The sequence below is a fragment of the Salvia miltiorrhiza genome, chromosome 5 (genome assembly GCF_028751815.1).
Source record: "Salvia miltiorrhiza cultivar Shanhuang (shh) chromosome 5, IMPLAD_Smil_shh, whole genome shotgun sequence".
Taxonomy (NCBI): Eukaryota; Viridiplantae; Streptophyta; class Magnoliopsida; order Lamiales; family Lamiaceae; genus Salvia; species Salvia miltiorrhiza.
The window spans coordinates 11,491,232-11,563,320 of record NC_080391.1 but is presented as its reverse complement, the minus strand read 5'-3'; the positions used below and the strand labels follow the sequence as shown (position 1 = coordinate 11,563,320).

At 34.1% G+C, this 72,089-nt stretch overlaps 2 protein-coding genes and 1 pseudogene across 3 annotated transcripts in view; 1 reads left to right on the top strand and 2 right to left on the bottom strand.

Annotated features, from left to right (window-relative positions):
* The window catches only part of LOC130986026 (probable LRR receptor-like serine/threonine-protein kinase At1g56130), a 7,721-nt gene extending 1,358 nt beyond the window's left edge, over window positions 1-6,363 (bottom strand). Inside the window, exons 1-20 of one of the 2 annotated variants that reach the window (XM_057909292.1) lie at window positions 6,136-6,363; window positions 5,875-6,052; window positions 5,700-5,792; window positions 5,550-5,621; window positions 5,393-5,464; window positions 5,251-5,322; window positions 4,979-5,050; window positions 4,819-4,890; window positions 4,604-4,675; window positions 4,445-4,516; window positions 4,275-4,346; window positions 4,071-4,142; window positions 3,905-3,970; window positions 3,303-3,368; window positions 3,161-3,205; window positions 2,895-2,959; window positions 1,290-1,666; window positions 882-1,080; window positions 614-784; window positions 109-227 (exon numbers count right to left, since the gene is read on the bottom strand). In XM_057909292.1, the coding sequence (XP_057765275.1) occupies window positions 109-227; window positions 614-784; window positions 882-1,080; window positions 1,290-1,666; window positions 2,895-2,959; window positions 3,161-3,205; window positions 3,303-3,368; window positions 3,905-3,970; window positions 4,071-4,142; window positions 4,275-4,346; window positions 4,445-4,516; window positions 4,604-4,675; window positions 4,819-4,890; window positions 4,979-5,050; window positions 5,251-5,322; window positions 5,393-5,464; window positions 5,550-5,621; window positions 5,700-5,792; window positions 5,875-6,052; window positions 6,136-6,262 (2,154 nt within the window). In that variant the 5' untranslated portion in view covers window positions 6,263-6,363. The remainder of the gene's footprint in view (window positions 1-108; window positions 228-613; window positions 785-881; window positions 1,081-1,289; window positions 1,667-2,894; window positions 2,960-3,160; window positions 3,206-3,302; window positions 3,369-3,904; window positions 3,971-4,070; window positions 4,143-4,274; window positions 4,347-4,444; window positions 4,517-4,603; window positions 4,676-4,818; window positions 4,891-4,978; window positions 5,051-5,250; window positions 5,323-5,392; window positions 5,465-5,549; window positions 5,622-5,699; window positions 5,793-5,874; window positions 6,053-6,135) is intronic. The other variant, XM_057909293.1, reaches the window with a different exon arrangement.
* Window positions 6,364-50,566: 44,203 nt separating this feature from the next.
* Window positions 50,567-68,230, bottom strand: LOC131025514 (protein ASPARTIC PROTEASE IN GUARD CELL 1-like; annotated as a pseudogene).
* Window positions 68,103-68,925, top strand: LOC130986024 (auxin-responsive protein SAUR71-like). The gene has a single exon (XM_057909291.1). The coding sequence runs from the start codon at window positions 68,288-68,290 to the stop codon at window positions 68,651-68,653; it is 366 nt and encodes a 121-aa protein (XP_057765274.1). The 5' UTR covers window positions 68,103-68,287; the 3' UTR covers window positions 68,654-68,925.
* The last annotated feature ends 3,164 nt before the right edge of the window (window positions 68,926-72,089 follow it).

The window sequence follows — 72,089 nt, the reverse complement described above, 5'->3', positions numbered from 1 at the left end:
CTTATCATCTCATCTTTCACTCAGTTTACGCCTCTTTTTATCACAATTAGCCCCGTCTTCAAAGAGACCAATCATGTAAGAAATGCATGAATGAAAAACCCAAGTTACCTTGTAAACAGGCCCAAATCCTCCCTCTCCAAGCTTGTTAGCTGGACTGAAATCATCTGTGGCAGCTCTAAGCTGTGCATATGTAAAAGTGTACGGCCTGGCTTCGAGGCCCAGGAACTCTGAGGATTAAAGGCAGAAAACCTTTTCAATTTTTATGCCGATAATCACAGTTATGACTAATTAGGAAATGCCATGAAATGCCTAATGTCATCTAGAGAGATCAAATTATGCACAGGAAAAGTTCTCTATTTCTATAAAAAAAATATTCATGCAAAGTAAGCATTTCTGAAATTTTGATAAATGTCTCTGCTGAACCATGTATATTAACTAAAAGCAGTGACTGTCACAGGGTACTGAGAGAGAGAATATATATCATGTAGAGAATTTACGATGATACCGTGACAATAATTGAACTTATGTTTGCCTATGGAGTATGGACATAGCTTTCTATCGCATTAAAAACATAATCTCTTGCTAAAAGAGGGTATAAAACTTTTCTGCTTACCTTCATCTTCATGTCTCTTCTGCCTTCTTCTCCGGACCATATAATAGGTTGCTAGTAAGGCAAGAAAACTTACAGCTACAAATGAAATGACCACACCCGCGATCATGCCAGACCTATTTTTCTTGTTCCCGGGCTCATTTGGAGGATTGTTACTTACACTAGGAATGAAATCTACAGAATAACTTTTTTTTAGTTAGAATTGACATCAAATTTTGAGAATCAAACTTGAGTAGTTCAGTAAGAAGTGAAGCTTCCAAGGGAGATATACCTGCAGGGCTGACGCTTAATGCTGAAATAGAAGGTCCATATATACCTTGAGCAGGCACACAGCAAGTCCCTTTCCCAGCCCAAAAGAGATGGATTTCAAGGTGGTTTTCAGTCACTCGCGCAGTGAAATCCTTAACCACAGCTCTGAACGACTCTCCTGCCTCCTTTTGTATGTCAAAATCTTTCAAAGCCAGATTACCCTGGGAAGGACAGATTGATCATTGAAATGACTTTATAGAGGAGAGAAGGTTGGAAGTGATCTTCAAGAGAAAAGTTCCCATGAGTTACCAAATAAAGCAATGAAATAAAATAAAATCGAGTTATCAAGGTCTAGATGATACTACTATGAACAGGAAGCATGTCTTTGAACACTTGTGTTCTTCCTGATGTAATCAACGGATTGCACTACCTGAATATATATATTGAAAATACGCCTTCCAAGACTCTTCCAAACAGTAGGGTTCTCAATCTTGGTCTCTACAAACTGAAGGCTTATATTGTATCCTCCATTCTGGAGGCCCAAGCCATAGTATCTTAATGATCCGGCAGAAACACGCGAACTCTGGTACAGCTCCGGATCCCTCGTATTCGGAATATATGTTACAAAGTTAGTTCTGTATTCAGGATTCCTGCTTCCAGAAGGAAGACCAACATTACTAACTGCCCATCTCTCTTCTCTTGTCACATAATATGCCGCTGGACCAAGAGTGGCGTTATCTGCCTCGTACTCCACTCCTGTGGCAGATCTCATTTCTTCACCACCACATTTAATCGCAAAGCTGGAATCTGAATACAAACTCACATGCAAAATTCTCAATAAAGCTTAATAAGAAAGTCGACTCAAGTCCATTGGATATGCAAACAGCATAGCATATTCATTATCAGCCATTCTTTACCTACAGCTTGTATAAATTCAATATTTTTTTCTTCCACAATTCAAATATTGCAGTTTAACGATTTATCTCTCTTTTATTTTCTTCTCATTTTTTCTTTCTTTCTTTTAATAAATAATGTAATTCGACTAATGGTAAAATACTCAACATTCATATCAAATTAAAGATCACTACAAGAGCTTTAATTTTATACATGTGAAGAGAATTTAAGATTAAAAAGTTATACAAGTTAAAAAAAAAATCTCTCTCCTATCTCTTATTCTTTTCTTACTCTATAAATACTGAAATCTTTTGATTTTATTTTATTTTATTTATTTTTAATTTTGACATTATTTTATTTCTTTAATTATTTCTTTTTTTTAACGGTATGCAATTTAAATTTAGTATATGGATAAAAAAGATTCTCTAATATAAGACAAAAGAATAGTTCTCACCAGTATTTGATACTCTATATTCTAAATGGATGTGTATTATATACTATCAATTCTTAAAGTGGCAGCAAAAGTTTTCATGGTTAATAAATTTTATCATGATGTTTTCTATTATGCATCTTTTATAAAATGTAGACATAATGTAACATGCTTTAACTTTTACTAATTTTTTTTAGCAATAGAGAGATGACAAAATTGTTGATAAGAATTTTTTTGCCCTCATGTTTTTCGCTCGCTATTATGAAAAACTACCGATAAACGAAAGAATAAAAGTTATAATTAAGTAACATTGTAGCTTAAACAGGTTCCCAATCTTTGTAATGTAATCAAAATAATATTCTATTTAATTATAACACATGCATGCACCAAAAATGATAATGATAATATGTGCTATAAAGCAATATTACAATGCATCAAACATAATGTCTTTCTTAATATATTATAAATGAATGATTTAACTACTTAATATTTGTGGTTAATTTACAACTTACAAGTGAATAAGTATTGTATAAATGAATGAGTAACGGGGTAGCGTTACTAGTAGTGCATGATGATGAAGAGCAATCTCTTGACTGTGGTTTGCAAATCTCACATCATTCAAAACTTGTTCAATTTTATGTTTCAACTTATCAAGATTACCTACATTCCTCCTAACTATCACATCTGTATAGAGAAAGATTTGTCACATACACCTGGGTTCCCCTCGGAAGCAAGGGAAGTTTCTTTGGAGGCAGTTCAATCCTGACGCCAACACACTGAAATCGTAAGATGAATTAGAAAGCTGTATAGCCATATAGAGAAAATCGGCAAACCATTTATTGATTTTTGAAACATTATCTAACTGTCATATATATAGCTTGGATAGTCATGATTGGTTACTACAGCATGTGACTGTTACATGAAGAAGCAGAAAAATATGAAGCTTATGAACACTGCTCAAGGATTCAGAAGTTAACCTGCTGTTAGAACCTTCCATACTGAAATTGTTGGCAACCAAATTACTGCAGAAAGTTCTGTGTCAGATTTCACACTAACCAACTTTGATGGGTATTTTTAAAATTAAAGTTCTCTTAACCATCAAACATAAAGAATTTATACAGTTGCAGATCTGGCTGGCTGACCCAAGAAGGAAAGCTCCCAGAAAGTTCATTATACGACAGATCGCTGCAAATAAGTAGAATAAGGAAGTCAATTAAGTTATTGGATTCCAGAAATTAAGAACAATTTGCTTCATAATGCATAGTATACCTATAACTCCAGTAAATTGCAATAGTGTAATTTCTCTTGAATGTTTTATAGTACATGCATAATATTATCATGACGATAATTGTATTGATATTTATATGCATAAACCGATTGTCATGCAGGAAAACTTTTCTTAGATATGTAAAATCCTGAGGGTAAGAGATGATGAATCATGCATGGTTTCTAAGGTACATCAAATCCAAGTTTCTGTACCTCAAACTTAGCATCTCCTTGTTTCATAATATAACTCTTTCATACTAATAAAATATCATGCTTTTTATATTTCCCCAACATGAAGATAGGTAACTAGTTTTTGAAAGTATTATGGCTTCATAAGAGATGACAGTAAAGAAGATTGGGATAGCATTCTACATTAGAAAAATTGAGAATGCATTCAATGATTTGAAAGAAGAATGATGCAAACATATAGAAGTCACAAAAGATAGAGCGCCCACATAAACTGAAGGAGTGAAGTCTTCTGTGCAGGCAGAGAACCAGTCAGCTTGTTGTTGCCAAGAAACCTGAAGATACAGAAGGAAGTTATCAATATCAGGTGCTACATTTTTTGGAGGCAAAGGATGTGATTATGCAACGTCAGCCATAATAAGCATAAAGACATACAGGTGGACAAGGGAACTCATATTGAAAAGGGAATCTGGAATTCCTCCGGAGAAATTGTTGAAGCTCAGATCCCTGGAACAAAAATGACAGTTTCATAGGGATCGGTGGCATATCGGCTTTCAATGGATCGTGTTTGAATTCAAGGGCAGGTTTCGAGCCATATATAGTGCAACATGGAATTCATTCTTTATTATGGAAACTTACAGCAAAGACAAATTTGGATACTCATCGAGGTTGGAAGGGATGGAGCCAGAGATGTTGTTATTCCTCAAAGATCTGCAATTTATCGACAGTTGAAGTTTGTTAAAGACAATAGAGTAATAACCAAAAACAAGAATCACTATGTAAAGAAAAGCCATGTCAGATTCACTCACAATGTAGTCAAAGCCGTCAGATTTGTGAGAAAGTCTAATGGAGAATTCCCATCGGATAAATCAGATATTCTCCTGTGATCATAATTTTTAAGAAATTTAACTATTCCAAATCATGAACATATGATATGAAACCCTCAAGTATTTTGTTAAGACACTCACAAGTCTGTCAAATCCCTTAAATTGGAAAATGATGATGGTATTGGGCCCTGAAATGAGTTTCCTTCGAACCTTCTGGAATGTATCATAATAAAACAGATAATCATCAAAATGCAAGAGAGAACTACAACCATAGGTCTACTCAAGATATTGAATAGTTGAACTAAATAGAAGCAACGATTTCAACCAAGGCACAAATAGCTAGATATGTATCTCACAAGACAGTTAAGTTTGACCAACTGCCAATGAAGTCAGGTATTGGGCCTGTGAATGCAACATCAGAAGCAAACCTGAAATTCCATGAAATTATTCAACATTGATCTTGAGCTCAATAATTATTTGACACAATGAAAGAAAAGCTTGTCTTAGAGCTCTTACATTATCTTCATGTTCTGTAGTCCAGCAAACGACAAAGGTATTGCACCACTAACTCCAGAGCTATCAATCCAACTGGATCATCAATATGATTTGTTATCAAGAAAATATTATCAGCCAGTAAAACATAAAGTTCATAAGAAAAATCTCATAATAAAAAGCAGAAAAAACTAGGGGAATCAATCTCTTATTTCCTGAGTAGTTTTCCGGGTTTTGTGAAGCAGCAAATTGAATGCAACACAAAGAGATAGAAGTAGCAGAGCACCAGAACTCACAGTTCTTCTAGCCTTGTGCAGTTTCCAAGTTCAGATGGTAAAGGACCAGAGAAATTACTTGTACCAATAGCACTGCAAAGGAGCAACGAAATATGAAGCAGATTCAGAGAGAGAAGTGATGAGACATATACCCCTGTCTTACAGTGATCGTAAATCGGTAAGTTTGCCTAGTTCCTTGGGAAGCTCCCCTGACAAGGCATTGATGCCAACTCTCCTGTGATTGTGAAAATGAAAACCTCAAACATTTTGAACAAAATAATCAAGAAATTGATTACGGGTTAACTAGGCAGAAAACTCACAGGTACTGCATCCGAGTTAAATTGGCAACGGAAGGAGGCAGGCTACCTGTCAAATAATTCTGTCCCAAATCTCTGCAATTCAAATCACCAGATTCATAGCAAACACATACAATTTTATGAACTAGTTGTCAGAAGTAAATTTGATCATACAGATTAGTGAGGTAGGTCAAAGTCCAAAGCTCCTCCGGCAGCTCACCCACAACATTAGAAGATGAGTCCCAATCCGACATTGAATACACTCTCCTGCGCAAAATCACAAGATTAATTGCAGCCAATGCTGTGGTGCGCAGAAACGAGAGAGAGAGAGAGGAGAGAGAGAGAGTACAGGGAGTAAATGTGGCAAAGCGTGGAAGAGTTGTAGGAGCAATCGCACTTGATGCCGGGACTGTAATCCAAGGGGGTGCTGCTATCACTAGCGATTCCGCTGCATAAGTCGCCGCTTGTATTCCATCTGTCGTTCGCCCTGATCCGCCACCGTGAGAATATTGAATTGATCGCTCTCGCTGCCATCAACAATTAGCATTACTACTGCTTCGGAGCTCAAAATACCAAAAGTATACATGCATAGAAATGTGTGTGTGTAAACCTTCAGCAGGATCAGTAAGTGGTGCGGTGGCGTTTCTCTGTGCTTCACTCACATCAAGTTCAACTACTAAAACCAAAAACAACCACAACAGACGCAGCGCCACCGTGTTTGTGTGTTTGACGGCCATGTTAAACCTTTGATGAGATTAGGGAACCAAATTAAAATGGAGAGAATATAGTTGCAATATGCCCCTGCCGCTCCTTTGTCATTATTCCAGGATTAATTTACATGCATAGTTCCAAGTTCGTTAACATTATTGAATTTCAAGTCACACATTATTGAATTTCAAGTCAATCTTCTCTGCAAGTATATATTTTTATCTTCTTTCTGCACGAGCCTAAACTTGATGCAAGTGGATTACATTTAATTAACATGTCGGAGTTTTTTCTTATACTATATAGTTTTTTTTTTTCTTTTTCCTTTTTGACCCAAAGCCAAAGTTGTCCGATTAATATTGAATTAATAGTATTAAATTCACAAGTCCGATTCCATTTCCCAAGCTCCCAACCAATTTCACTCGTGGGAATTGGCTCAATATTTAATTCAAATTAATCAGCTGAATTAGATACATTTTCCCCGGATCCTGGCATGACCTAAAAATAAATAAAGAATACTATATTCATATATATAGTTTTGAGTAAATATGAGATTCAGTAGACAGTAGAATTTTCCAACGTCGTCATCCTGAGGCTTTATGTCATTTCAACTACAGTTATAGAAATGAGTCAAAAGATATATATTATAAACTTCTTTTATGGTTGTCAATTGCGAATGAGTCACCTCCATATTTATGTATATCTTATCTTAATTTATGTCTTCTGCTTTGTGTCATCAGTAAATTGAGTCTGCCATAGTTTCTTAAGCGAAATGGTTGAATATATTTGCATTAAAAGACAAATTTATTTATTCATGCATTTATCTGTTTGGGTGACCGTGGTAATCTAGAAGAAGGGTAAATATTAATATTGACTCGGATCCGTCCTGCTACGCGGCGGGTTTTCAGTAGATAAATAAAGGACTGGTCTCTTGTACGTTCGTTTGCACCCTGCAAATGCAATGGATGTGATATGTAAATATATACTATATTTTTTTTTAGAATTACATCAGGTATCTATAATATTATCAAATAAGTATATATACAATGCATATATATATTTACTTAAAAAAAATACAAGAAGTATTTATAATATAATTAAATAAGCAACATACACGCATGCGGGTAGGACTGTATATGAACAAGGCTACTTGCAAGCTATTCGAGATTCGGCTAGAAAAAAACTCGTTCGGAGCTCGATTTAATAGTAAACGACCCGAGCCCGAACCTGATTTCGAGCTCGAGATTTTTCTCGAGTCGAGCTCGAGCCTGACAGTACTCATCTCGTCGAGCTCGCGAACATGTTCGGATTCGATTGTTCGCAAATATGTTTGAGAGTCTGTTCACGAACCTTCAGTCAAGCCTTCAATCGAGTTAGTGCATGAGTCTTGAACGAGTCGAACTCGAGTTCGAGTAACATATTAATTAAGAAGCTTTTTCTAAATTTATAACGAATTCGAGTTCGAACATCTAACGAGTCGCGCTCGAGCTCAAGCTCGAATTCGACATTACCGAGCATCACCCGAGTCGAGCTCGAACCGAGCTCAAGCTTGGTAAGTGGATGAAGAGCCGAGCTCGGTCAACAAGTTCAAAGCTCGAATCGAGCTCGAGCCGAGCTTGAACACCCGAATATTTAAACGAGCCGAGCTCAAGCATGCTAGTATTCGGCTCGCCTCGACTCTGCTCGTTTACAGCCCTACATGCGGGACCTCTACACCACACAAAAGTGGAAAAACTACCCGCAGGTGAGACCACTATCCACACAAGTGATAAAAGTGAGACCACTATCCACACAAAAGTGAGAAAACTATCTGTACCCTCACGCAGGCGGGATTGAAACCAAGACCTCTCACAAAGGAGAGTCTTTGGGTGCCTCAGCTTTGCCATTTGAACTAGGCCTCATTGGCTATATATATATATATATATATATATATATATATATATATATATATATATACATGGAAGGTCTACCGTGAGAACACTTCTTAAAATAAAAAATAAAAACTTGGAAAAATGTATGAATTTTATGTAGAACACGTATGAAGGTATGAATTGCGAAAAATAATTTTTGCTACCTTTGATATTCGAACTCAGGACCATGAATTCATCCAACAAGATGATGAATCAACCGTAGATCTTGATGATCTAAGGGCTGAAAATGATTCTTATTTTATATCTTAAGAAGTGTACTTATTTTAGTCATCCCCTATATATATACACACACACACACACACTCAATAGACTTAATTAACAATCTATTCCTTCCGTCCGCCAAGATTATGGCAATTTGCTTGGGCACGAGATTTAATAAAATTGGTGATGATATTGATGTAGTGGAGAAAGGGTCCCACCACTTTATGAGAGATGAGTGGTTGAGATTGAATTTTGAGTGGTTTTTTTTTGTAAATAAAGAGGATGGTGGGACCATTGCCATAAAAGAAAAGTGACATAATCTTGACGGACGCCCGATATAGTAATTATGACATAATCTTTGCGGACGGAGGGAGTATTATATTTGGTGAGTGGTTTAGAACCTCAAGGTCGTGGGTTTCTCCAATTTGGATCGGTCGGGTTCGCCTGATTTCATATATATTCTATTATTAAAAGTGTCATTTATAATATATCATGTATTATTATCGAAAGTATCATTTTATTTTATAAACAATATCATTTACGAATTAATTATTATTTGCATACACTAAAAGTATTATTTAATGTAATTAATAGTGTTATTTGTAATATACTCTCTTCGTCCTATTGATAATGGCATATTCCATAAAGCAAATCACCTCCTCTCACAAAAAGTTGTGAGCTCCACCACTTTTTTTTTATCACTTTTACCCTTAAATCACTCTTCTTCTTAATAACAGTGCCAAAAAGTAATGAGCTATTATCAATGGAACGGATAGAATATCATTTATTTTTATAAAAACAAATGCTATAGTACAAATAACAATTTTAATGCATCCAAATAACACTTTTTATGTATGCACATTACACTTTTTATGTATGCAAATGATACTTTTGAATAAGCCGAGAAATGTTGATACTTCGCAAAACGATACATTATAAATGACACTTTTAACAACAGAAAATTAAAATTTTAATGTATGCAAATGATACTTCGTAAAATGATACTCCCTCCGTCCCGTGAATCTTGAGTCAATTTTTTTCGGCACGAGAATTAAGAAAATAGTATTTAGTGTGTTAAGTGTGGTAGGTGAAAAAGTGAAAATGTGAATAAAGGAGATTTTTTTTGCCATATAAGCAAATGACTCAAGATTCGTGGGACGGAGGGAGTATTTTTTATGAAATCAAATGATAATTTTTGTAAAATAAATGGTATGTTACAAATAACACTTTAATAATTAGAAATGAAGCTTTTAATGCATGCAAATGATACTTTCGAATGGGCCAAAAAATGATACATTACAAATAACACTTTTAATAATTGAAAATGATATTTTTAATGTATGCAAATGATACTTCGTAAATAGTATTTTTGATAAAATCAAATTAATGGAACACACTCATTAACCTATCACGGTTGAAACAAAAAATAGAGGCATAGAATAGATGGGGAGTATCGGTAGTATCTCTGGCGTAGCTATTGGCTCTTCGTGAAGAGGGAGAACGATCGTGAGAGGATAGGGGGAGGAGATGTTGTCGGGCCAAGAAGGAAAGTCGACAGAGACAGTGCTACATGTGCCACGACGAGGAGATATAGAAAGTAGAGGGCGTCTGGATAATAGTGAGGCGAAGCGGCGATGGTTTTTCGCCGAAGACCGTTTGGTTGAGGAAACGAGAAAGAAATGAGAAAAAACGGTGACATTGCGGTTGTTGTCGCCAATGAATGGTGGCAGACAGTCAGGAGGTAAGAGAGCGAGATAACCATGGAGGTTGAGATATGAGAATTGAGACGATGGGCGATGGTGGTGGTGACCATCGACAAATTCGACAGAAAAGGATGCGGCAACACTAGAGTTTAGGAAGAAAATTAGGAGGTTCTTGCCACAATCCATCTGAACTAAGGATAGCTAAGCCAGGAACCCGTAACTAGGGAAAGGAATTAAAAAGAGTGTATAAAAGATGAGCTTCTCACGCTTAGCTGAATTTCAACTTAAAGATGCTCAAAATTGAAAATATATACATATATATCTATATATTAACACACCAATGATCAAAGATCGAAGTTAATGATACTCGATCATTTCCCAAGTTGAACAAAGTTATCAAGATGACTTCACATTAACCATACATTTCAAGGCCAAGCATACATCAAATTAAGTGTCTGCAGCGAAAAACAAATTTTGGACATACACACATTCATATATATGAAACTACATATCTTTAGGTTGCTCCTATTAAAGACGAAAAGTCTTTACTCAGCATTTCACCATCGTCTTCATTAGCTCAACCTGCACATTTATTAATACATATAGGGTTGAGTACAAAAGAATTCAGTGAGCAAATATAAAAAATATACTTGAGTAATTCTGAATTGTTATGCCATCTCAATAGTAACGCAAGGGGTTTTATCTGAAAATGTCTGTGCTTACTAAATTCCTTTTTTATACTAAAGTTTGCATAATCAATCTAAGTTCTTTTGTACTTTATCATATATGTGGTGATAATTGAGTGCCGAGAAAATGGTCGCCTTCTACAATCACAAATCGGCCAATATGCTAAATCGGCTCACGATCCCTTGTATACACTGACTTTGTCTAACATCTGGATATAACAAGGTTCAAATTCGATTACCGTAAAATTACCTTGAGCTATACTGTATTTTGAGTCGGTAATTATAGCTACGTAAAAAGGGTGTTGCAACGGGTTGGTTGCTCAGTTAATCTAGGTCAATTAAGCTTAACAAATCTAATTTAATCTAACTATATTACTAGTTAATAAAGAATTGGGCCTTTTCATTTTCTACAAACTTTGGCCAATAAAAATGCTGTTGGGACTTGGACTTGGGCTTGGGCATCTTAATAAAATCCTGATTCATCTTCTGTATTGAATCAAATCAATTGTGATGTAATTGGGCCCATCATAAATCTCAACTCACATACAGAATTTAATCTACTAGATAAAATTATTATTAATCAGTGTCTTCCAACTGTCTCTAAGCTGGGCCACTACTCAAATCCATAAAAAGAGAGAGAAACAAATTGGGTAATACTAGTAATCACATGCAACTCTCAATTTTCTCCAATGAAAATGTTTAAGGGTACTTTAATTTCTTTTAATTTTTTACTTGCCATATTCGTTTTCTTTATTTTTATGTTTTAATAATAAGCTCATTGACTCCAAATCTATGATTTGCGCCACTAGACATGCATATTGCATAATGTTGCTCCTTGTAATTCTTTGTGTTTTTGTGTTAGAGATTGTCAACTATGATAGTTTTCAAATTTACACGACGTACAATTTTTATTTTTTACTTTTCTTTTTTAAAATATTATCTTTCATGTGGAGTTAATTTAGTGATTTAAATTAATTATGCCTTTTGTTAATCCGAAGAGCATTCCGCAAATTATAAGATTCGTTTTTGTACGCTAAGCTTGGGTCTAATCGTGCCGACGTCTTATCCACAAAGCCCACTTAATATTTATTGGGCTTGATCATTATGTGACAAAGGCCCAAGATAATTAAAATATTGATATGCATGTCGAATCTTCAATTTCTTGACATATGAAATAATAAAACAAAAATTGGCTAAGAAAACAGTTAAATGACGCTTATGTTTCCGTGGGGGTCCTTGTAATTTTTTTTAATGACTTACAAGCAGTCCCATTAGATTTTGTGACGCAATGATATCCACCCCATGTCACACTCAACTAGCAATTTTATCAAAATATTTAAGACTGCGATTATGATTAAATAAATGGTGGTCAATGACTAAAATCATCTCAAATCCACCGAAGTTGGTGAAGAATGATGTAGAATAGTGAAAAGGCAGAACATATTATAGCATGATACTTGAATGGGATATCAATCTGATCATATCAAGATTGTGCACACAATATCTCTCTCAAGTCTCAAATATGTATGTGCGCAACTTTCATTTAATTATATAACCAATCGGATACATACAATTAATCATAATCAAACTTACACATATATATACTATGCACTCTTTTCCTAAATTTAAATTTGATAAGCGAATATGATAACTCACCCAAATAAAAAGTGAAGTAAAATTGGCTTCTTGGAGTTGTGAAGTAATATTGAACCCCAAAAACACAGTAGTCACAATCAGAAATTCTCGTCATCAATAGTCAATACATTACATAGTTTCTCGTGACTTTACAAATGTATCTAAAGACAAAGGCATCGGCCTCTGTTTTACTACTCTCAATATATTATCAAAAATTTCAACCCCTTGTTTTGTTGTCGCCTTCTTAGTTCCCCAATTCGAGAAACACATCTCTCCATGCATATTTTTTCAATCTTTGCTTGTAGGTATATATATGAATTTTTTTTGCATTTCATGGTAGTATTTGAATTCATGACCATTAATTCATTCACAAAAACTTGAGTACGTATCGTACAACTGGGTTGACCCGCACTCAAAATAGTGTTATTTATAAAATTCGGGTCAGAATACGGATTCGGATCAGGGTGCAGGTAAGGGTTTAAGTGAGTGTGCAACCTGATTGTACAGTACACTCGATGTACCCAATACCACCTCTAATTCATTTAGTAAAAAATGTTTACACTCCAAGAAAAATAAGTTAAGCTTAAGAGATGGTGTTGCTTTAATTATGGGATTAATATAATTATCGAGCAAGTCGTTATCTAACCTACCCTGAAGGGAAGAAATTTGTGGTGCTTTTGAATGTCGGCTTATGTGGAAATTCAAACACAAAAATTTTATAAATGCAAGTTGTGATATAATCTAAATCTACCCCTATCTGCTGCATTAAATACGGTAGAAGATTTGTCTGTACGTACGTTTTTCAACACTACACCGCACTCATCATTTATCAATCCCAATCCCAATACCAAACCTAAAGCTTAATTCCAACGCGTGGCGATAAGTGCTATTACGCATCAACCCTACACCTTATTTACTTCTCATCGTCACCATATTTTTACCCCTTTTTTCCCCTTCTAAAAGTTATGACTCATAGATAAGGGAGTAAAATACAAGGTATTCACAATTTAAATGGTTTGAATCGAGTTTAAGATACTATTCAAACGTGCATGAATTTTTTGAATAATTTTTGTAAATCATTTTTAAGAATAATTTAATTATTATTTTAATCGATATTACTTTGACTTGATTTCGGTCTTCAACAAGTTTGATAAATTCTTGTGACAATAACATCACCTTTTAATTAATAGCAAAAAAAAGATCCATTTAATATAATTCGACGGCATTATTTTGACCTCAAGACTCATATGATGTTATTTCATGAGTGATGTGCGGTAAGTACATTCAAATTTTATGTCATGGTGCGAACTGCGAAAGGATCACACCATATTAATTTTTTGGTTGTCGGAAAGGTTTAGCTTGTCTATTTTGCCACAAATTGAAAATTGATGTTATTATTAAAATAATTTATTAAATGTGTTGAAAATAAATTTTAGGATACAATTTGTAAATTTTTTAATTAGCAATTAACCACCCTAAAAAAAGTTTTAGACAAATAATAATTTAATTTTTTTAGCTTAATGAAATCCTACCAAGCTCAAGTGAAGACGTTTAAAATTAATCCTACTATAGTCTAGTTTTGATAGATCACTTCATTTAAAAATTACTAAAACGTGATTTCAGGTCATAAAATTTCTTCAAAACAAACAGGGTCGCCCAGAAAATAGGAGAGATAAGTTGTACAGAAAATTAAAATTAAGGTACACCAAAATTTGACGTAATTCTTTAAAACATGTGAAGCTTTACGCAACATGTTTACATCACAATAAATTTTCGTATATTTTACCCAAAATAAATAACTATCACTGATTGTGAAAGATAGGGCAACGTGCAAGTATATATAACAACTCAATCACTTTAACCTGATATTGGTATCGAATATATTTTAATATTTTATAAACCATTGCACAATACTCCCTCCGTCCCACGTATCTTGTCACGTTTGATTTCGGCACGAGAATTAAGGAATTGTAGATTAGTGTTTTAAATGTGTAGTTAATAAAGTATAAAAGTGATAAAGTAGGAGATAGAAGGTGATAAAAATGATAAAGTACGAGAGGTGAAAATAATAAAAGTGATAAAGTAGGAAAGAAAAGTTACCTTATTTGGAAATGTGTTAAGATTTATGGGACAACCCAAAAAGAAAAACGTGTTAAGATTCGTGTGGGATGAAGGGACTATTATCTCTAGCAAAATCAACATATTAAAAAAAATCCACAATTGAAAAAGTGACTGGAAATACTTTTTCCATGTTGGCACTAGGGGTGTAAGTGAGTCGAGCTAGCTCGCGAGCTACTCGGGATCGGCTCGAAGATTACTCGAAATCGACTCGATGTTAGTCGAGTCGAGCTCGAGCTCGAGCTACTCGAGTTGGTACCGAGCCCGAGTTCGAGTTTCGTGATACTCGACTCGTTAGGTTCGCGAGCCTAATCGAGCTCAAGTAATTAGTATATAATATATTATATATTAGCCCAAAATTAAATATATTTAAAACCTACAAAATGGCCCAAACGAGCTCGAGTTCATCGAGTTTGAACGAGCTCGAGCTCAACGAGCTTAAATGAGCTCGAGCTCGAGCTCAAACTCGAGCAAGACTCCACAATCGAGCTTAACCGAGTCGAGCTCGAGCTCACAAATATGACATCGAGTCGAGCTCGAGCTCAAAAAAATCAAGCTCGGCCGAGTCGAGCTCGAGCTCGAGCTTCATCAAAATAGTCGAGCTCGAGTCTGAGCATGGCAATACTCGACTCGACTCGGCTCATTTACACCCCTAGTTGGCACGATACTTATTTGAGAAACTAGGGCATCCTCGAAAACTTACGCTATTGCAGTGCTTTATAGAAATCATCGAAAATTATAATCATGTATATATAACATAAAAGAAATAAAATGGTGATGAATAATGATAGGGCGGAAGAGAAGCAAAAAAAAAGGAAAAACGGGTCAAACAGGGAGAAAATTGATGGTGATGGGGCATAGTAAATATCGCACCTAAATTGGTGCTTGACTAGACCTTCATCAAACACAAAAATCGACATCGCCATATAAACCTCTGGGTCCCACCTTTTTAAGTACGGATGGCTTACCAACTTTTTCTCCACGCAATATAGTTTCCCTATTTTTTTTATAAATTTATTCAGTAAATAAAAAAATTTAAACATTGCACCCAATAGACTCAAATTCAAAATTTCAGATTTTTGGTATTATCGCGCACACATATAATTTCCCTATTAGCATCATAAATATCATACCATGTCTAACTCTTTGCTAATTTTTTTTGGCTTTCTGTATTATTTTATTCGTGCACACACTATATTCTAAAATGACGTAATCGTTATATTTTTGTGCAAGGGTGCAGTGGTACACGCATTTCTCTCCTTTTTCTCTCCCTCCGTATCAAGAAAATTATAATGATAACCAAAAAAAAACATCATATTAAGTTGTGCGATAGTGAAGCGCTCAAAAATATCAAATGCAGTCCAATCATAGAAGGAGGAAGAAGTCCATGGTTCACTCGCTCCATTGCTTCAATAAAGTTGGAACATATTATTTACACGGAACTATGTAACAACAAATCATAAATTTTCAATAATTATAATTTAGTAGTATTAGAAAACTAATGAGAGACAGTGAAGGCGCACTTTGATTAGAAAGAGGTCCATTATTAATTTTGTTTAAATTTAATTATTTACTTTATTCCCCCTATTATGTGTATACAAATGGGCCGAGAGAGGTCCACAGGCTCGTGGAAATCCAAGTCATGTCCATCACTAGTGGGCCTCCCTTTCTCAATTTTGTCTACGATTTATAAAAAGAAAAAGAAAAAGAAAGAAAAAATAGTTAAATGAAATGAATAGGGTCGGTGGGTAGCGTGTACGACATGACCGTACGGCACATGGAGGAAAAGCTACGGCACTGACGGTTAATTAAATTCCATCCAGACATCATCGTCAACTGCCCGCGGGGCCCACACTCCCATCTGTACTGTATCACGTAGGCCGTACGTTGACGGTGTTTATACGTTCGGTTCCACGAAAAATACTACTCCCTACTCTCCAAAAATATTGCCCCCTCCACCAAAAATGTGATGGGGACATGGGGTTGTGATAGGTTTGGCGCCAATTTATATATATGGAGGGCTAAAATAAGAGTATTTTTCAAAATATAAAATAATAATCATTTTCAGCTCTGCCCTCAAATCATCAAGATCTACGGTTAATTCGTAATTTTGTTGGATGGATTTATGGTCCTGAGTTCAAATCCTAAAGGTAGCAGAAATTTATTTTTCACAATTCATACCTTTATACAACGAATTCATATGTGTTCTACATAAAATTCATACATTAAAAATTGCTCTTATTTCTTATGTTAAGATGTGCTCTCACGGTAGCCCAAGTATTTTTTGTCGTTAAATTTTTCTATCCTTTTAATTTTTTTAATCATTAACTTCAGTTCATAAAAAATATATTCAATATGAATGTTTAATTCAAAAATTACAAGAAAATTTTAGTTCGATGTAAAAATTATAAAAATGAATTCGTAATGAATAACTTATGATCATTTAAAGTGTTAAAATTATTTCTTTTTCCTTTTATATTCATCTCTAATGTTCATACATTAAAAATTGCTCTTATTTCTTATGTTAAGATGTGCTCTCACGGTAGCCCAAGTATTTTTTGTCGTTAAATTTTTCTATCCTTTTAATTTTTTTAATCATTAACTTCAGTTCATAAAAAATATATTCAATATGAATGTTTAATTCAAAAATTACAAGAAAATTTTAGTTCGATGTAAAAATTATAAAAATGAATTCGTAATGAATAACTTATGATCATTTAAAGTGTTAAAATTATTTCTTTTTCCTTTTATATTCATCTCTAATGTGGAACATCATGTTTTTTCTGTTTGTTGAAAAATAAATAGATGTCATTTTTTTCATTTAAAAACAATTTAAATGATTTTTAATTATAACTATTTTAAATTTAGATATTTTTAAATTATAATACTCATCTCCGTCCCATAAGAGTGTGCACTAATTTTCATTTTGGAACGTCCCATAAAATTGTGTACTTTCCTTTGCTGGACTCCTTCTCTCACTAATAAAAGTGGTTCCTTCTTCCACTAATAACACACTCACCAAATATTTATTAAAATTTGTGCTACCAACAATCATGCACACTTTTATGGGATGTAGAGAGTAGTCTTTAATGCAACTAAGGAAAATAAAATTTGTAGTATTAATTTTGATATGAATTTATAAATAAAAATTTAGTTATATTATCTGAAAATTAGAATTTAAAATATTATAAATTTATTTAATTATGTGAATGAATAAATTAATAAAATTTATGAATAAATCAATTTAACATGAATAGCCGTATTCGTGAATTTTACCACATTTATCTGAATCGCTAACTTTGCTCGACATGCATTCTCGACAAATGCATGTTGAGCATGTCGAACATTAGTGGTAAATACATTAATGTTCGACATGCTTGATTTCTGCGAATCAAGCAATAGTGTTACTAATGCTCGACATGCTCAACCATTGCGAGTTGAGCAATCGAGCATAGTAGCCGAGCATTCTTTGAAAATACACTAATGCTCAACTTTTGTTGATTACAAGTCAAGCATAAGTGGTTTAGTATTAGTGCAAAATATATTAATGCTCAACATAAGGGTAAAAATGTCCAAAATAAATATATTTATATGTTTTATAAAATGTAGGCATTTTTTAGGTTTTATCTTTCAAAATGGATATATATCATTTTGCCTCTTGTATATATGTATCATCTAGATGATTGCACCACCCAGGTTTAAATTCTAAAGAGAATGATTTTTTTTAAAACAATAAATTTCACTGTGGGTACAATAACTTTATACAATCTATGTAGGAGTATTATTTTCATATTTTTAGAATAAATATAATTCTTATAATAATCAACCTCTCTCTCTATATATAATAGTATTTGCTTCCCGTGCAATGCACGGGAAAATATTATTTGTTTTTTATATATATAAATAAATACTAATTCAATTATCATACTCATGAATATAATAAAAATTAATTTTAATTAAATATATTTGAATTAAATATTATAAAAATAAAAATAAAAAATAATTTATAATTATAAAATTTGATATTATGAAAAGAAAAAAAATAAGTTAAAAAAATACTAATAAAAAAGAATTAAAAATACATTTTTTTTCAAAAAGATGAGAGGAGAGAGAAATTTATAAAATTTTAATATTTAAACAAATTTAATTTGTACATTTTAAATCAAATATTTATATAAAATATATCAAATTAAAGCTCTTATAGTGATCTTTAATTTGATACGCATATTAAATATTTTATAATTAATCAAATTTCACAATTTTGGAAATAAATAAAACAATAAATAAGAAGTTAAAGAAATGGAAAATAAAAAGAAATGTATAGCTTAAACATAAACCTTCAATTTTATCATAACTACAAAATTGTCATTCAATTTTGAAATTGATTTGAAATTGGAAACTTTCTTTTTAATATAGTATAGATATATTACGTGTGGGAATCTTCCATTCGGCCCATTCCCATATATTTTTGTCCTGCATTTATCCAAGTACACAGTTTAATTTGTGAGCAGATAATAGTAAAAATAATCAAATTTCATCGTTGGAATCACTTGATATTCTCTTTAATTATATTTCGTCTTATGCATTTGGATTGAGTAGGCGCGGTTCAACAATTGCCCTGCTATTTTTAGACAAAATTCTAATTTATATTTGGCATAACAGAAATTACAGTTGGAATAATAGTGGATATGGTGTTTAGTGTCGCATAATACCTCAAAAGTTTGTCTAAAAGCTGCAGCTTTTGACGTAGACTGCAACATGAGGTTGCACTAATAATAGTGTGTGCCTCAAAAGGATAAATGTTATGATCTGAACTATATTATTGTAAATTTACAATCTGAACTGGCCAATAATGCCTTTTAAATAATAACCAAGAAAAATGTTAAATATTTTCGTATTTTTATGAATAAAATGTTTTCGGGGAGCAGAATGATTCTGATTCTTAATTTTATTTCAAATATTATATGCGTTAGTATGTAGTGTATGTTAAATTCATCATTGTTTCCCGAAGAATATATTTAATTTTTGTAATATATAGGAATCACAGATGGAATTCCACCATAGCAAGTTGATTAGTTTTTGGCGAATCGGATTTGAATCTCTTGATATAGTGGGGTTTATTTGCCGTCCACCTTTAATAATTTGGTCAGAACCTAAGATAACTTTTATCTAACCATTGCCCTCTTTTGGTATGATCTTAATTTAATTGGGACAAGTTTTTGTTATTGTATATTTTTGTGATAACAAATAACTATCGTTTTAATTAATTTGCCCAATCATTAGGAGAAACATGATGGAAACAAAACACACAATAACGCGCGTACATTAGAAAAAGAGAGAAAGCTTATCTTATATATAATCCTTTCTACAAGTAATTTAAATTAGCAGACATTCCAGCACCATTCCCAGAGTTCCAAGGGCCATATTTTAGAAATTTGTTAGTAGGCCACTAAATTGTGGGAGTTCCAAGGGCCATATATAATCGAAAATTTGTTGTCTTTCATTATAAATTTATTATGAGAAAATGAGGGATAAGTAAAATTTAAATTTTCAAATCATTGTTTTTTTTTTTTACATTTCCTACATGACCCTTACTCATTTCTCATTTACACTACAAATAAGGGATAATATTATCACACGCAAAAATGGTATCCCTCCTTTATAGTGTAAATGAGGAATGAGTAAGGGTCAAGTAGGAAATGTAGAAAAAAAAAAATGAAGGATTTAAATGATTAAATTTTGTTTATCCTTCCTTTTCCCATGATAAATTTACAACCAAAGAGAACGCACCCTAAAGGGAAAAAAATGAGTAATTCGTGAGAATTACAAAGGTATTTATATACTTCTTTATGTTGGTGAAAAAGGAAGGATAAATGGAGTATTTTTAAGTGATGGGGTATAGTTCTAAAATAAATAGGAAACTCTTTTGTTGACGTCCCAAAAAGATAAAAGTAGGAAGTTCTTTCGTGGACGGATGAATTATATAAATACATCATATAAAGGTGAAAAAAACTACACTGCACGCAAGTTTGATTGAACCCAAGACCTTTCACAAATGAGAGTCTTTGAGTGCCTCAATTTTGCCACTTGAGCTACAACTCATTGGCGAAAAAATGAGTAATTCTAAGTATGAGAGATTTAAGAAATTAGATTTTTTCATTGTGACGATTGTGTATTGAATTTAGAATATCGGTCATAAAAAAGTTATGATATTTTTTTCGATTCATTTACAAAAAAATTGTCAATTCCATTTATAATAGTTCACACAATTTCATCACATTTAAAGTTAGATCCTTACTCCACCAACAATTCCACTAACATTTTATTAACACACATGTTGTCTACAATGTGACAATTTTTGTGTGGACAGACAGATTATTATTTAGAATTATATTTATAATGTAATTTTAATTTTTTAATTAAATTTAGTTTTTGAATTGAAGTTAATTTGATATTATATTGTATATTTATATATGGCCTTATTATTGGTTGATTTTATTAAACCTTTAATGAATCTATAAAATATTTATATTTAGTCTAGCATATATAATAAATTATTCATATAGTATTACTAATTAAAAAATTATTTGTATCTATATAATATATAAAAGCAACTATGATATTTGAAAATGGTAACCGCAATTATTCAGCCAATTTACAAATTTTTGTTTTTTTTAAAAAAATTAATTTATGAAATATTAAAAAAATTATTTTGTTAATGTACTACTATATTTTTGTGTAGTACAATTATAAAAGTTATAATACTTTTGAGTTATATTTGAAATTATATTGTATATTTATATAGCCTTATTATTGGTTGATTTTATTAAACCTTTAATGAATCTATAAAATATTTATATTTAGTCTAGCATATATAATGAATTATTCATATCAGATTACTAATTAAAAAATTATTTATATCTATATAATATATAAAAGCAACTATGATATTTGAAAATGGTAACCGCAATTATTCAGCCAATTTACAAATTTTTGTTTTTTTTTTAAATTAATTTATGAAATATTAGAAAATTTATTTTGTTAATGTACTACTATATTTTTGTGTAGTACAATTATAAAAGTTAATTATAATACTTTTGAGTCATATTTAGTTTTTAAATTTAGTTATGTTATATATATATATATATATATATATATATATATATATATATATATATAATTTTAACTATAAGTATTGGTGTGCATCAAACGGAGGGCAAATCTTGTTGATATAAAATGACTACTAGATTTAGTTGCATATAAATTATTAAATTTTCAACAATTTTTCATTTAGCACATGATAAAATCTTTATTAAAATTACTCAACTATTAAATTTTTCACATTTTGCATACTCACTCATTTTCACCATGCCGACATAACATAAATATACTCGTTTAACAAAAATATGCTCATGTGGCATAAATATGACCGTGTAGAAAAATAAAATCGATGTCGTATTGCATAATTGAATGGGACGACTTCGTTTTATGCTCAAAGTTTGGATGAAAAATGGATGAGTATGCAAAATGATAAAAGAAATAAATTTTAATAAATATTTTAAATAAATATGATAATTGCGGCTAAATATTAAATTTTTATCCAATACATAAATTTCTGATTTGTTATACGGTTGTCAATTGTCCCCAAATTAATATTGAGGCGTACATAAAATGTCTACATAGCTTAAAACAGACGATGTATGAATGTCTGTGTCAGTTAAGCTAGTCATGATGATATTAATTTGCTATTTTAGCAAAACATGATCATATTAATGCACCAAAAATAGATAATTATGTGAAAAATTAGGTCAAGTGAAAATTGATATATTTAAATATATAATTTTTAATTCGTATACAAAATCATACAATTATCTTAAACTCGCTTCCACGTTACGTCGATTATAACTAATCCAAGAATTGGCATCTCATCAAATGCTACTAAAGAAAAAAGTAAGAAACTAAAGTAAAAGGAGACTAGCTAGCAGCAAAAGTAAGAATGAAATTAAAAAAGAAACAGGGAAACCACACACTTATGATAATTGAACATAAAATTATATCACCAAATCTACATAAAAAAAACACTGCATTCCGCGACTAACATAAATTAATACGTTTATTTGAAAATAAATTCGAAGCTATCAAATGCCATAGAATTCCATTCTATAAATTAATCAAATAAAAATTAAACAGATTGAGAATTTCATCCTATCTATATAAATAAGAATCAGATTAGGCAGATGAGACGCATCACGCGCACGATGCATCATTGATACGCATCACAGCGCACATTTACTGTCCCTCTCTAATTGTATGTATAAGTCGACAAAAACATATGCATCCGTTTCTCATTCTGTATCGAGAAAATTTCTAATATAATAGGAACAAATTTTATCTAAAATTTAATATCTAGGTGTGTTTGATTTTTATTTCTTTAAATAAAATGATACCGTAACAAGTATAAATTTATTATCTAAAATGGACATTATAATTTTATATCTCACTCTCTCTAAGGTGATATAAAATCCCCTTAAATATAAAATTATACATTCCCTCAAGGAAAAAGGTGATGTCCGGAATTGTATACGATCTGTCAGAATTTTTATTGCGTCAAAGCAAACGAGGTATAAAGTAATTAATGAAGCTTATCACTTCCTTAAACTTCAATTATTAAATGAGATTTTATTAAAAGAAAAAACAAAAAACCCTTGAGAGCACAAAGATTAAACTTCAAAACAAACACAATATTATTGTAAAAATTTCAATAAATAGAATGAGATCTGGAGTGGGATACCAATTGTAGACAAGAAGATTAATATTTCATCTAGAGTAATTGTTGTAGATCATATCATGTCAATTGTATAATTTAGTACTAAAAGGATTATGAAAATACATACTTCCTTCGTCCCTCAAATATTTTTTTTAATAGGAGACGATACGAGTTTTAAGGAAAAGTTGATAAATGTATTGGTAGTGGAGAAAAAATGTTATTATTAGTATTGAAAGTGGTGAAAATGTGTTATAATTAGTATTGAAAATGATGGAAGGTTGAACGACAAGAATAAATAAAATATTATTAGTGATGTGGTAATGTCCCAAAATGAATAGGAAATTGTTTGGAGACGTTTCAAAAAGAAAATATAAAAAGTTATTTGTATTAAAGAAGACATAAGTTTTGGTGTAAGAAGCTTTCGGGAAAATGGAAAGAGAGTATCTTTGGTGCATGGTGCTTAGCTCAAAGTAGGGTGCAAGAAGGGTATGTGAGTAACGTTGGAGAACTCAAAATGTAAAATTATTTTGTCTACACTTTAGTTTAAGGACAACATTATTAAGGAAGTTGGAGAAGGGGATATATAAGACAAGTTTTTGACATAAAAAAGGGACAGGGGATAAAAGTTTGGAGGAAAGTTTTAATAGACTGTAAAAAATTGCAATTGACAATGATGTTTGCGTAAAAAAAAGAAAAATGGGTAGGAAATTAATGGGTGTGGGCGTGGAGTTAGAGGTGGGAGAAAAATACTTTTTTTATCTGCTTTTTTAAATTAATAGGTTCAATTCAATTCAATGTAAAGAGGATATTTACATATTTATAGGTTCAATTCAATTCAATTCAATTAATAGATTCAATTCAACATTACATATTTATGTTGCATATGGCGTTTCAATCTATCAAGACACATATATTATATACATGATGACATTATATATCATAGTGATTGTTGGAAAATAAAAGATATATCCAATCCTTGTGTTTTGATGACACCAAAATTATTAGAAGACACATTCTAGCTAGAGGTTATCTTTCTGGATGTTTTAGTCCTTCTAGTTGCTAGATCAAAGACTGAGGCCTTGAAGACTGAAGATGACAACTCAACTGAAGAACAGTTCGACTGATAGTTTCTTAATACATCGGAGTTGTAGATCCAACTGAAGTCCTGACTGATGGAATATACACTGGAAATACTTGAAGAATCCACGAGTCATAGCAAACAGTTCAACTGAAGACAAGTTCAGTTACACTAAAGACTATGACGGACTAAAGAAAGAAATAATGTCCTTCTACCTACAGTCACACAGATAGATTTTAAGACACGCCACATTTAATGCTCAAGTCAGAGCATTGACTTTAAAAGGACATAATTTCCTGTTTCGTGTAAAGTCCGCAACACTTTTTCTGAAGGACAAGAAGACCATCTCTCTATTCATCGAGGGAGAATGAAGACAAAAGATCCTGAGTAGATTTGGACTATATCTCACAACGGTAGGATTTGAAGAAGGGATCTCCACCAACAGATCTATTCTTCAGAGCTGTCTATAAATAACTCAGGAAAATACCCCAATAAGTGGGGTGGAGGAGAGAGAAAATCCGATTCAATCATCAATGCCAAAGCTACACTGAAAGATCAATTCGAGCTTAGTCTCCATATACATTGAATCAAAGAAGAGAGAAATCAGTGCAACTGATTACATAAACTCTCTTAGAACATCTAGGCAATTAAACAAGATATATCCTTAACCTAGTTTCTGATTACTTGAGAGTCTGTTCTCAGTAATCCTAGTTGGTTTATTACATAACCTTCTCTTTAGAGTGAGAAGAGCGATTGTAATCGAGTTCGAGACTGAGGCCGAACTCAGTGGTTGTTTAGTGCCATCAGTAAACTAAACAATTAGGTTCCTTGGCACCCGCAAGCTAAGGGAGTTCAAACCAGTGTTCTGACTCAGAGATCTTAGCCAAGTGCTACAAATGCATTTGTGTGTCTTAGCATGCTAAGAGCAAGCGAGAAATCCAACCCAGTGTGTTGTTACTGAAAATTTGATTTTCGGTTGTAAGGTTTGTTGTGCACCCGTAAACATTAGCCCATAGTGTTTGTCAGACTAATCATCCGGTCGTGGACGTAGGAATTTATTTTTCGAACCACGTAAAAATCCTTGTGTTCTTTATCTGCTTTCAGTTATTCCTTATCTGTGCTAAACTTGTCTTACAACTGAACTTGATTAACTGAAAAGTGTAACTAAGGATTTTATTAAGTGACAAACTCTTTCTAAAGACTATTTGAATTAAGTTTAAATTTCCACTATTGAGTTATTAGTCTGACTGACCAATCAATTGATAGTCAGTAAGATTTGTAACTCTACTCTGTTTTACAAACTCTAGACTGAAGTCTTACGTGCATATCAATTAAAGCTCTGTGCTTGACTGAAATCAAAAGACTGAAGTTACTTCAGTATTAGTCTACAACCATTTTCCAACTGAAATTTGGTTTGTTTGTTTTCGATTCTACAAAAATAGCCTACAGGTGTATCCTCCCCATACACTTGTTCAGTCAACCCTCCGGGGCCCAACAGTGACTTCATGTTTTATAAAATAATGTGTTGGAAATGAAATTGCAAAATAACAATAAAGATAAGAAAGAATCGAGACTAGTGTTGGACACGATCTCTGCAAGATAATATTGTTCTGTTATATTGTGCACACGGTCTACAACAATTATCTTCAAGATACAATGGTTATGATGAACTCGAGTTGTTGCACACCATAGGTTCGATGTTTCGACGAACTACTTAATACTCGGGGGCCAGGATAGTCTATGGCTGGTTGTATTATGATGGTTTTTATTTTTACAAGGTCTCATTGTCATTTTGTCGAACACTTGATGGAGGGGAGTCTTTTTCTTTTCTTTGCTAAGTAAAGTTGGCAATGGTGGAGCTGTTATTTTCGGACTTTGGTGCTCTATTCGGTTGAGCGTATCTTCCTCTCCTTTGATTGGAGTGACACAATGACTTTTTTACAGAGATTAGGTGCGCTAGACTCTTAGGTCACGTATGTCCGTTTTTTTTTTTGCGGCATCTCTGTGACTCGTTTATAAAGGATGATTGATGCACTATAAGCATATCTTCAAACGTTTGTCGTACATTGTGAATGTTTTGAGTGATGATTGCGGTTCTCATTTTTGCTGCTTCTTCATAGGATTTGTTCAGTTGAGCTCCTATTCAAAGAGTGGGGGTTTGATGCTGGATGCTTCTATGGTGGCAGTTTTAACCGTGGGACATTTTACGATGTTCTTGTTGGCTCTTGTTCTTTTTGGTTGTTTTGGCCTATTTTTCGTGTGCTGTTTCCTTTGCTCGTTTAGAGTGTTGATATTTTTTGGGTGATGGCTAGTATGAAGCTCAATTTTTGTTGTTGCTCGAGTCGCGCTTGTTGCTTGGGATCGTATGTGCTCGGTTTTTCGTCTTGTTTACCATTTCGAGATGAGGGTCTTTTATGGGTGATGGTTAGTCTGGAGCTTGGGATTTGGTTGCTTTTGTAGATGGGTACTCTTTTAATGAGGCTCGGGCTTTAGTCAGCGTGTTTATGCTTACAAGGGTTCTTTAGGCTTTCTTTTTCTTTTTTTCTTTTTATAATAATCACAAATTTAATAATCTATAGTGAATGCATCATTTTGATAAATCGATGAATGCAACACCTTCCAAAGGAAGAGAAAATTTCATTGTTTCCAATTTTTTTTCGAGTGTAGTTAATTTCAAGGCGAATACAGTAACTTTACACGTCAATAATAAAGTGTTCTCAATTCTCACTATAAAATGTGATTTTCACGATAACTAACTCCCCTATATATATATGAGGCACTCTCACGTGCAATCGATTGCATCGTGCAACTGATTTTTTAATTACACTACTTCAACATACAAATGACACTTAAAGATCTTCAAATGTCATTTGTATGTTGAAGTAGTGTCATTCAGAAATGTTCAAGTGTCATTTCTCGAATGAAGTAGTGTCATTATGAAAACCAGTTGCACGGTGCGTGCAACCGGTTGCACATTAGTATTTGTGTATATATATATATATATGTATGTGTGTGTGACCATATTGTGCATTCTCTCATGCTATGATTAATAATTACAATTATTATTGGCGTGGATAATAAGGGTTATTGGTGTTAAAAATACACTAATTTTAATCGATTTTTAGTTTTGCACTCTAACTTCAAAAGTAGTACTAAAACGATGTTCGATTGGAGCAGTGTCACGTTCGAAGCCAACTCACTTGATTTATGCTATTGTGCTGTCACATCAGCTTTATCAATGACAAAATCTTTATCATGATATATTTTTTTAAGTTAATGTGCAAAATAAAAAAATCATCAAAATTATTGTACGTCGTGACGTTGGTGTAGTAGGAGAAATATTTATTGTAAGTGTACAAACTTAAATAGTTAATTTAAAACCCATGAGGATTCATCTGATTTTAATGAAAGAAATCAATTTGAGATTGTGTTGAGCGCCGATGGTTGACGAAAGGTAATGACCTATCTATAAATGCATGGTATCCTACGTTTCTCCCGTGAAGACGAAAACATACATGTCACATTTTTGTTCTGTTATTTCATGCACTTTTATTACCCACAACTTTTTTACTTTTTAAGTCCAAAGCCGAATATTTTCCAAAAAGTGGGATCCAAATTGAAGAAAAGCAAAAGAAAAGTGAGGTATGAGTTGAATTGATTTCAAACGAGATGAACACATCGGTGTTGCTTTTCTTCTTTATTCTATAAAGCCTCCAAACTTATCCCGACACCCTCACCAAACATCCAATCGCTTTCATATCTATTACTGTCGCCTAAATTAAATTTCATATAGATAAAAAATATATAGTTTTATACTTCCTCAATTCAACATGATCGTATTCATAGGCCCCAAGTTTTATTTAATTTTATTTGAGACACCCCCAAAATTAAATTTTATTAGAGGTAGAATAGGGGAATGGAGAATTCACACGAGGGGATAAGTTGGGTGAAAAAAGAAAACAATAAAGGCGGAAAGCATCAAAAGGGATTACTGTATTGAAACGGACTACGGAAGATCAAAAGAAACAAGTAAAGTAAATGGATTTTGGCTCATAGCCTCATAGTCACACCACCAGCCCCTTAACTTTCTATTTTTTAATAATTAATTTATTATTATTAGGATATGTAGATTCACTATTTCAAACCAAGGATTTGTGGTGATTTATTCAATTTTATTTTTTCTAGTATTAAGTATTAACTAGTTAGCTAGGGTCGATTATTTCAAGTTTGATTTGTTTTCACTTCATAATTATTACAGTTAGGGTTGGTTAAAATTAATACTCCCTCCGTCCCCAAAATAAGTTCCTCTTTGGGGACGGCACGAGTTTTAAGGAAAAGTAGTAAAGTGAAATGATAATGGAGAAAAATTTGTTATAATTAGTATTGGGAGTGGTGAAAAGGTGAAAAAGTGTTATAATTGGTATTGGAAGTGATGAAAAAGTAAAAAATAAGAATAAATAAAGTATTATTAGTAGTGGGGTAGTATTCCAAAAATGGAAAGAAAGAAAGAAGAACTTATTTGGGGGACATCCAAAAAGGAAAAAGATGAATTTATTTTAAGGACGGAGGGAGTAGTTTATTTAAGCATTAAAATAGTTTAAATTTTTATTTAATTAATGCATAATAATCCAAAAATTATTAGTGCCATTGATTTTTATTTTTATTTTTCCCCATTAAAGTCGATTTAATTCAATTCAATTTAATTATCAATTTTCTCTATATGCCCTCACAGCAAGTGATCCAAACCCATTCGATCAATATAAGTCACGGTGTACGTAAATATATATGTCATTATTTAGTTTATACTAGTATAGCATTTCGTGTGACTCACGATTTGTGATGCCCCGCTCTTTTAAATACATATTAGATTAAATATGTGCATTAGTTATAAAATTCTTTTAATTATTTATGGTGATTATTTTGTTCAGATAATATTATTTCAGCAAAAGTCTGTATAAGAGATACAGAGCTGCGATTTAATATTCAGTCATGAATGAAACCAATAATTAAATTTATTGGTTTAACTATACGTTTGAGACTTTGTTTTACCAGTTTATTGATTTAATCAATATTATTAGAAAATTTAGATTTATAACCGATTTTATAAATCGTGTTATTTAAATCAAATTGCTAGAATTATAATTTGAGATCATATGCATAATAATTTTATTATTTCGCATTATATGAGTTAAGGTATTAAGTCGCGAATTAATTCCGACTTTCACGTATTAAATCTCAAGATTGAGGATTTAATTTATATAAATACGACGAGTATTTATTAAACGAGAATTGGAGAATTATTACAGGAACTAGGAGAAACTAGATCACGGCACTACACGTATGTCTCGATTTTTCATCCAACACATCAATTCCTACACTATTTCCTACACTATTCCCTACACTATTCCCTATACTATTCACCTTCCCCTCCAATACACCATTACTGCAGAAGGAGATTGTAAAGATTGCAGATTTCTTCCTGTAGTATATCTGAACTCCATCACACCCCAAAGTCTCCTGTAGGAGAAGAAAATCACGCCAATATCCACAATTTTCAAAAGCTTCAGCACGCCGAGAAAGAAATTTCACGGTAAGATCACAATTGTCAAAGGATGTAAATTTCAACGATCAAATCTTCAAAAGTTGCAACTCCAGGTACCAAAATTTCCACCATTTTGATTCTGTTGTCTGCAGAAACTCCTCTATAAATTGAGGAGAGTTCTGCAGAAGGAAGAAGTGCAGCGAGCAAGAGTGAGTTTAGGAGATTTGTTTTTTTTACTTGCAAGAGCTCAAGTGAGCTCCCTTCGCCGGGCCATTTCTTCGTCGACCGGCCACTAGGCTCTGAACCGAGAACGTGTACTCGTTCCTCCATCTTTAGGCTACCAAACCCAACAATCGAAAGGCCGAAACCTTCTCTATATTTTCCCGACCAAAGGCCACAATATCCTTCGGAGGCCAACGTCGAATTCCCGACTTAGCCACCGGCCAACTTACGGCCTTCGTTTCTCACTATCCTTACGACGAAAAAGGATCGAGAAACCACCTTTGTGTAGCCTGATCTATCTCGCACGAGGAAAACTAAGTCGTAGACCTTCGCGGCTAAACCCCATCGCGGAACGACGACCAGAAAAAAACCCCGGCGAACAACTTCCATTAGTGCTCACTTGGACAAGGGTAAGTTGACGCCCTTATTTCGATGCATTCCCGTTTCTATTATATTATGAGAAATTTCTGGGGTATAGATGGGAGTGTGGTAAATATTCGTACAAAGTTTCATATCATTTGAACTTCGTTTACTACCCTTTTAAAATTCGAGAAGTCTACTGCCCGTATCTGCTAAAACTGTCGTGAGGCAGATGATTAAGTTAATTATTTCAGTAACCATATGTTGATATTTAGCTCTCAAATTTTTATTCTATGAAGATATATGTGTTAGCTATCTACATATAAAATTTGAGCTCATTCAGGTAACGTTTGCTATTTTTCAAAAATCTGGACTTTCAGTTGGCAGAAACTGCCGAATCTGGTAGGCGATGGGAAAATCGCTATATCTCTTAAACTACTTGGAGTTTTTCAACATACTTTTTTTTCAATTAAACTAGACTCAAAGAGGTTTCTATTGATATAAAATTCGACTCCATACGAGTTCGGAGTAAAAGCAGTTTATTAGTTGAAGTTGAATCTATACAGTTTTGTTGAGATTGAAATGTTTCTAAATAATTCTTATTAAGGATTTTAAAGTTTTATTGTTGATAAAATATCACTTTTAGTTTATAAATGAGCTATTGAGATATATAAATATTCTGAGAAAGATTTCATGAGAACTTGTTGGTAAAATTATATTAGATGGAATAGTTGATAAATGAAATATTAAAGATTTATTAATTAAATGGTTAAAATATTAAAATTATTAGATCTTCTCGAAAATTTCTTTTATAGTTAACTCCTTTTATTATTTTAAAATATTTTTACAAATGTTCCTAAAATCTCACAATGAAATTTTCATCAGGAATTAATATTTAGAATTTATTAATGACTTATTAGTTCTTTTAATAGTAGCAATATATATATATTGATTGGCATTATTAAATGGGGAAAAGGAAAATATTTTATAAATTATTCTTTATTTATAATGGATAAATAAAGGAATAATATAAAATGGGCTTTCCTACATCCTCAAAGGTACATGAAGTATTTCGATAAAAGAAGAACGATTGTATATGAGTTAGATACAGTCGTTTAAGGAAATATGGGTAGTTAGAGAAATGAGTGAATAGTGATTCACTGCATTTGTTGTTATCTTTTCTATTATTCACTCGAACACATGTTTCGTGTTATCAAAGGTTCAAATAAACAAAAGCGCCTGAGTAACCTATCGCGCTAAGGAAAGAGAATCATTGTCTTAAGTAGCAAAACACTGCAATCAGGTAGGCATTACTTTCATATATATCAAATGAATTTAACTGTTACGTTCAAGCAAGTTATTTCATGACAAAATCTTTGAATTGAAGTTAATTCAAGTATTGTCTTGCCATAAAATGTTTTAATTTCAGTATGATATCTATCTGATATGGCTTTGCCAGTTATCATGTAATCGAATTCGGGTCTTGAGCAGTTGATAGCTATCCTGCCTTGGCTAGTGTACACCAGTGACCGTGAGTCATCTAGCGGGTTGGCCGGTCAAGTGACCGTGAGAGGTGGCCACCTCTCCGGCACACAGATTCAGATATGATAGATTACAAAAGAACTTAGTCTGATCAGACGAACTTTAGAATCACAAATGAATTTAGTATGCTTAGGGCCTTTTTAAGTAAAAACCCTTGGTTATACTATTGAAATGGCATGACAATTTACATTTATTATGTATGTATATGATTTTCGGCATATGTCTACTGAGTACTTTGTACTCAGCCCTGCATGTATTTCTAAATGTGCAGGTTGAGCAGTGATGAGTGATGATGGGGTGTCGTGCGGAGCTTTGTCATATTTACTAAATAAACTCTTGGCGATACATGTCTTCATACATGTATCACGTTCTATTTCCGCTGCGAACACTCAGTTATGATGCATATTATCCTATTATGTTGGATTGTCAAATCAAGTTATTGTATAAACACTTAAATCGGATACTCTTGACCGATTACTCGCTCTTATCTATTTATGTGTGTTTTTTTTCTCATATGATGTCTCAATCTTAGTTCAATTCCTTTATTATTATTTATCACCCCTTTTCTGTCCCCTCTCCTAATTTCCCTTCCCTAGTCACGGTTTCCCGGCTTACCTATCCTTAGTTAAGACCGGTCGTGACAGAATGGTATCAGAGCAGTTCGGTTGCTCTGAACCCAAGAGTTATCCCAAAATTTATTCTTTACTGAATACTAGTGTTAGAAAGGTCAGTTGACAAAAGCTCAGCACCTCATCACAACATCCTGCTCAACAGAGAAACAGAGGTAAATATTTATTAATTGTTGAGAAAGTTGTATTTTCAAATGTTTGTACAAGTGCTTAAATCTCATGCTATATGATTGAGTAGATTCCTTGATGAACTTAGATGCGTTAGAAATGTTTGATCACTCTTACAAAGAACATAGAAGCAAAACATATACATGAGTTTAGTTATCATTCATTACAGTTGAAATGAAAAACACAATAGAAGAAAGAAAATCAGGCGTCACTCGAGGATGTATAAAGATAGAGACATGACGGAGCGTGTCACTCATGATGATACGGGCATAGTTCGAATTGTTCAAACATATCAACTATTGCCTTACCCAATAAAATTATTTATTATATAGCTCGTAGTGACAAAAGTGCATTGAATGATTTACTATTTGTGCAATGAGTTGAATCTCTTTCAACCCTTAAAATTTCAATACATATGTAAGTATTGGGATTATGACTGCACGATCTAGGACTTGTGAATTATTAATTATGCATAAGTCAGAGATTAAGACCAATATTACTTATGATATGATCACGACTTGTGTTGTTAATACATGAGAGTAATTAGAAACCTACTGCTATAATAACTTATTATGAGTTTAATTATAGAACGTCATTCTTTCAAAGATGGCAAGAACACGACGCACCGCTAGAAAGCAAATGACGAGGCGACCAAGTCCTGAAAGTATCCTCAGGGAATACCGAACCTACACACGTTGTTGGAGAGATGACCTAGGAGAGTTCCTCGCCCATTATTATCGACTGTGGAAAGCTGCACATCCCCATGGAGCCACTGGTTATGACGGGATCATGCGCTTGATCTTATTACTTCCACCAGACTGGCAGGGATGGGCTACAGAGCTCGCAGGTGACTACGTACACACTGCAGAAGAGTCGTTTGATCCAGAAGGCGATTTTCCACGGTTCATCGCAGCAATTCACTACACCTATGATGCCTTTGGCAGAGCATTCAGGGGACCATATATGAGGCCAGGAGACCTTGCTCCTGTTGGAGTTCGTCCGGAAGAAAGGACCCCACTTATGCCTACTCAGGCTCCTATAACAGCAGATCCACCCATCCCAGTGCAGAGTGTTTCCCCACAACTGTCTGTTCTCGGTCGTCGATGCCGAAACGACTTCGAGGCCGGGACATCACGTCCAAAAACCCAAAGGAAAGAGACGCCACCACCCCAATCACCAGTCGGTACACCCCCGATACAGCCACCTCCACCAGGGGAAGAGGACCCCATTTACAGTGCGGCCATGAAACAATTAGAAGAAGTCTTGCGTCAAGCACGCGAACTTATTGATAAGGGCAAAGCCCTGGCAGGCACTGACAACGATGAAGGTGAGATCTTGCGCCAGGCACTCAAGACTGCTGAAAAAGGGAAAACTCCAGCCCATGATGACACTGGGGGAAGTAGGAAGAAAACTCCAGGCAAGACGAGTTGGAAGCCACTACCTGCTCAGCCTCTTTCCCTTAAGAAGGGTACTACGACCTCCGATGCAGGAACGCCCTGCAAGGATGTGGTGAAAATCCGACTTCTCGGTGGTCGTGTTCAGCTCGGGGCAGAGGGTGAGGAAACAGAGGACTACTACCTGGATATCGACTCCGAAGAGGATCCGAAGGAAGACCCAGAAGAGGATCCGGAGGAAGACCCAGAAGAGGATCCGGAGAAGAGCAAGTCTGCTAGCTCCCATGGATCGATAGTCTAGGGCAGTTGTATTTGCTTGTATGATGTATCTCGAACTCGTGGGTTGTAATATTCATCTATCTAGGAAGTTGTTACTACAGGAACGGTAACTACCTATGGACCGTTCTATAACTCCATATTATTCGAAGAGGCCTCTAGGAGGCAGAATCTTTAAGTACTTATATATAAATTCACGCCTTCAGTAAATTCGTGTGTTAAATACTTATTATATTTCGTTGATTTAAAAGTTTTGCATACGATATAGCTAGTACAAGGAATTGAAGAAGCAATGAACGAGTGTTAGAATACATCTACCATGTACTAATAAACATATTATATTGACTTATCAGAATGCCACCAAAGAGAGGACGTCCAAGAGGTGGGAGAAGAATCCCACAAAATGATGAAAGAGGTCCAGAACCAGGGCCAGAACCAGAAATAGCTCCACAACCAATACGGCCAGAACGTAGAATAGAGGAATTGTTTTTACGTCAAAACCCACCTGTATTCAGCGGTACAGGAGATCCAGCTGAGGCTGAAACTTGGGTGCGTGCAATCGAACGCATCTTCAACTTTCTGCGCTGCACCGACCAGGAACGTTTAACCTGTGTATCTTTCCAACTGACGGGATCGGCTGACTTCTGGTGGGAAGCCAGAATGAAGACAATGACAGCTGATCAACTAGAAAACCTCACCTGGGAGCAGTTCAAGATTGGGATATATGATAAATATATACCCAAAAGTTACCGAAAGAAGAAAGAGATGGAATTCTATAACCTGAAACAGGGGAGGATGACGGTTACACAGTATGATAGGATGTTTTGCGACATGTCCAGATATGCCCCAGAACTAGTTGATACAGACGAGAAAATGGCTGAAAAATTTTGTGCCGGTCTGAGGCATGAAATCAGGATGGCTTTGGCTAGTCATGGAGGGTTGTCGTATACTGAATCCCTCAGTAGAGCTCTAGACATTGAGGCAGCAATGCCATGGGAAAGACCAGTGGCAACACCTATGCCACCACCCCCACAAGCCCAATCCCAGAACTACAAAGGGAAACGAAAATGGGAAGGCAATTACAATGGCCAAACTGAGAAGAAACCATGGCAGGGACAACCACCCCAGCAACAGGGCTTTGGAAGGCAAGTTGCTCCTAATCAGGCGGGGAACAACCAACAGAAAACTTCACCCTGCCCAAAGTGCAACAAAAACCATGGTGGAATCTGCAAGGCTGGCAGTGATAGTTGTTACATCTGTAACCAGAAGGGGCATTATGCAAATCGTTGCCCAAATAAGCAACACGGGATGAGCTTAAGGCCAAACCCACCATTCCAAGCCCCACATCTGAGAGCTATCCAAGCGCTACCCCAGCCACGTCATCTGCAATTGCCGCAGCCTCAACAATCACATCAACCACAGCTGCCACAACCACAGCCACGTCAGCAGCAACAAAAGATGCAACCGTATCACGCAAGAGCCTATGCTATCAAACAGAACCAGCCCGAGAAAAACCAGGGAAACCTGGCAGGTATGGGCATGCTACTCAACACACCTGTTGTACTTCTGTTTGATACGGGTGCTTCACATTCTTTCATTGCAAGTGCATGTGTGGACACCCTAGGACTCAAAATAGAAAGATCTAATCAGGACATGAGTATCTCTTCACCAATAGGAGGAACAATGACAGTAACGCATGTTTGCTCGAACTTAGAATTGAACATAGGATCACTAGAGGTCATAGCAAACAACGTATATGTTATACCGATGTCGGACGTTGATATAATCCTAGGAATGGATTGGCTAGCTGAAAACTACGCTACAATCTTATGCAAGGAGCGGAAGATCTCTTTCAAATTTCCAGAGAAAAATGCTTGGGAATTTCACGGGATAAGAATGGGTAGGAGAATACCAATTATATCCACCCTACAAGCAAGAAAGATGATGAATAAGAAGGACTCTCAGGCATTCCTCGTGTACCTAAACGGGAAAGCTGAGACAAAAAGAGCAATTGAAGATGTGGATATCGTACGAGAATTCCGTGATGTGTTTCCAGAAGACTTGCCAGGATTGCCACCTAATAGGCAAGTGGAATTTACCATAGACTTAGAACCGGGAGCGGCGCCAGTATCAAAGGCACCGTATAGGATGGCTCCAAAAGAATTGGAGGAACTAAAAATTCAATTGCAGGAACTACTGGACCTAGGTTTCATCAGACCTAGTGTATCCCCATGGGGAGCACCAGTTTTGTTTGTCAAAAAGAAAGATGGCACCTTGAGAATGTGCATTGACTATAGAGAGCTGAACAAGCTAACACTCAAGAACAAATATCCTTTGCCAAGGATAGAGGATTTGTTTGACCAACTTAGGGGTGCGAGTGTATTTTCAAAAATCGACTTGAGATCTGGCTATCATCAACTGAAGGTCAGACAAGAAGATATACCCAAAACAGCTTTTCGAACAAGGTATGGCCACTACGAGTTCGTAGTTATGCCATTCGGGCTAACAAATGCACCAGCTGTATTCATGGATCTCATGAATAGGGTTTTTCACCCCTACTTGGACAAGTTCGTCTTAGTGTTCATAGATGACGTCCTCATCTACTCCAAAAATGAAGAAGAACATAAAGAGCATTTGAGGACCACTCTACAAACGCTAAGGAATGAACGACTCTACGCCAAATTCAGCAAATGCGAGTTTTGGCTGAGAGAAGTCACATTTCTAGGACACATCGTATCATCAGAAGGAATCAAGGTAGATCCTGCTAAAGTGGAAGCAGTACAAGAATGGAAGTCGCCAACAAATCCAAACGAGATCAGGAGTTTCTTAGGATTGGCTGGCTATTATCGAAGGTTTATTGAAGGATTTTCGAAAATAGCAAGGCCAATGACGCAACTGCTCAAGAAGGGGATCAAGTATACTTGGACGGACGAGTGTGAGGAGAGTTTCCAAAAACTCAAGAAGATGCTAACTACTGCGCCGGTTTTAGCAGTCCCCGAACCAGACAAAGAATATGTAATCTACACGGATGCGTCCAAAAATGGACTAGGTTGCGTGTTGATGCAAGATGGCAAGGTAATAGCATATGCATCACGACAACTTAGACCTCATGAGTTGAATTATCCGACTCATGATCTGGAACTAGCTGCAGTAGTACATGCATTAAAAATCTGGAGACATCACCTATATGGAGTTAGGTGTGAGATTTTTACTGATCACAAAAGTCTGAAGTACTTTTTCGAGCAAAAAGATCTAAACATGAGACAAAGGAGATGGCTCGAATTAGTAAAGGACTATGACTGTGGTATTAACTACCACCCAGGCAAGGCTAATGTAGTAGCCGACGCATTAAGCCGAAAAGTCTCGTCAAAATTAGGACATCTTCTCACGAGAGAAGTTGAGCTTATAAAAGAATTTGACAAGATGAAGATAGAAGTGATTAAACCACCTGGAACTATAGCAGGCGTTGTTGAGACAATACCTAGTTTAAGAAAAATGGTGGTAGAAGCACAAAGAAAGGATGAGAAGATGGAAAAATTACGGGAAAAGATAAGATTAGGAGATCTCAAAGATTTCCAAGAAGCACCAGACAATGCCATACTCTTTGAAGGAAGGATATGCATTCCTCAAGATGAAGAACTTAAGAATAAAATCTTGAGCGAAGCCCATGATACCCCTTATACTGCCCACCCGGGAAGTACTAAGATGTATCAAGATCTAAAAGAGAATTTCTGGTGGGAAGGAATGAAACGAGATGTAGCCTCGTTTGTTGAACGATGTCTTGCTTGCCAGCAAGTGAAAGCCTTACACCAAAGGCCTTACGGGGAACTACAACCCTTGGAGATACCAGAATGGAAATGGGATGATATAGCAATGGACTTCGTCACAGGATTGCCAAGATCCAAGCGAGGTAACACGGCTATATGGGTCATTGTGGACAGACTTACGAAGTGTGCGCACTTTATACCAATCCCAATCACCCATGGATCCGACAAGTTAGCTCAACTTTATGTTAGAGAAATTGTGCGTTTGCACGGAGTGCCAAAGTCAATTACATCGGACAGAGATTCCAAGTTCACATCCAGATTCTGGATCAGTTTACAAAAAGAACTGGGCACAAGATTGAATTTTAGTACAGCTTTTCACCCACAGACAGATGGTCAGTCTGAAAGAACGATTCAAACATTGGAGGATATGCTGAGGACAGTAGTGCTAGACCAGGGTGAAAACTGGGAGCACATTTTGCCACTCATCGAGTTTGCATATAATAATAGTCACCAAGCGACTATCGCTATGGCACCCTACGAAGCACTGTATGGGAGAAAGTGTAGATCGCCACTTTATTGGGATGAAGTGGGCGAGAGAAAAATCCTAGGGCCAGACACAATAGGTGAAATGATTGAAATCGTTCGCCAAATCCGACAGAGGATTAAGGAGGCCCAGGATAGACAAAAGTCATATGCTGATAAACGCCGAACTGACTTACAATTTGAGAATGGAGAAAAAGTCTTTCTGAAAGTTTCTCCATCAAAAGGGATCATTAGGTTCGGAGTTAAAGGGAAACTTAGACCCCGATTTATAGGACCCTATGAGATCCTAGAAAGAATAGGCCCAGTGGCTTACAGGCTGGCATTACCGCCAAGTCTAGGAAATGTCCATAATGTTTTCCACGTATCACAACTTAGGAAGTACGTTTTCGATCCAAAGCACGTGATACACCAAAATGAGATGATCCTTAATCCAGACCTGAGCTATGAAGAAAGACCCGAAGCGATTTTAGATAAAAAGGTGCAACAACTCCGAAATAAATCAATCACCTCAGTGAAAGTTCTTTGGAGGCACCATGGACAAGAAGAAGCTACGTGGGAGCTCGAAGACAAGATGAAAGAAAAATATCCAGAGTTGTTTAACGAAGGTATGCAAATTTCGGGACGAAATTTATTTTAAGGGGGGTAGTATGTGATGCCCCGCTCTTTTAAATACATATTAGATTAAATATGTGCATTAGTTATAAAATTCTTTTAATTATTTATGGTGATTATTTTGTTCAGATAATATTATTTCAGCAAAAGTCTGTATAAGAGATACAGAGCTGCGATTTAATATTCAGTCATGAATGAAACCAATAATTAAATTTATTGGTTTAACTATACGTTTGAGACTTTGTTTTACCAGTTTATTGATTTAATCAATATTATTAGAAAATTTAGATTTATAACCGATTTTATAAATCGTGTTATTTAAATCAAATTGCTAGAATTATAATTTGAGATCATATGCATAATAATTTTATTATTTCGCATTATATGAGTTAAGGTATTAAGTCGCGAATTAATTCCGACTTTCACGTATTAAATCTCAAGATTGAGGATTTAATTTATATAAATACGACGAGTATTTATTAGACGAGAATTGGAGAATTATTACAGGAACTAGGAGAAACTAGATCACGGCACTACACGTATGTCTCGATTTTTCATCCAACACATCAATTCCTACACTATTTCCTACACTATTCCCTACACTATTCCCTATACTATTCACCTTCCCCTCCAATACACCATTACTGCAGAAGGAGATTGTAAAGATTGCAGATTTCTTCCTGTAGTATATCTGAACTCCATCACACCCCAAAGTCTCCTGTAGGAGAAGAAAATCACGCCAATATCCACAATTTTCAAAAGCTTCAGCACGCCGAGAAAGAAATTTCACGGTAAGATCACAATTGTCAAAGGATGTAAATTTCAACGATCAAATCTTCAAAAGTTGCAACTCCAGGTACCAAAATTTCCACCATTTTGATTCTGTTGTCTGCAGAAACTCCTCTATAAATTGAGGAGAGTTCTGCAGAAGGAAGAAGTGCAGCGAGCAAGAGTGAGTTTAGGAGATTTGTTTTTTTTACTTGCAAGAGCTCAAGTGAGCTCCCTTCGCCGGGCCATTTCTTCGTCGACCGGCCACTAGGCTCTGAACCGAGAACGTGTACTCGTTCCTCCATCTTTAGGCTACCAAACCCAACAATCGAAAGGCCGAAACCTTCTCTATATTTTCCCGACCAAAGGCCACAATATCCTTCGGAGGCCAACGTCGAATTCCCGACTTAGCCACCGGCCAACTTACGGCCTTCGTTTCTCACTATCCTTACGACGAAAAAGGATCGAGAAACCACCGTTGTGTAGCCTGATCTATCTCGCACGAGGAAAACTAAGTCGTAGACCTTCGCGGCTAAACCCCATCGCGGAACGACGACCAGAAAAAAACCCCGGCGAACAACTTCCATTAGTGCTCACTTGGACAAGGGTAAGTTGACGCCCTTATTTCGATGCATTCCCGTTTCTATTATATTATGAGAAATTTCTGGGGTATAGATGGGAGTGTGGTAAATATTCGTACAAAGTTTCATATCATTTGAACTTCGTTTACTACCCTTTTAAAATTCGAGAAGTCTACTGCCCGTATCTGCTAAAACTGTCGTGAGGCAGATGATTAAGTTAATTATTTCAGTAACCATATGTTGATATTTAGCTCTCAAATTTTTATTCTATGAAGATATATGTGTTAGCTATCTACATATAAAATTTGAGCTCATTCAGGTAACGTTTGCTATTTTTCAAAAATCTGGACTTTCAGTTGGCAGAAACTGCCGAATCTGGTAGGCGATGGGAAAATCGCTATATCTCTTAAACTACTTGGAGTTTTTCAACATACTTTTTTTTCAATTAAACTAGACTCAAAGAGGTTTCTATTGATATAAAATTCGACTCCATACGAGTTCGGAGTAAAAGCAGTTTATTAGTTGAAGTTGAATCTATACAGTTTTGTTGAGATTGAAATGTTTCTAAATAATTCTTATTAAGGATTTTAAAGTTTTATTGTTGATAAAATATCACTTTTAGTTTATAAATGAGCTATTGAGATATATAAATATTCTGAGAAAGATTTCATGAGAACTTGTTGGTAAAATTATATTAGATGGAATAGTTGATAAATGAAATATTAAAGATTTATTAATTAAATGGTTAAAATATTAAAATTATTAGATCTTCTCGAAAATTTCTTTTATAGTTAACTCCTTTTATTATTTTAAAATATTTTTACAAATGTTCCTAAAATCTCACAATGAAATTTTCATCAGGAATTAATATTTAGAATTTATTAATGACTTATTATTTCTTTTAATAGTAGCAATATATATATATTGATTGGCATTATTAAATGGGGAAAAGGAAAATATTTTATAAATTATTCTTTATTTATAATGGATAAATAAAGGAATAATATAAAATGGGCTTTCCTACATCCTCAAAGGTACATGAAGTATTTCGATAAAAGAAGAACGATTGTATATGAGTTAGATACAGTCGTTTAAGGAAATATGGGTAGTTAGAGAAATGAGTGAATAGTGATTCACTGCATTTGTTGTTATCTTTTCTATTATTCACTCGAACACATGTTTCGTGTTATCAAAGGTTCAAATAAACAAAAGCGCCTGAGTAACCTATCGCGCTAAGGAAAGAGAATCATTGTCTTAAGTAGCAAAACACTGCAATCAGGTAGGCATTACTTTCATATATATCAAATGAATTTAACTGTTACGTTCAAGCAAGTTATTTCATGACAAAATCTTTGAATTGAAGTTAATTCAAGTATTGTCTTGCCATAAAATGTTTTAATTTCAGTATGATATCTATCTGATATGGCTTTGCCAGTTATCATGTAATCGAATTCGGGTCTTGAGCAGTTGATAGCTATCCTGCCTTGGCTAGTGTACACCAGTGACCGTGAGTCATCTAGCGGGTTGGCCGGTCAAGTGACCGTGAGAGGTGGCCACCTCTCCGGCACACAGATTCAGATATGATAGATTACAAAAGAACTTAGTCTGATCAGACGAACTTTAGAATCACAAATGAATTTAGTATGCTTAGGGCCTTTTTAAGTAAAAACCCTTGGTTATACTATTGAAATGGCATGACAATTTACATTTATTATGTATGTATATGATTTTCGGCATATGTCTACTGAGTACTTTGTACTCAGCCCTGCATGTATTTCTAAATGTGCAGGTTGAGCAGTGATGAGTGATGATGGGGTGTCGTGCGGAGCTTTGTCATATTTACTAAATAAACTCTTGGCGATACATGTCTTCATACATGTATCACGTTCTATTTCCGCTGCGAACACTCAGTTATGATGCATATTATCCTATTATGTTGGATTGTCAAATCAAGTTATTGTATAAACACTTAAATCGGATACTCTTGACCGATTACTCGCTCTTATCTATTTATGTGTGTTTTTTTTCTCATATGATGTCTCAATCTTAGTTCAATTCCTTTATTATTATTTATCACCCCTTTTCTGTCCCCTCTCCTAATTTCCCTTCCCTAGTCACGGTTTCCCGGCTTACCTATCCTTAGTTAAGACCGGTCGTGACACGATTATCATTAAAATAAAACAAAACGATATATATAATTAAATAAATAAAAAATATAGTATATGTTAAATGAGATTATATTGATTAGTGTTTCTTAAAATAAATTATAATATACATATTGATTTAGTGTTTATTAAAATTTAAAATATTTAAAATAAGATTTCTAATTTCAATAAAAATATTAAAAATATAAATTAGTTAACATATTAAAAAATTATTTATGATAATTTTCTCATTTTAAATCTATTTTTACATATCATATATCAAATTAAAGGCCCTTTTATGATCTTTCATTATTTAAGCGTATACATATTATATATTTTATTCAAAATATAGTTAAGTAAAAATGAAAAAAAAAAAAAAGAAGAAGAAATGTTCTCTATCTAGAAAATGAGAAAAATAATTGAAGAAATTAAAAATGAAGATAATAATTTTTATATAAAATAAATAGAAATATATAATTTTAAAAAGAAAAAAGAAAAATGTTTAAAATAAGTTTTTCAGTTTCAAGGAAAATATAAATGATTTAATATACTATAACTTTAAATTATCATAACTTGTTCATTTTAAATCCATGTTTTACATATCATACATACAATTAAAGGTCATTTTATGATCTTTCATTCATAACATATACTTACATAGTTTATTCAAAAATATAATTAGAGGAAAAATGAAAAAAAAAATGTGTTCTATTTACAAAATGAGGGGAAAAAATGAAGAAATTTAAAATTTAAAGATTAGTGGCGAGTAACTGAGGGGCTAACGAACGGTTAATTTGATTTTCATGTATTGGTTTTAAATTTTGCATAATTTCTTGGTAATTACAAAATTATCGTTGAAATTGATTTAAAATTAATTTCATATTAAAGATTTTCTTTTTAATGTAATATAGAATTAGCGGTCCTTATACAATGGAACATGAACTATAAAAACCAGGTAAGAAGAAAATATTCATACTACGTCTTCTGATCTCTGAATAAGTGCTCATCTATATACATAAGAGGAGAACCACTTTCACAAAAAGTAAATTGTACTCCCTCCGTCCCACGAATCTTGACACGTTTGGTTTCGACACGAAAATTAAGGAGTTGCAGATTAATGTTTTAAGTGTGTAGTTAATAAAATATAAAAGTGATAAAGTAAGAGAGAGAAGGTAATAAAAGTGATAAAGTATGAGACAGAATATAATAATTGTATTACCTTATTTGGAAATGTGTCAAGGTTCGTGGGACTGAGAGAGTACTTTTTTTTTATCAAAATCATCGTATTCCTACTATTTTTGGAAACAATTATTTTTTTAATATTATTTATTTGTTCATTTAATCTAATCTAGATCATACAAATATCTTTTTATTATAATTTTTTATTCATAAAATTTATCACATTTTCATGATTTGTAGTTCTTATTTTAAAATGAGATTGTAGCCTGACTTTACCCTATATGACCATATTAAACATATAATAACATATTTTTATCTAAAATGATCATAAAATATTCAGTAAATGTATATAAAATATTTAATAAACATAAATAATATTATTAAAATATCAATATAGATAAGATTTGTGATAACTTTTAACATATGCATTTATTTATTCTTTCTTTCATTACTAATAAAAGAAATATTAAACATTTAAGAGTAATTAAGTCACTATAACTTGGTATCAATTATAGTTGCATCATATTGATTACTATAACATAATCATAGCACTATAATTTTATTATTTGTTAATTTTTATCCCTTAAATATTTTATAAGTGTTATTTATATGTATAAATATATGCGTGTATATATATATATATAATATGATCATATTAGATATATATTTTCTTTTTGGGCCAAATAGCGTCAAAATCCATCAAGTTTGAGCGAGTTCTTGTTTATCCCATGACTTTCGAATTTCTTGTAAAAATTCATAACAGTGCAATCGATTTATAATTTTCCCTTAAATTGAAAATTCCCTTAAATTAATGCTTACTTGGCAACCGAAAATTACACATAAGCAACGTCGTCCGGCGAGCACATTGACGCCGTTTAATTCACAGTTAAAGTTATCATTATGGTCTCAATTCGTGGATTAAATTAGAAATTGAACAATTTTTCTTCAAATTAGGGTTCTTCATTTTCAATTCCAAAAAACTATCAAAACCGAATCTGGAGTTCCCATGTCTATCTCACGCTCATCATCAAGCTCTCGCTCTCATCCCGACGCGCGAATACTTTGTGGCCATGGGCTCCCAACCGTGATTCGAATTTTGCACAAGGAGAAAAATTCAGAGCGTCGATTTCATACATGTCCTCGTACTTCAGATAGTGGGACGATTGTGGACTATGGAGTTGATTAGGGTTTCTCAATAACAACAATAAACACTGAAATGGATTGTGGAGAAAATGATGCAAATTTGAAGACTTTAGTGCAAGAGCTTCAAGATGAACTCAAGAAATTCGAAAATCACGGGAAAAACAAGAACTCGCTCAAACTTGGTGGATTTTGACGCTATTTTCCCCAATTAATTTAATCTCAAAACGACGACGTTAATCCTAATTTAATCTACTCAGCATAAGTATGACATATAAGTTACATGTCATCAATTTTATGGCCGGAAAATGTCATTAACGAAAAATTATAAATCGATTGCACGGTTATAAATTTTTACAAGAAATTCGAAAGTCATGGGGAAAAACAAGAACTCACTCAAACTTGAAGGATTTTGATGCTATTTTCCCTTTCTTTTTTGAATGAAATATGTAATAAGATATTTTTTTTATTTAAAATGATTACATATGTTCAGTAAACGTAAACAAAATTAGTAAAATATTAATATTGATAAACGGACTATATATATATAATATTTATTTGTTTATTTATTTATTATTTCTTAAATATTTACTCAGCATTAATTGTACAATGCTATGGTTGATTTCTCCGTCTTTGCTTTCTTTATGGCTCGTCCTTTTTGGGTTTTGGTTGTTCTGTTTCTCGGCTTTGTGGTTAGTGTTAGGAGTGTCCCCTTGAGGGTTTTTTTTTTTTTTTTTTTTTCCAGTTTACTAATGCGCTAGTAGCTGGGCTCTGAGTGGATTGGCTCCATTGGTAGCTCCACAAATGGGGTGTCCTTGATCCTATTTGGCGTCGAGATTGTTCTTTGGACACCCTCGTGCTATCGAGGGTTCGCCTTCCTGCCAGTCGTTTGCTGCTGGCGTTTCTATATAGGTGTTGTGGAATTGCTAGTTGCTGGCTATATTCTTTTCATGATGTTTCTGCAGGCCATATCCGTTTTTGGCTTAGTGGTTGAGGTGTTGCTTTGGTTATTTTTTAGGGTTTCTTTCCTTTTTTTGTGTTGCATTTGGTTTCATGAAGCAGGTTCCGGATTTGTTTGGGGCCGATGGTTAGGCCGGAGCTCCCGAAGCAAATCCCCCCCCTTCATGTTGTTTGCTTTGCTTTTGTTGTCTTGTTTTTGGACTTTGTTTTTAGACGAACACTTTTTTTCCTTTTTTTAAGGTTTTTTTCACTGGATTTTCTTTAAAAAATGTTTTAATGCGGCTCGGCCCTTAATCTGTTCCGTTGTGCTATCAAGGGTTTCCTAGGTTTTGTTTTTTTCTATACATAGCTCTATTTAATATCAATACTAGGGTTAACTAAGAACATGAAACTTAAAAATATGACATTGAGCATGAAGTTCGATGAGTTGGAAGAATTTTCAGGGTGGATTGCGGGTAACATTTGGTCAACATATTTATGACTCAATCGCACATTGCTACAGTTGACTAAGGACATGAGCCTTCAAAATATGACATTGAGCAAAGAATCCGATGAGTTGAAAGAATTTGCAGAATGAATTGCACGTATTGAAGATATAACAAATGGTAGCTATAATAATGATCATGCATCTAACGATAATCTTGATGATGTATTGCTTAAATCATTTGAAGATTCAATAAGAGATATCGTTTTAAATACTTGGTTAATTGTTTGTAAATACACGAAGTATATTTAAATTTTGATTTTTAACCAATACACTATTTTTGGGTCAATTAATACATAAACATTTAAAAGTTCAGAATTTGGCCCAAACTAAAATTTCGACAACAATTAATCATACATGGATGCCAATTTTTTTTTTTTTTTTGCATGATATTTCAGCCAAGAATTAAAATGTGGTGTTTTTTATATAACATAAAAATGATGTTGTTTTCTTTATCTTTCATGTTATGTTGTGAGCAATATGATTTAGATAGCATGATTTTAGAGGAAGAAAACTATATTGTTTTATGTTATATGAAATACAATATTTTAATTATCGGCTACAATGTCACGTAAGAAAATTTTGGCATTCACATGGGATTAATTGTTATCGAGATTTTAATTTGAACTAAAATTTCAAAAATATTAGTAAAGTATATGTATTAGTAAAAACTAAATTTCGAATATACTTTTTGTATTTAGTGCCAATTAACCTTTAGAAAAGGAAAATTTATTTTTAGATATAAGACTTATTTTGGGATGGAAAAAGTAATAATCATTAGGGAAAAAGAAAAACCGAACTATTTAATTTATGTTTGTTTTACCATGTCTGGCCCACCACCAATCGAATATTCCAAGAATGTCTTAAAGTGCAAGGGCTTTTCAAGAATATACTAATAGTTACTCCCTCCGTCCACTAATTCAAGGCCTTCTTTCCTTTTTGGGACGTCCACCAACTCAAGGCATGTCCATTTTTAGTAAGTTTTTATTTATATTTAATTGGTGGGTCCCAAAATAATACACTTTTTGTCCACTCAACTAATAAACAATACATTAATTGTGGGTCCATTTCTCCACTCAACTAATAAAAATACATTTTTTCTTAAAACTCGTGTTTTGCTCCTTAGGTCATGAATTAGTGGACGGAGGGAGTACTATATAGGGATATTGTAATGCATGTCCCCAAAGAATTCGAAATTCGAATTAGGTAAATTCGACAAGAAGATAGGTGTACATTCGGGGATCAAGAACCTCTATTTTGTTTTGGGTTAATAGTCAAAAAATACACGAAGTTTCACCGGATTTGCAAATTGCACATGACCTTAAAAAATAGCCCCAAAATACCCCACCTTTAAATTTAATCGCAAATTGCACACGGCGAAAATTCCGATCATTCTTATGTTTGACCAGTGATGATGTGGAAATTATTTTAAATTACATGGCATTATGCGTGACATTTTTTACACGGTGGCAAGCCATGTATTCAAAACGACGTCGTTTTGAATAGAAATTAAGTTGTCTTCTATTTTGATATTTTAAGAATTTCCTCAAAAATGAATAAATAAATAAACTTTTGAAAAATCTGGCCTCTCTCCACCCCCAAGCCCCCGTCACCAACCCCAGCTCCTTTCCCTTCTTGTTGAATCCGGCGCCACCCCACCGCCTCCGACATCGCCCCGCCCTCCCTCTGAGAAACCTCAACCGCAAGAATCTGCCATCGCCCCACCCTCACTCAGAGAAACCCCAGCAACAAGAATCCACAATCGATTTCTACAACGGCGCCCAAGGACGCCGCCGCCGCCGCCCACAATCCAGCCCACCACACCTTTTGTTTCACCGGATCGCGGATCTCCGCTGCCCACAATCGCGGATCTCCTTCTTCTCTCGTTTCTCACAGACATACGCACACACGTTTCTACTCCATTCCTACCGCCGCCTAAAGCTCTAGATCCCCAAAGTTGTTGCCACCTCGCCCTCCTTCAAACCACTCTTCCTTCATCTTCCTTGCAGAGGCGCGTCGTCCAACACACCAATTACTTCTCCTCGTGCTTCGATTTTCGTCACCCCGCCGTCTCCCTCTTCACCCACGATTTTCGCCGTCCCGCCGCCCTCTCCTGCCCTAATTTTTGAGATCCGGACCGGCGCCCTTCGAAATCCTAATTTCCGCAGCGGTCGCCGAGATTTGGAGAAGCGACACCTTATCTGGATCTGGGTGGTTCACCGGCCCAGGAGGAAGACGTCAGAGATTTGAAGAAGAAGGGGTTCTTGCAGAATGAGCGACGATGAGTGCTTTCCATTTTTTGATTTTTTTTTAATTTAAAAGAGCTTTACAAAACGACGTCGTTTTACTACATCGGCAAATCGTCCACGTCAACAAAATCCGACAGCCACATCACCACCGATCAACGCGGGTGCAATTTGTGATTATATTAAAAGGTGGTGTATTCTGGGGCTATTTTTGAAGGTCATGTGTAATATGCAAATTCGGTGAAAGTTCGTGTATTTTTCGACTAACTATTAACCATTTTGTTTTTAATCTACCAAACTTTCGACAACAAGAAAAATGGCCATAACTTACTGAAATAATAAAATACATATTTTTAATTTGTTTGGTTCAAAAACTTGTAAATGTCAAGTAGGGTTGGCTCTAGGTTGGTTGAGATGTCAACCTTATATGAATTTAATTGAATTTAACGTGTCATACAATTTTGGCTTTTTCTTTAAGGTTCATGGGAGCAACTACAAGGAATTGAAGTTTAAGGTTGTTGAGTTTTAGTTAGAAATGCTATGTATGTATTATATCGTTAGAAAATGTAATTAAGGAAGGTCAGAAAAAATAGAAATTTCGAAATATATAATACTATTCGAAAGGATTTACACAAGAATCCCAAAATATATAAAATAGAGCTTCTACTTTATATATAGTACGAAAATGAACTACAAAAACACAGTAATCCTAATTCCAGGATATAAAATGTACATACGGATAGAGAAAATATGTTTTGATATAAAATTAGTCTTTTCAACCAATTTGGTTAATTTTTTTTAATAAAATAATAATATTAAAATATGAGTTATATATAGAGTCAATATATTAAACTATATAATAAATGTTAAAGTAGGTTCTTAATGGACTTAGAATTGGAGAACGCAGTCACTTACTATAATAAATAGTGGGTTAATTGCATCAAAATACACGAACTTTAGTCACTTTTTCATTCTGCACATGAACTTTGAAATTTACAATTTTAATCATGAACTTTGTCGGCGTTTCAATTTTTCCTTAAAATTGAATTTTCCCCAATTTGATGCTGATGTGGATCTTATGTGATAGCCGGAAGTGTGCCACTTATTTCACCGTCCGACACATGAAACGACGTCGGTTTTTTAGGGGTAAACGATGTCGTTTTGTCTCAAGTGACAAAATTACGTTTAGATGTTAAACCACGCCCTATCCCATTTTTTCATCCTCCATTTCTTCGTCATCCCCCTTCCTTCTGATGAGAGAGAATGCAAAGAGCAATTGCTCCGATGCGAGAAGAACAAGAGGTCCGAGTGAACTCGATAATCCTTGGGGAAAGCATACAAAACATCGCCTTAATCCGACACCTAAAACAAAATAACTAACGATCGACATCTTCCGAATTCGGAACATCCCAACCTAGAATCCACAAACAAGGTCGCGGAAAAAGAAAAAATGACTTTTAAAAATTCATCAGTGTCAGCGGCAAGAGCCTGAAGAGCTCGCTGAGCTTCATTCAACTTGAGGCCGGCTTTGCTCGCCACGTCACCAACAACGACTATCCTTCCGTTGGAATCAATGGCGTCCATGGTTCGCTTCCGCACGTCGGTCGACAGCTTATCACTCTCAACGGAGAGTCATTTTCAGCTCTTATATCATCAAGATCTACAGTTGATTCATCACTTTGTTAGATGAATTGATGGTCCTGAGTTCGAATCCTATAGGTAACGAAAATTTAAATTATCACAACTCAGACATTTATACAGCAAATTCATACGTGTCCTGCATAGAATTCATACATTTACATACGATTTCCGGTAAGATTAAATAAAAACCGTTAAATCATGAGTAGATCAATGATATAAATGTACGCCTATTTTATACTCAAAGAGTTGTTTTTACTTTTTAGTCTATCCATTTCGTAAATATATATAAGGGAGGACTAGGGTATAAACACTTCTTAACATATAAAATACGAACTAGCTAAAATGTATGAATTATATGCAAAACACGTCTGAATTATGTATGTAAATGTCAGAATTGCAAAAAATAAAATTTTCGTTACTTATGAGATTCGAATTCAGGACAATGAATTCATCCAACTAGGTGAAGAATCAACCATAGATCTTGATGGTCTAAGGGTTGAAAATGGTTCATATTTATATTTTAAGAGGTGTTTTTATTTTAGCATCCTCTTATATATATATATATATATATATATATATATATATAGGAACACGACTGACGAGAAGAACACGAGGTTCAAAGTTATGTAAGAAGTTGCAAGGAAGGATATAGAACGAGCTTTTGGTATTGTTCAAGCTCGTTGGGCTATTATCAAAGGTTTTGTTCGGATTTGGAAATGAGCAACTGAGCGACATCATGTTTGCGTATATTATTTTGCACAATATGATAATTGATGTAATAGGAAGAGGAGGGGAACAACAAGACGTCAAGCAATACTCATCAAGCTCCGGCAAGGACTCCGCCATAATTCCAACGATATTTGGCTCGAGAGGGGAGGGGGGAGGAACATTCACACTGTAAAAATTATATAGATAATCATTTAAGAAATATTCTCTCCGTCCGTCAAAAATATGTCACTTTTACTATTTTTGGTGTCCGTGAAAAAATATGTCATTTCTTTTTTATAGGATATGATCCACATTTTTTTTATCATTTATCAAAGACCATAATTTATTAAATTTTAACCAATTATTTCATATAATGGTAAAATTCTTTTTCCACTATATAAAAGTTACCGATTATTCTATTATAAACTCAATCCAATTAAAATGACATACTTTTGAATTAGGAAGGAAGTATATTGTTTCAATTAGTACTTTAGTAGTAAACAGAGGATGCGAACAACCTAACCCTCTGTGCCATTAACATGATTACATGTGTTTGTGTTTTATTATTACATCGCAATCAAGGGGCTTCACATGCTTCCTTCATGATCTTTTTAATTACCTAAATATGCCCTATTTTGGGGATAACTCTAGCAAGTTCAACCATTAAGGTTTACTTATCTCTAAGATAGCTTGACTAATGAATATTGATCAGAATTCGAAGAAACTACGACAAAAAAATAATTAAAATTAAATTATAGTATAATATATATATATATATATATATATATATATATAGAATTTTGTTATTATTATTATTTTAGGTGCATACATGCGTTATAATTATATTGAATATTATTTTGATTACATTATAAAATTTAACAACTTGTTAAGCTACAATGTGACTTATTTCCATTTTTTCAGTTTATTGGATGTTTGTCATCTTGTCTTTATTTAATATATTAGCGAACTAAAAAACTGAGAGAAAAAAATACTTATGAATAATTTTGTCATGTCTCTTTTGCTAAATATAATAAAAGTTGAGGCATGTTACATTACGTTTGCCTATCATAAAAAATGTATAATAGGAAACACCATGATATATTTTTATTAATTTAAAAAAAAAAATGGTTAATAGCCGAAAAATACACGAAGTTTCACCGAATTTGCATTTTGCACATGACCTTAAAAAATAGCTCCAGAATACACGAACTATTGATTTTATTGCAATTTGCACACGGCGACAATTCCGATTAGGATTAATTTTGACCGGCCATGATGTGGACAACATTGAATATTACATGGCATGACACATGGTAATTTTTACACATTGGCAAGACATGTAGTTGATATTTTAAATTTTGTTTCAATTCTCCTTTAAAATAAAAATAAAAAAATCTCCACCATCACTATTTTTCCACCACCGCCGTTTTTCTTCTCTCCACCACCACCACCGCCGACGTGCCGTCGGAGTCCGGCCGGTGAATATTTTCCCCGCGTGAGAGGCTGAGAGCTCAATTTGAGCGAAGATGAAGCAGTGCTCGGAAATGGCGCGGCGGCCTTGCTGAAGTGGTGGTCTGTCGATTATCGTGGGAGAGATTTGCAGATCTGGGGATTTTTCCTTCTGCAGGACTCGCGCCACCTCTGAAACTCCGGCAGCCGCAGGAACAAGCAGCATGAAGCTGCCGCCCCTATTATCGCCTGAAACCCTAGCCCGGTACCACCTCTTTCCCCTGATTCTCGGCCACAGAAGCATTCGCTTTAGAGAGAGATTCAACTTGTGCCATTTTTGGATCTCAATTTCGTCTAAGCAGCGTGCGAGTTTTGGATCTCAATTTCGTTGACTCAGATAGAGGCGGTTGTGGTTCTGGATTTGGGGGTTTTGTAGAGGCGGCGGCGATTGTGGTGTTTGTGTCGTGTCATCACGTTGTGAGGCGGCCGTGGCCTAGACGGCGGCGTTCGTGAACGGTGGTGGTGGAACTCGGCGTCTGAAAAAGGTGGTGGTGGAGCTCGGCGTCAACGCCGGTGAGAAAGAACGGGGCGGCACCGTTGTGCGGCCATCTGTGTGTGTGCGTACAGCGTACTACGTAGAGAGAGAGAAAGAGCAGACATGGCGATGGCGATTTTACTCTATTTTTTTTAATTTATATTTACTCAAAACGACGTCGTTTTGAGTGTTAGAATATACTACAAAATGACGTCGTATTACTTGAACGCCGGTGCGTCCACGTCTGCAAATTCCGAGAGCCACGTCAGCTAGGATTTAGGTTATGGTCAACGCAAGTGCAAATTGCAATAAAATCAATAGTTCGTGTATTTTGAAGCTATTTTTTAAGGTCATGTGCAAAATGCAAATTCGGTGAAACTTGATGTATTTTTCAGCTATTAACCCAAAAAAAATTGTTGTCATTTTAACTACCAATATTATTAGTGTACCAATATATAATACACATTCATTCGGAATATAAATATCAAATAAATAGTGAAAAATATTCTTTTAATCTTTATTAGAGAATCTTTTTTATTTATATAATAAATTAAAATTAAATACTATAAATAAATAAAAAAGAAATTAAAAAATAAAAATAAAATCAAAATTAAAAATAAGAACCCAAAATAAAATAAAAAAAATTGAATTTTTATAAAAAAGAAAAGAATAAGATAGAAAAGGAATAAGAGATAGTAGAGAAAAAAAAATTGTATAAAACTTCTAACTTGTACTGCCTCCATCTCAATTTAACACGCCGCAGAGCTTGAGCACGGATGTTAATAAACAAATATTTTATAATAAAAATAGAAGAGATAAAATAACTTTTTTTGTGAATATATTTGTCCAAAAAATAGGAGAGAGAAATTGAGATATTATTTTTTAAATGCAATGTGAGATAATTATGTGTGAGCAACAATGAGTTTTGTAAGTATATTTTGTTATGTATTGACTTTCCATTTTATGAAGTGTTCTATTGAAATGGAACATGAAAATAAGGAAACGTGACCTATTGAATTGGGACGGAATGAATATAACTTTTTAACATTAAATTCTTTTTTTCACGTAATACATATCAAATTAAAAAGCTCTTGTCATAATCGATATGCATATTGAGTATTTTACCATTAGTCGAATTGCATATTTATTAAAAGAAAGAAAGGAAAAATGAAACCAAAAAGAAAAGAGAGATAAAAAAAACTACAATATTTGTATTTGAACCGTGGAAGAAAATAAAATTTGGAATTGGCGATAAAAAATTAAAATTGATGAAAAAGAATAACCCTTAGAACTGCCTTTTAATATATTATATAGATTTATATCGGGGGAAATAAAATAAATCCATATTATAGAAATTAATTAATAATCAGGTTGGATCATTTATCTTTGTATAATATACAATTGTCATGAAAATAAAACTATATATATATATATATATATATATATATATATATATATGTCGAAACCACCTCAAATAACCCAATGGCGTACGAATATCTGCTTCGAAAGGACCAAGAGAGTCTTTATTTACGCTATTCTTCGCATCTCGAGAGAAGCTAGTGAGCATCCCATCTCATAAGGAAAGCCTTAAGGCTTGGTTGCGGGGGAGAAGGATCAGTCTAATGGGACCTAGAGGAGATAGAAGCTGTAGTTAGTGAGTTGCCTGCCTTCGGGCTGACTCTAGAAATGACTTATACTTATTAAGTTAAGAGTAGCTTAGCAATGCTCAAAGATCTCGCCTAGCGGGAAGGATTGCTGCACATAGAGAGAGAGAGGGAGGGAGGGAAAGTGAGATTGGATCAAATAAAATCCTCTATTAACCTATAAACTACAAATATTTGGCACTTAACCTATAAAATAATTGCACTTAACCATAAAGTATCTGCATTTGGTTCGAATTTCAAAGAGAGTGCAATTACATGGTAATTCATTACCTCAAAAATGCATTTATTTTATACGTTAAGTACAATAACTCTATAGGTTAAGTGCAAGGTTCTTAATTTTTACGTTCAATGAGTTTGTACTAGAACTCAATCACACACACACATGCACACACACACACACACATATAGTTAGGTCCAATGGAGAATTCTCTATTGATCGTTTCAAATAAGTCAATAACTTTTTTGAATAAATCAAGAGACCGCATGAACATACATATGTGCATAAAACATGCTCCCTCCAAGAATTAAACCCAAGAAGAAATGCATGATCAATAAAATTGTTGGTGTATTCAATAAAATTATTGGCGTATTCGATCCGGTCAGAGATTCATTATCAATTCTCTCTATATTTATCATTCTCTATTGATCTTCTCTATATAAGGGAGCGCTCCAATGAGACCCCTTATTTTTAGTGAGATCTAAGACATGATCTCGTGCGTATATATATAGGGGAGCGCTCCAATGAGACCCCCTATTTTTAGTGAGACCTAAGATACGATCTCGTGCGTTTATTTCATCAATCCTATGGCTGATATTGTATCTAGAGGGAGAATTTTTTTTTCTCAGGGTTCGAATCCTGGAGGGAGCGAAATATTTTAAATTTCGTTATTCATCAGTATATACTGTCTTGTTCATCGGTATATACTGTCTTGTTCATCAGTTTATATGTCATATTGATTACCAATTTTTTAAATTTCGTTATTCATCAGTATATACTGCCTTGTGGCCCTTGTTCATCAGTATATATGTCTTATTCATTGTACTCAGTGTCTCACGAAAAATAGGGGATCTCACAAGAGCACGCCCATATATATATATATATATATATATATATATATATATATATATATATACACATATATATCAGCCTCCCTCCAGGATTCGACCCCTGTGAAAAAAAATCCCCCTCCAGATACAATATCAACCATAGGATTGATGAAATAAACGCACCAGATCGTGCCCTAGATCTCACTAAAATTAGGGGGTCTCATTGGAGCGGCCCCCTACATATATATATAGGGAGAGGTTCAAGAAAAAACCATAAATAAAAGAAGACCGGAGAACCATTTTCAGCCATTCGATCATCAAGATCTACGGTGGATGCATCATCTTGTTGGATGAATGCAGATCCTGGGTTCGAATCCTGAAGGGAGCATTTTTTTTAAATTTTTTTAGTGCATTAATTTTAACAGCGAATGCATTAATTTTACAGTGGATGCATTAGATTTGATGGTTCTCCCGTTCTCACAAATAATGTAGTTCTCTCTAGAACCACACCCTATATATATATGTGGGGTAGGAGGTGGGGGGTCAGTGGTCAGAAAATCAGTTTAAAATAAAAAAAAATTGGGTGGGGGGTGGGGTGGGGGGCATAAATGTGTGGTCTAGATTTGGATCTACGGATCTATTATAAGCATTGGGATCTATATGATCCCATTCCTATATATATATATATATATATATATATATATATATATATATATATGGGAGGGCTAAAATAAGTACACTTCTTAAGATATAATATAATAATCGTTTTCAGATATTAGATCATCAAGATCTACAGTTGATTCCTGTTGAATGAATTCATGGTCCTGAGTTCGAATCCCAAAGGTAGCAAAAATTTATTTTTCGCAATTCATATTTTTATACAACGAATTCATACGTGTTCTTTATAAAATTCATACATTTTTCTTAGTTCTTGTTTCTTATTTTAAGAGTGCTCTTACGGTAGCCCTCCCCCTATATATATATATATATATATATATATATATATATATAGGGGAGGACTATTCAGAAAACTCTTCTTAGACTATAAACTATGAATCCGCTGTGTAAATGTATGAATTATGAAAATTAAATTTTTTGCTACCTATGGGATTCGAACTCAGGACTAATTATTCCAACAAGGTGATGAATTAACCGTAGATCTTGATGATCCAAGGGCTCAAAATAGTTCCTATTTTATAGTCTAACTTTGATTTTTATTTTAGTCTTCCCCTATATATATATATATATATATATATATATATATATAAGGGCTGAAAATTATTCTTATGTTATATCTTAAGAAGTGTACTTATTTTAGCCTTCCCCTATATATATATATATATATATATAGGGTGTGGTTCTAGAGAGAACTACATTATTTGTTAGAACGGGAGAACCATCAAATCTAATGCATTTACTGTAAAAATTAATGCATTCGCTGTTAAAATTAATGCACTAATTTTTTTTTTTTAAAATGCTCCCTTCAGGATTCGAACTCAGGTTCTATATTCATTTAACAAGATGATGCATCCACCGTAGATCTTGATGATCGAATGGCTGAAAATGGTTCTCCGTTCTTTTTTTATTTATGGTTCTTTCTTGAACCTCTCCCTATATATATATATATATATATATATATATATATATATATATAGGGCGGGCTACCGTGAGAACACATCTTAAAATAAGAAATAAGAGCAATTTTCAATGTATGAATTTTATGTAGAACACGTATGAATTCGCTGTATAAAGATATGAATTGTGAAAAATAAATTTTTGCTGCCTTTGAGATTCGAACTCAGGACCATAAATCCATCCAACAGGGTTACGAATCAACCGTAGATTTTGATGATCTAAAGACTGAAAATGATTCTTATTTTATATTTTAAAAAGTGTACTTATTTTAGCACTCCCATATATATATATATATATATGTGGGAGGGTTACGGTATAAACACTTTTTAACATATACAATATGAACTACCTTAAATGTATGAATTCTATGTAGAACATGTATGAATTCGCTGTGTAAATGTGTGAATTGCGAAAAATAAATTTTTTGCTATATATGGATTCGAACTCGGACCATGAATTCATCTAACAAGGTGATGAATCAACCATAAATCTTGATGATCTAATGGCTGAAAATGGTTCCTATTTTATATTATAAAATGTGTTTTTATTTTAGTTCACCCCTATATATATATATGTAGAGAGAAAGAGAGAGAGAAAGAGAGAGATAATTCCAAAGATATTCTTCATATATGGTGAGATCTTAGATTAATTTATAAATATTGATTTAATGTATCATATGACTGATATTTATATAGAGAGAGAGCGAAAATTTTATCAATTTTTTTAAATATCGTTAATCGTTATAACAATCTCACTATAGATGAATTAAGTTAGATCAAACCTATAAAATGAACTACGGATAAGAGTATCTAATAGGATCTTTTAAAGTGCGTGATTAAGACGTGTGTAAAAATTTGTCTAGTGTAGTATCCCGCGCATTAGATTTTATCTATTAACTAATACTAGTTTGATCATAAAACTAAAATAGGGTAAAGTACCAAAATACCCCCCCAACGTTGGCGTCCCTATCGCGTACAGCCCTCCATAGTCAGGGTAAGCGTTGTTTACTACCCTAACGTGGCAAAATCATAGCAATTAACCCCCCGCCACTTAACGGACGTTAACACCGTTAGATTAAATAATTTTTTTATTTTTAATTAAGGTGAGCCAACTCTTTCTTTCTCTGAGTTGCCAATAATCGACAACTCCCCCGACATTCCGGCGAACGCCAAGCAAAACTTCCCGTCGCTGTCCACCGCTACCATGCTGTTCTGCGGCGGCAGCACCAACCTCTTCCCGCCACCAAACTCGAACGCCACCGTGGGGATCCTCGCCTTCGACAGCGAGGACAAGTCATAGCACGTGTCGAACAGAGCATAATCGCCGGCCCACGGCAGTGCACTGGTCTTGTTCCTGAACGCATCTCGCACCAAGCCGTACACATCCCTCCGCAGCCGCGTCACCGTCGTGCCGGAGTCCACGATCACGCCGCCACTCCCGTCGCTCCCCATCTCCAGCAGAGACGCCGCGAACTTCACCGCCTCGCCGCGCCCACGCTGATCCCGATCATCGCCACGTAGCGGTAGGCGTCGTTGGAGGGGTTGTCGACCAGTGGCGCTGCCACCGAGTCGGCGGGCGGGATCGAGTTGAAATCCAGAGTGGACGACGAGTTTGAGTCGCGGTCCACCGAGCAGTATGAGAACGACGTCGCTTTGGTCTGAGCGGGAAGAGATGAAGCGCCGTCGCCCAGGCCCAGCAGGCCCGCGGCGCCGGAAAAACAGGCCGCCGTTGTCGTGGCCGCAGCCGATGGCCACGTTGTCAACAGAGCCGGAGGAGCCGAAGGAGATGGTTTCGGTGGCAAAGTTTCCGATGGTGTGGGAGGCGTCACCCTACAAAACCTGTCACAAAAATAGTTTAATTAGGGAAGCTAAAATCTCGAGAAAACTCAATAAATATAGTTTGGTTTTTCTAAAAATTGGTTGGGGGTGAAAACCTGGTAAAGACAGGTCCCGACGAGGCAGATGGAGGATCGGAGGGCGGCGCACTGCGGGGAGAGGCAGGTGAGCGACTTGTAGGTGGAGGAGTGAACTCAAGCAACTCAGAGAGAGAAAGAGTTGGCTCACCTTAATTAAAAATAAAAAAATTATTTAATCTAACGGTGTTAACGTCCGTTAAGTGGCGGGGGGTTAATTGCTACGATTTTGCTACGTTAAACAACACTTACCCTGACTATGGGGGGCTGTACGCGATAGGGACACCAACGTTGGGGGGGGGGGTATTTGGTACTTTACCCACTAAAATATCGTGTGTCTGTGTCGGCCTAGCGGTAAGAGGTTAATATCCAAGACCTGAGGTCTTAGGTCCGAGTCCTCCGTCGCGCGATTTTTAAATTTTTTATTTACTTATGTACTTTATCAAAAAAAAAAAAACTAAAATATTTAGTTCCATGGTACTCCCTTTGTCCCGTTTTAAGTGTTTTGTTTCTTTTGCACATAGTTATTTAGGAAGCGTATAATTATATTTTTAATTGGTGTAAGTATAGAGTTGAAAAGTTGATGTGAAGGTGAATCCCACATATTCTCAAATTTTTAGACTAATTTTTTTTCGTAAAGGGAAACAAGACATTTGAAATAGGATTATTCAAAAAAGAAAACAAGACACTTGAAGTGGGACGAATGAAGTATTTATTATCTCATTTGTTAATTGACTGTCAATAATTTATTGATTAGTACTCCCTCACTCTCATTATAAGTGGCACAAAAGTTTTGGACACGCGAATTAAGAATAATATGTGTGGAGTAAATTAGTTAAAGGTAATAGGGACTACACTTTTTTAAAGGTTAATTTTTGTCATTTATAAAACATTGTATGTCATTTATAACGGGATCGTTTAAAAGTAAATATAGATCAACTTTTAGTAAAATATTGGGAGTGTACTCCCTTCGTTCCAACGAAGTTTAGGCGTTTCTTTTGGGCACAAGAGTACTTAAGGAGCTAATATTTAGTTGTTTAAGTTCGTTTCTAATTTTTTAGTTAGTGGTTGTATAATTAGTGATTTTGAATTAATTTTAAAGTGAATATTTAAATTAATTGATCTATTTTTTATTTTTATTTTGATTTATTAATTAAAATAATTTTTTCTTTTCACATTATTAATTTTTCCTATCTTAAAAAATCAAAAGTCAATTAAATGTAATAAATAAAGAAGATAAAGCTGAAATTAAATATAAACAACAAAAATAAGAGTATAATTAATAATTTTAATTAGAATATTAATTTCTCTAATTTATTTTAAAAAGAAAATTACTCTATTTCGTTGGGAGGGAGGAAGATATTTAATTGATGGACAGCCAATATTTTGATTTAACGATCGCACCACTCTTCTTCTAGAATAACACAGTCAACTTTCTTCTGGACTATAATTTTAATGTTTCGAAAATGTAATGGGCAAAGGTTTGATCCAATCATGTTTCTGTTATTGATATGAAATTCCCATACTTTGTGTTTACAACGTCAAGTGTAATTTGATAATATAAAATGTATTAAATGATATCACACACTAATATAGTAATAATATCTATACTATATTAAAAAAAGTTAAAGTCAAGATTTCAAATTCAAATTGATTTCAAAATTAAGCGGCAATTTTATAATTAAAATTAAAATGTATTATTGACATGAAATTTCCATACTTTGGGTCTTAAAATGTACGCAATTTTTTATTTTATTTCTTTTTAAAATTAAAAAAAATTGACTAATTCTAAAATATTTAATATACATATAAAATTAAAAATTGAAAATTTTCTTTCTCCTCTCCCATCTTTTTTTGAATAAATCTATTTTCAATCATTTTTATTTTTATTTTTAATTGATTTTGACCTTTTATAAGATAATTGTGAATTTTTTATATTTTTTTATTTAGCTCAAATATATTTAATTAAAACTAACTTTTTTCTATTATATTTATAAATATAATAATTAAATTAATATTAATTTTATATAAATATAAAAATATTTTTTGTGTGTTGCACGAAATACAAATGGTAGTTATTTTTAAAATGCGGAAAACTCCCATGAAACTACAAACAATGTGACATACGCGTTTTATTTACGTAGTAATATATAATTTCCACCAACGTAACATGTATATGTACGTTCTTGTACACCACGTAATTAATATAAAGTGCTAATGATTGATTTAAAATATTTTATAAATAGGACGATAAATAAATGGTTGAATATAGTTTTTAATCTAATAATTTCGTCGGCGCGGTGTGCCTATTCCAATGTGAATACACTTGTTTTGAGTCTGAACTGGGTGTAGAAAATTTCGTGAAGCGCAGAGAATCCACGACTCAACTGTCAGAATCATCTTGTTTATATATTTATTTATTACATAAATCATTTTTTTATTTACTTTAGAACACTGTTTCTCATCCATTGGACAATGGCTTGATCTAAAACAATATAATTGTTCTTAGCTTATAAGCTAAATTTGGTAAACGTTTTATTTAGTCACCGTTGCCCGTTCGTAAATCATTATTAATTATACTCTCTGCGTTTACTTTGATTGATAAATTTATCCATGAAAAATGATGGATAACACAAATTTATGTCTTTAAATGTCTCATTCATTTTCCAACATTTGACACAAAAAGATATGCTCACCATTTTTCCTTCCTTATTTTCACTTCAAGGATGGATAACATTATCACACCAAAATAGAGGGATAATAATTTAGGTGTGATAATATTATCTATCATTGAAGTGAAAATAAGGAAGGAAAAATGGTGAGCATCTCTTTTTGTGTCAAATGTTGGAAAAGGAAGGAGACATTTAAAGGCATAAATTTGTGTTATCCATCATTTTCCATAAATAAATTTATCCATCAAAGTAAACGCAGCCTAAGGGTGTGTTTACTTTTTATCCCTCTAAATGGAGGGATAACAAAAATCTATACCTTTAAATGTCTTATTTCTTATCCCACATTTTACATAAAAAAGAAGTTCACCATATTTCCTTCCTTATTTTCACTTCAAGGAGGGATAATATTATCACACCAAAATGAAGGGATAATATTATCCATCCTTGAAGTGAAAATAAAGAAGAAAAAATGGTGAACTTCTCTTTTGTGTAAAATGTGGGTTAAGAAAGCAGACATTTAAAGGCATAAATTTTTGTTATCCCTCCTTTTCCTATCCATCAAAATGAACGCACCCTAAGAGTGTGTTTGCTTTGAGGCATAAGAAAGAGATAAGTTATATTTACTATCTTATACCTCGTTTGTTTGATGTATGAAAAAATTCGGGCAGGTTGTATAATTTTTTGGGCAGCTCCTTATCCCTTTGGAAAATGGATAATTTTATACCACTTTATAAGGAGTGAATAAATATATTATCCTTAAAATCAAACAAGATATAAAAAATATGTTCCTTCAAGAGATAAATTTATACCTATAGTCTATGATGCACGGATTCTTCAAAAATCAGCATGTACGGCGAATCAGATTCTTTTAGGGTGCGATTCTCTCGGATTCTCGTCGGATTCGCACCTGATTCGCCACGTGGCATATCTTTTAAAAAAATTTATAAAAAATAAACCGGATTCGCAAATTCCATAGGCGAAATTCACGTATCTCGTGCACGAAAGGCCTACACAAGGTTATTTGATAATTTTATTTTCAGTTATGACTTATATATTAGACTAATAATATTTGAATCGTTATATTGTTGATCAATTAACTTATATAATTGAAAATACTTAACTTTTGGGTAAAATAAAATGTAAATTACATAGAATTAATTTAAGAAAATTTAAATTGTATATAGTTTATAAGCATTATATATCATAAAATTTTAATAATTAGATGTATCCTTGCCGAATCACACCCTATAATTTTTAAAAATCCGTATCCCCGTACTCGTATCGTATCGCCCCCACATCCGCACCCCCGTACCTATGCAACATAGCCTGTAGTGTATGGTGATTAGTTGCAAATATTAGTTGAAGAAGGACTCAAATGCAAAACTAGAAGGAAGAAGCCAAAATCAGTTATAACAAACTGACTCTAGCAACTTTCGTTGAGCAACGATCTTTCCAGTTTCTTTTGAACTTCAACGGCTGAGATTACATTTAACTTGTAGTATATATATTGTATTTCTTAGATACACTTCAGTTTTACTTTTATTCTTTGTGATTGAGTGGTAAAAGTGCAGCAAAAGTTAGAGAAAAATTGAGAGTGCAGTGCTTTGTGATTAGGCTTAAAGTTTGCTGATTTTCTTTGATTTCTTTATCTGTGTTGTATTCGGTTTGATTCTGGTTGTTGATTAGTGGAAAGAGGGATCTGCAATGGATGTAGATCTTTAAAGATCGAACCACTTAAAAATCGTGTGTTCTTTAATTCTGTTTTGTCTTCTTCATTCCATTCTTTTTAGCTTCAAAGCTCGATTGAATCACAAGCGTTTTCAGCTTGTTTTTGAGCTGATTTCACAACAATACCTTATTATATTATTCCTCTATTTAAAAGGATAAAAAACATAAACTAAACTCAGTATAATTTTGTAGATACCGATGAGAAGTAAAGTATGCATATATCCGAAACACAGCAGAGGTCAAGGAGCAGAGCTGGAGCCGAGCAGAGTAGAATCATCCCAATTAATGCTCTTTGAAGAGTTACCACCCATTGGAAACATATGTGGACTTTCAAAGGTGTTTCTACTAAGTGAGCGGGCAGCGCTGCCGGATCTGACCGCGCTGGAGTATGTCAGCGCTGCACAATAGACAAATCCGACAGACCATTGACACATTCGACGGCTATCTACGCAAAGCTTTCTCTTTAGCTAACCTAATGATTGTACGAAAATGTCGAACGACCTCTTTGCCCCTCTTGTACATCTTTATAAATAGGAATCTCACCTCTCATTGTAAAGTTACGCAACATGAAATACAACACCTTTGCTCTCTTCTTTTACATCTTTGCTTAAATCTACCGACAATCATCACTAATAGGTGAAACATCCTACTCTTAACCTTACAACCGATTAATGAACACATCAGATACTTTGACAAATAATCATAAATTCTTTACTAAATTCTTCGAATTTCAAACAATAAATCTCAATCTTTGTATGTTTATACTTGTTCAAGTGTGCTGTCATGATCTCAGCTAGACAGACATTTCTTTTAATTCAAATAATGGGCATGAGGCAGTTCTTCCTGTTCAACAATTGGACTCTTCTAATTAGGTTAATTATGTGACAGCGACCCCTTTTAAATTTTGTAGAAATTGAATGAGATCTAATTTAGACCTAAAAATATCCAAATGACGCGTGTCAATTATATACATATTGATATTTCTTAATTCAATATATATCATATTTCTAGTCTAGAATTAGCTATTCTTTAATTTATCATGTCAATGGTATATATATATATAGGGTCAAGTTAAACGGAGAATTATTATATATTTCATTTTGAACAAGTCTATACATGTTACGAACAGATCAACATAACAAACGAACAGACGTATTTAGTAAAAAAATAGAAAAACTCGCCACCAACAGGATTCGAACCCGGGGCAAATTGCTGTTCATGCGGTACATTGATTTGTTCGTAAAAATTGTAGATCTGTTCGTTTTTGTTTCACGAATTCTCTATTCTCTAAATATTTAGCATTCTCTGTTTAACCTTTCTCTCTCTCTCTCTCTCTCTCTATATATATATATATATATATATATATATATATATATATAGGGTGCGATTATAATGAGAACCACACTTATCGTGAGAATATAAGAACCATTAAAATCAATGCATCTGCTATATAAATTAATGCATTCGCTATTAAATTTAATGCATCCGAAAATAATAAAAATTTTGCTCCCTTCAGGATTCGAACCCAGGATCTGCATTCATCCACCAAGATGATGCATCCACCGTAGATCTTGATAATCGAATGGCTTAAAATGGTTCTCCGTTCTAATTTTATTTAGTGGTTCTTATTTGAACCTCTCCCTATATATATATATATATATATATATATTCATATTTTATACATCTCATTTCCCTATCTCATAGCATATAAGTTTAAATTTGGATCACACAATGTGATCACATGACTTATTAAAAACGTGATACGTGACAAATGTCTCTCAAGGCAAAATACACGGAAGGATAAAATAAGAATAAAATTTTTGAAAATTAAAAAAAAAAAAAATTAACCAATTTTTTTTCCACAGCCGTCGTTAAAATTATGCATATAATTGAACACAAATATGCATAAAGATAAATAAAAATATGCATAACGTTGGATAGAAATATGCATGAGAATATAATCTATCAGGTGACCAGTGGCGAGAGCCACTTGATGGTATCGTATAGTACTATGCATATAATTGAACACGAATATGTATAAAAGCAAACACAAATATGCATAATGTTGCACACAAACATGCATAGCAATATTCGACCCGTCAGGTGACCAGAAACAAGAGACTCGTGACAGGTCATATTTTTCCATGCATATTTCTATCTAACGTTATGTATATTTATTTTTACCATTATGCACATGGGCGGAGCTAGGGGTGGGGCAGAGGGGTCACTAGGCCCCTTGGAATTTTCAAAAATAGCAGGAGTATTTTCATAATTTTTTATTAAAAAAAACTCCGTACGATTTTATCTTCATCATTATTTGTGTTGAGCTATTTTATACTATAATTGATACGTAAGCTTTAGAGTTAAGATATTTTTAATAAGTGAACACATAATTAATTTATGCATATCATGCTTCGATTATATTCTAGAGATTTTTTTTAATTTGATATTGAAAGTTACTTTGTCTTATAATGTTTTATGAGATTTTGACAAATAAAATCACGAACTATTTCGAATTTTTAATTTTAACGTGACTTTTGAGTGTGGCGAATTAAATCACAATTTTTTCAATCTTTGCAATTTCATCCCTCATTTTTTTTTCGATCGGCAGAGTGTTGAATTGGTGCTTACGTGCATTAGCAAAGACGACGTCGTTTTTGTGAGGCCTAAACGATGTTGTTTCGTACAATTTCAATTAAAAATTTCTCCAAAAGATGGTGATTTAATTTGCCATGTTTCAAAAGTCACGTTATAAAATGTTAATTCAAAATAGTTCATGATTTTATTTGCCAAAATCCCAAGTTTTATCCATCTTGATTTTTTGAAGTTGTTTTGTATGAACTTGAAAATTTGTTTGAAATGTATTTTTTGTAATTGAAATGATATTAATGATTATTATTTATTTTTAATTTAATTTAATTTAATTTAATTTTTAATTTAATTATTAATTTTTTAAAAAATTAAATTTGGATCCTCAAATCGAAAGTTTGGCTCCGCCCCTAATTATGTATATTTGTGTTCAACTATATGCATATATAACTATGGCGGCGACGAGCAGCAGAGAAAGGCACCAGAGGGGTTGCATAGTGATACTTTTCCATGCATATTTCTATCCAACGTTATGCATATTTGTGTTCAATTATATGCATAATTTTGACAGTGGCCGTAGGAAAAAATGAATTTTAGGTGAAAAAAATAAAAATATAGGAGTATATATTTTTTAATTTTTGTTCTTATTTTACCCATGCGTGTATTTTATCTTGGAAGCTCTAAGAAGATATTTGTTATGTGTCACGCTCCTAGCGCGCCACATACACACATTGTGTGATCCATATTTTAGATCCATATACTATGATAGGAGGGTGGATCTATATGATCCGCTCCCTCTCTATATATATGTGTATATATATATAATTTGTGTAGTAGAAATATCATTACTATAAAAATAAATACCGTTACAATATAATGTATATGGATTACTAATTTCATGAAACTTCATAGTCATGATTCGGTGCATGCACATTGTAAAAATATTTAGATTCTTTATTCTTATATAATAGACTGTAAATTACATAAAATGAGTAAATTATATTTGATGAAAAATTATATACTCAGAGCTACAAAAACGGCAAAATCCGAGCTATAAATTAAAATTAAAAGATTGATCTCCAACAACAAATTTTGGTGGAGTTGTTAATTTTGACATAAAACTAAATTACTCATGCTTAATTTGATAAGTTCATTCAAAGAGTGTGCCTATTGACCACATTCGACCAAGGAAGATGGGAAGAAATTTTATTAAATTGACAGTTGATCTGTACTTTTGAAAATCTCGATATTTAGTTGATTAGTTAATCAATTATGAAGTTTCCTAAAGTTGCGAACGAACAATTTAGACAAGTTATGGTCCCAAATCAATCGTCACACTTTTAAAAGATAATAATTATATTTATTTTCTTCTCAAAAAATAATTATATTTATTTTTGTTCATTAATATAAAAATTAGTTGAATAAATATAAAATTTTGCAAAGGCGATAGTAACGAGAGCGAGTTCGTCAAGTTGCGGTATCACATGATTTGTCTTTCCCGCAAATTCCACTCCATGATAATTGCTATTTCCACTCCCGGAAAACATTTGTGTGTTTTGTTCATGTATTATTAAATTAAGCAAACCCACTTAAATTAAATTAGGCAAAAAGTTAATAAATACACTCCCACAGCAAACAATAATTGTACCTGCCAAGTACGCACATCTGTACCTCTCAATAACCTTTCTGTGTACACTCTTGGCCTCCAATATTTATACCCCACTGCCTCTTTCTCTCCCCTCATCTCCCCTTACTTTCTCTCACTAAAACCAAACACCTCTCTCTCACCACATTCGAGATCATGAAGAAGCTCATGAGAAGATTATCCAAAGTCGGCGACTCGTCGCAGTACTGCCTGCTGAGATCCCAATCGAGGGGCGAGTCGCTGCGGAAGCGCTCCTACGGCGGCGTTCCGGAGGGGCACCTGCCGGTCTACGTCGGCGAGGAGATGGAGCGCTTCGTCGTGAGCGCCGAGTTGTTGAACCACCCGATCTTCGTGATGCTGCTCAATAAATCGGCGCAGGAATACGGATACGAGCAGAAAGGCGTGCTGCGGATCCCCTGCCACGTGTTCATCTTCGAGCGCGTGCTCGAGGCTCTCCGCATAGGTGTCGCCGACGCGATCGACGCGCAGGAGCTGCTCAATTCGCTCACCGATGAGTTGTAGCGCCGCCGACCACGTATTAATTATACTAGAGGCCACGAAATTTTCTGATGTTAGAGCTGTGGTATAATTTTTTTTTTCTGAAAAAAAATTCCTCCTTTTTTTTATCTTTCTGGAAGAAACATTTCCTTTTTCTTTCCGACTTCTCGATTGTATATACTTTGTTGTGAACAAAGTGGAGAAGCGGAAAGGCTAGGGTTCTGTTGAAGGTGTATTTTTGCCTGATGATGTAGAAAGTTATGACAGCGAAACAGGATTAAACGTATCTTTATTCAGCTCTGATATATAAATTCATTCATCCTCTCACATTCTTTGTTTTCCGGCGAGAAAACGTTTGAAAATGAAGCGGAAAAAGGCAAAAGAGGCGAGGGAATGTACGTACATCTGGGGTATAATAATACACGTGAATATACGGAAAGGTACAAAATTAAGTATAGAGGGGATTCCGATGGTGTACGGTTCGTACAACGAGGAAAACGGAAAGTAACGGTAGGAGCGGCGTGAGTGAGTGAGTTATGGAGAAAAGCGCCGCCGCCGTGATTTTAGGTGGCGCTTTGCGGTTTCCAAAATCGGAGCATCGGATTCCAAAATCGAGGGGCATAGTGGTAATTTCCGGTCAGGGGTAGTTTGGTCAGGTTAGATAAATCTTTTTCTTCTAGAGGAATATTTGGGTGTGCATGTCTTGTACGGATATGGTTGAAATTGATAATCATAATAGAGGGGTGGTGGAGTGGGCGCCATTGCCATCTCACCCAATCACCACTATAACATCATCTTTCCCATTTCAGTATTATCTTTTGTGTTGTTTTTGACTTCTTTTCCTCTTTTTTTAGGTTAAATTCAAATTCCCCATGTCAGACGCTTTAATCTTTGAAAGAATTTACAGATAGAATATAAATTAATAAAATCGTCAAAAGTTACCAATCCAAACAAACATCACTTGGTGGAAATCCACTTTAAAAGTATAATTTTTTTAATTCATTTCTATCACATCGAATTTATGACAAATTGAACTATAAAATATTTATATGAATTCCATGAACACAACAAAAAGCTCAATGAAAATAAAGTAGTATGAAACTTAGGGTTGTAGATATGATTTGAGGTCTATAAATAAGGGAAATATACACGAATATATTAAAAAAAAATGCAACCAAGAACTAGAGGAAAACATTATGATGATAATGGTGCCACTAAATCCGGCTGTTGGGGCAAACATTAGGGGGTGGGCGAGAAATAATGACTAGTATAGCTCAAGTTGGTAAGAAATTATGATGTTTGAAACTATTATAATCTGATATCCTATCTGATTTTTTAAATCTTTATTGCATGCTAAATTTTGACCGCAGAATTAAACCGTAACAAGCACATTATTTATGTGCTTTGTCATCCTACCAAGTTAGATCGAACGCGTATGCATAGACATAGAGCCAAAGGTTTCATCACCTTTTTCATTAGTTCAATAATTTAGGAGATTTTTCATATCGGGGTTAACTATTAATTTACTTGTTCTGAGAGAGAGAAAGAAAAGGGATTTGTTAATCTCTTATTTTATTAGTCTGCGTGGTGAAAGGAAAAATACAAATCTGCGAAAATGTAAATTAATATCAATGTAAGACTAAGGTAAAGTGTGTAATCGGAAAAGTTTTAATATTTTCTATGCAGATCTAAACAAATCTTAATTCAATACTCATTGCCTTGGCATATATAAAATTCATCTAAAAGGAATGCGAGAATCCAATTTCGACGTAATTGAATGCGAGGTTATCCTAAATGAATTAGTTGAATTAGACACATATATCTTCTCTAGAAAAATAAATTGCATATTTTGAATGTAAAATGAATAGATTGGGGTCCCACCTATAAATATTTTTTCGAAACTTTTTTGACGTTTTCATTGAATTACAAAAAAAAGTGTTATTTTTTCCTTTTTTATCAATCATTTTTCTTATATCAAATTGAATATATAGTTCTTTAACTGGATCGGAGCTTAATCAATGGGATTCTTATCAAAAACCATTTGAGACAAATTTTGAACCAACGATTTTAAATTTTTAAGGGGTTTTGTCTAGTTCGTTCTCGTTTTTCTCTACCTAGAACCAATAAATATAGACGTTTCTAATTTATTCGATAATTAATATTCGCTACGGAGTTATCACTCAATTGCTTAGAAAACGTTTTCAATTAATTAGAGCTAATCAAATATGATTAATTCGTTTTTTTTTTTTTAAGCTAAGCGTGATAATAAATACTTGTAAAATAAATCACGGTGATTCAATGAATGTTTATCGAGTAGCTACTTGTAATAAAAAAGAATGAAAAATGAGTAATTTAGCCCATATCAGTGACTTAGAACATCCGTAATGGGCTTACTTGATAGCCTATTTGATAGTGGGTTGTGTTATTGAGTAGGTAGTGCTGCATTGAGGTTACTTGATAGCCTACTTGATAACATTAATTTTGATTTTTATGTTTTTTATTTAAATTTAATTGCTCAAATTTAAATAACACAATTTATTTCAAATTTAAATTGCATTAATTATAAAATCCTAAATATTACATAAAACTTAAATAAAATAAAAACAATTCCTAAAAATTAACTACTCTGGCCCTAGAGGTCCGAAACGTGCCCAAAGGTGCTCCACCAAATCATTTCGGAGCTGAGCATGTAGATGTCTATCTCGGAGAATTGTATCCCTTCACACATATTCCTCGAAGGACACCGGTGTTTGTCCAGCACTCTCCGTCGAAGCACTACTAGACGCCCCGTCATCATCTCTCCAGTTGACAGCCACTTCACCTTCGTGCTCCACAATCATGTTTTGGAGAATGATGCAACACAACATGATGTCCTTCAGGTGCTCTACGTACCAATTGCGCGCCGGACTTCGAATGATTCCCCACCGAGCTTGAAGGACTTCGAAGGCGCGTTCGACATCCTTCTGTGCCGATTCTTGCATCTTCTTGAACCTTGCCTCCTTCGGATTGGTTGCCATTGATGGACTCTTGATGAAGCAACGCTACTCCGGATATATGTCGTCACACAAATAGTAGCCCATCCGGTATTCGCGCTGGTTGGCATGAAAGACCACCGGCGCCCCAGTTCCTCCTAACACGTTGGAGAAGAGAGGCGACTGATTCAGCACATTGATGTCGTTGTTTGAACTAGCGACGCTGAAGAAGGCGTGCCAAATCCACAAATCGAAAGATGCAACGGCCTCCAATATCAAGGTGGGCTCTCCCAGATCCCCGCGTGTGTAGGCGCCGTGCCACACCTTTGGGCAGTTCTTCCACGCCCAATGCATGCAGTCTAAGCTCCCGAGCATCCCGGGAAAACCATGTCGCGCCTCGTGCATATGAAGTAGGCGTTGCACGTCAGTTGGCGTTGGACGGCGCAGGTAATAGGCTCCAAAAGCCCGTATGACCGCCTTGCAGAACT

Coding starts and splice junctions, on each gene's coding strand:
- LOC130986024 (XM_057909291.1), top strand. CDS start 68,288: ATGAAGAAGCTCATGAGAAGATTATCCAAAGTCGGCGACTCGTCGCAG.